The sequence below is a fragment of the Cynocephalus volans genome, chromosome 8, assembly GCF_027409185.1.
Source record: "Cynocephalus volans isolate mCynVol1 chromosome 8, mCynVol1.pri, whole genome shotgun sequence".
Lineage (NCBI taxonomy): Eukaryota > Metazoa > Chordata > Mammalia > Dermoptera > Cynocephalidae > Cynocephalus > Cynocephalus volans.
In genome coordinates this window covers 114,607,671-114,679,759 of record NC_084467.1, presented here as the reverse complement: position 1 = coordinate 114,679,759, position 72,089 = coordinate 114,607,671, and the positions used below count along the sequence as shown (strand labels likewise).

General features: G+C 38.9%; 2 protein-coding genes across 2 annotated transcripts; both read left to right on the top strand.

Moving 5' to 3' along the window:
- Window positions 1-26,053: 26,053 nt before the first annotated feature.
- Window positions 26,054-38,779, top strand: LOC134384289 (Fc receptor-like protein 2). The gene is given in 10 exon segments (XM_063105853.1): window positions 26,054-26,084; window positions 29,135-29,155; window positions 30,447-30,701; window positions 30,952-31,236; window positions 32,134-32,425; window positions 33,039-33,425; window positions 37,864-37,966; window positions 38,210-38,375; window positions 38,541-38,569; window positions 38,705-38,779. Coding segments are annotated over 10 exon segments (1,644 nt in total).
- A 19,874-nt stretch (window positions 38,780-58,653) lies between these two features.
- FCRL4 (Fc receptor like 4) lies at window positions 58,654-71,657 on the top strand. Its single transcript, XM_063105852.1, has 12 exons — window positions 58,654-58,729; window positions 59,009-59,263; window positions 60,831-61,085; window positions 61,378-61,662; window positions 62,957-63,244; window positions 66,785-66,904; window positions 67,565-67,571; window positions 68,269-68,283; window positions 69,340-69,422; window positions 69,593-69,649; window positions 71,417-71,448; window positions 71,541-71,657. The coding sequence occupies exons 1-12, from the start codon at window positions 58,654-58,656 to the stop codon at window positions 71,655-71,657; spliced, it is 1,590 nt and encodes a 529-aa protein (XP_062961922.1).
- The last annotated feature ends 432 nt before the right edge of the window (window positions 71,658-72,089 follow it).

Here is a 72,089-nt window from a genome sequence, read left to right as displayed (position 1 = left end):
ATTTTGTTATTGGAGGCTGGGAAGGGAAGGGGAGAGGGAGGATAGTGAGAAGTTGGTTAATAGACACAAAATTACAGCTAGATAGGAAAAATAAATCCTAGTTGTATATAGTAGTGTTACACATTTATAATTAACAGTAATTTATTGTATGTTCTCAAATGGCTACAAGAGAGAAGCTCAAATGTTCTCATTACAAAGAAATGAAAAATGTATGCAATGATGAATTTGATAATTAACCTGATTTGGTCATTACGCATTGTATACATGTATTAAAATAGAACTTTGTACCCCATAAATATGTACAGTCGATATGTTTCAATTAAAAAAATAAATAAATTTTTAAAAATCTCCTCCTCGAGGAGTGATTGATTTACCCCACAGTCTATTTCTAGTATAGGGTCTTAAAGTCTCTCTCTCTGAGTTACATCTCTTCCTTTTCTTTTTCTTTTTCTGAGTTACATCTCTCTTATTACATACTTGCTGACTCTCACTCATTCAACAAACATTTATTAGGCATCTACTATATGGCAGAGGACTGCTAAGTAATGATGTTAATAACTAACATTATTGAATGTTCACTATTTGCCAGATATTGTGCTAAGTGCTTTACACTCACGATCTCACTTAATACTCACAGCAACCACATAAAGTAGATACCACTATCATCCCATTTTACAGAAAAAGGAATCCTGACAAGGAGAGGCCAAGACCTGGCAGATGATTTCACAACCAGGAGGAAGGGGGAACAGGCAATCTGGCACCACAGCCTACACCACAGCCTAAGTGCTCCACTAACTACTTCATTCACTGCCGTGATTTTCCCTTTCTTGAGCCACCTCCTCAGTTCAGGCTCCAAGATATTCTTGTTCTATAATTCTATCTTTAGTCCTTTTTGTCCTTTTGTATAGCCAAATAGTATTTATAATGAAAAACTATTCAATCAGTAGTAACGACAGTATAGGATAATACATAAGGACAAATTAAGATGTTCATGGCTATACTGTCAAATAATTCTGGACAGGTGAGTTCTGAAACAGTTTCTACAAATTTATCCACCCTCGTAAAAAGAAATAAGAAGAAAATAAATAAATATATAGATGTGGCTGTAAATATAGATTTAGATATTCATCAAACTGTTGACAGTAGTTATTTCTGGTTAGTAATGAGCAGTTTCCTTTTTTTTTGGTTTTGCTTATGTAATTTAAAAATCAGCCTTCTGTTCTTCAAACATTGATTTCTTCTAGTGCTATGTTGACAAAGGTTTGAGGAAACAGACATTTCCTCACTCTGCTCGGCAATCCTAACAACATTTTGAATGTGCATTCCTTTAACTCTGATACTGTACAGGATTGTTGACAATATGAAAAGGTTGGTTCTATGTAAATTACATTATCAGAAGATGGGTTAAATAAATTTTTGTGCATCCATAATGTATAGAGAATTATCAGTGTATAATTATATATCTATAAAGTCCACAAAAGTCAAACAAAAGGTTAAGGTATTGAGAAAGTTGATTAATTAATAAAGATTAATTATATCCCACATGCCAGTTATAAATTAAAAGAAATTTAATTGTTTTTTAAAAGGAGATAATACTTACAACAATAATAAAGAGCATTACATTCTAGAGGTTGACATAACAATACATAATAAAATCCAAATAGAAGAAATAAGGAAAAGCTTGAATTAAGGTAGAAAAATATTCTGGTTCTTGCCTGAGACAATTAAGGATAATAATATTTGTTTAATACAGCTAGAATGTATATTAGAAATAGGAGAAAATTAAGGTTCAGAAGGAAGCAAACATATAATCAGAGCAAGTCTCTGCTATTCAACCTTTCCAAGACTTTCTATTCTTCCCAAGGTTCTTGACTGATAAAAGGGTATCCAGAGTTGCCAACACAATTCTTCTATTCATTAGGGGAAAAAAAAAATGAATATACTTGAAAAAAAAATGTTCTCTTTATAAATTAGTCCATTGTGAACTTTACACAACCTGGTCATTTTTCCACGGATGGATAAAACCAATCTCCAAATCTACAGAAGTTGAGCACATACTACATTTCTGGCACTAAACTGAGTTTTTACATTCATAATTGCAGTAAATACACAAAAAATTCCAAGAGTTAGGTATTATAATACCTGTTAACAGATGAGACTGAAGCTCAGAGAGGTTAAATAGTTTATCCAAGATCACAAGCAAATTAAAGCAGGATCCAAACCCAGATTTGATCAACTCTGAAGTCTGTGCTCTAAACTGCCATAGTACACTGCCTTCTAGTTACAAGGAGGTCACTAGAATTCAGAAGGACCAAGCAATACTATGGAAGATTATATGCAGTTTACTAAATAGCTGGCTTAAGCATGTGTAAATGATATTCAGGATTTTTCTATTATGAGTCTTCAATCCCTATCACAAGCAGTATTTAGCTTCCTTTCTTTCATTGTCTTGGTTTTTCACTGTTTATTGATATTTTGTTTCTTCCTTCAATAATAATTTTGTATGCAATATACACCAAAACGGTTTTTCCCTTCTGTCAGGATTTTAATGTTATTTGCAAAGATTTCTCAGTCACCCTGTTAGAAATTGCTCAAAATAAAGAATCTTTATCAAATCTGTTTCTAAGGAGGTTTGCTTTCTTGTGATGTCAAATGTTATATGCAATAATTTGTATGTATCTATCTACACATACGAGGGGTCTTCAGAAGGTTCATGGAAAGACTTGTATTATCTTTTTTGTTTGTTTTTGGGTTTTTTTGTGTGGGTGGCTGGCCAACACGGGGTTATCTTTTAATTCCATTTTCCCACCAACTTTGTTGTTGTTGTTGTTGTTGTTGTTATTGTAGATATTTCTCTTTTATTTCCTAATAGTTTAGTTGACATGTAATAATTGCACATATTTGTAAGCCTAGGCTTATATGTCAATACATGTATACAAAGTGTCATGTTCAAACCAAAGTAATTATCATTTCCATCACTGCAAAAATGTATCATTTCTTTGTGATGAGAGCATTTGAGCTCCTCCCTTCCAGACATTTAAAAACATACAATAAATATTATTAATTGTAGACACCTAACACTACTGTAGACCACTAGAAATTATTTTTCCTATAGAGTTGTAATTTTATATCTGTTAACCAGCTTCTCCATATTCCACCTCGCCACATCCTTCCCAACCTTTAGTCATGACAATTCACCTCTCTACTTTTATAAACTTCTATTTTTTTACCTCCAATACATGAGTGAGGACATACAATATTAATCTTTCTGTACCTGACTTATTTCACTTAACATAATGTCTTCTAGGTTCTTTCATGTTACAAGTGACAGGATTTTGCTATTTTCTTATGGCTGGGTAGTATTCCATTATGTATGTAAAATACATTTTCTTTATCTATTCATCCGTGGATGGACACCTAGGTTGACTCCATATCTTCACTATTGTGAATTGTGCTGCAATCAACATGGGGTTGCAGATATCTCTTTGGTGCACTAATTGCCTTTCCTTTGAATAAATACCAGTAGTGGGATTGCTGGATATACTAAGAATAGTTTTTTGAGGAACCTCCATACTGTTTTTCACAATGGCTGTACTAATTTACTTTATAATGGAGATTTCAGTAATGTTTTAATTTTTTTCAAAATTTATTTTTTTAATTGATTATACATATTCATGGGGCACAGAGCTGATTGTCAGCCACTGTGCCCAATATGTGGTGGATCAGATCAGTACTATCAGCATACCCACCACCTTAATTGCAATTATTCCCATAGTCCCCTTCCCCACCATTTTCCAATCTCCCTCTCCTTTCCCACCCTCCCACCCCCAGCAACCCTAGGTCTGTTCTCTCCTTCTGCAAGTCCAACACACTACTGTTGTCTTTCCTTCCTTCTTTCTCTCTTAGCTCTCACTTATGACTTAGGACATGTGGTATTTTTCCCTCTGTGCCTGTCTTATTTCACGAAACATGATATTCTCCAAGCTCATCCATGTTGCTGCAAATGGCAGAATTTCATTCTTTTTAATGGCTAAGTAGTATTCCATTGTGTGTATATACCACATTTTCCTTATCCAGTCATACTTTGATGGACATTTAGGTTGGTTGCATATCTTAGCTAGTGTAAATAGAGCTGCAATGAACATGGGCGTGCAGATATCCCTTCAACGTGATGATTTACATTCCATCACGTATATACTCGGTAGTGAAATTCCTGGATCCTATGGTGGTTCTATCTGTAGTTATGTTAGAAACCTCCATACTATTTTCCATAGTGGTTGTACTATTTTACAGTCCCACCAACAGTGTAGAAGGGTTCCCCTAACTCCGCATTCTTGCCAACATTTGTTATTCTCAGTCTTTTTAATAATGGCCAGTCTAACTGGGGTAAAATGATACCTCAATGTGGTTTTGATTTGTATTTCCTTGATGTCTACTTATGTTGAACATTTTTTCATGTACCTGTTGGCCTTTGTATGTCTTCCTTTGAAAAAAATGTCTATTCAGCTCCTTTGTTCATTTTTTCAATTGGATTACTTGTTTTTTTTTTTTACATGAAGTTGTTTGAGTTCCTTATACATACTGGATATTAATCCCTTGCTGGATGTATAGTTTGCAAATATTTTCTCCCATTCTGTAGATTGTCTTTCTGCTCTGTTGATTGTTTCCTTTGCTATGCAGAAGCTTTTCAATTTGATATAATCCCATTTGTTTATCTTTTCTTTTTTTACTTATGCTTTTGGGTCTAATTCATAAAGTCTTTGCCAAGTCCTACTTCCTGAAGTGCTTCTCCTATGTCTTCTTTTAGTAGTTTCATGGTTTGGGGTTTTATATTTAAGTTTTTAATCCATTTTGAGTTAATTTTGGTATACAGTTAGAGGTTTGGGTCTAGCTTCATTCTTCTACATATGGATGTCCAATATTCCCAGGACCATTTATTGAAGAGGTAGTCTTTTCCTCAATGTATGTTCTTGTTGCTTTTGGCAAAAATCATTTGGCTATAATTATGTGGATTGTTTTCTGGGTTCTCTATTCTGTTCCATTGGACCAAGTGTCTGTTTTTATGCCAGTACCATGCTGTTTTGGTTACAGTAGCTTCATAGTATCATTTGAAGTCAGATAGTGTTATGCCTCCAGCTTTATTTATTTATTTATTTACTTTTTGTGCTCAGATTGCTTTGGCTCTTTGGGGTCTTTTGTTGTTCCACATGAACTTTGCAATTGTTTTGTCTATTTCTATGAAGAATGTCATTGGTGTTTTGGTGGGGATTGCATAGAATCTGTAGGTAACTCTGGGTAGTATGGACATTTTCACAATATCAAGTCCTTCAATCCAAGAACATGAAATTATTTCCACCTTTTTATGTCCTTTTTAAATTTTTTTCAATAGTGTTTGTAGCTCTTGTTGTAGAGATCTTTCCCCTACTTGATTAAATTTATTCCTGTGTATTTTATTTCTTTGTCGACTATTGTAAATGTGCTTGCTTTCTTGATTTCTTTTTCTGCTAGTTCATTACTGGAGTATAAAAATGTGACTGATTTGGGGTTGTTGATTTTGCATCCTGCAATTTTACTGAAATTGTTTATTAGCTCTAAGAGTTTTTTGGTAGAGTCTTTAGACTTTTCTATTTACAGGATCATGTCATCTGTAAACAGGAACAGTTTGACTTCATCTTTTCCAATTTGGATGCCCTTTATTTCTTTCTCTTGCCTGATTGCTCTGGCTAGTATTTCCAATACTACATTAAACAAGAGCAGTGAGAGTGGGCATCCTTGTCCTTTTCCTATTCTTAAAGGAAAAGCTTTCAGCTTTTCCCCATTCAAGATGATATTGACAGTGAGTTTGTTGTATATGGCTTTTATTGTGTTGAAATACTTTCCTTCTATACCAAATTTTCTGAGAGTCTTTATCATGGAGGGATGTTGAATTGTGTCAAATGCTTTTTCAGCATCTGTTGAGATAATCATATGAGTTTCATCCTTGCTTTTGTTGATGTGGTGTACCACATTTATTGTGACTTGTGTATGTTGAACCAATCTTGCATCCTTGGGATGAATCCCACTTGATCATGCTGTATAATTTTTTTGATGTGCTGCTGTATTCTATTTGCTTGTATTTTGTCAAGGATTTTTGTGTCTATGTTCATCAAGGATATTGGTCTGTAGTTTTCTTTTGTTGTTGTATCTTAATCTGATTTTTGTATCAAGGTGACGTTGGCCTCATAGAGTGAGTTTGGGAGAGTGGCATCTGTTTCAATTTTTTGGAATAATTTGAAGATAATTGGTATTAATTCCTCTTTAAAAGTTGGGTAGAATTCAGCAGTAAAACCACTGGTCATGGGCTATTTGTTGGGAGACTGCTGATTACTGCTTCAATCTCATTGCTTGTTATCGGTCTGTTCAGTCTTTCTATTTACTCTTGGTTCAGTCCTGGTAGTTTTTGTGTGTCCAAAAGTGTATCCATTTCCTCCAGGTTTTCAAATTTGTTGGTGTATAATTGTTTGTAATAGTCTCTAATTATTCTTTGTATTTCAGTGGTATTATTGGCTATAATGCCTTCTTTTTCAATCTGGGTCTTTTCTCTTCTTCTTCTTCTTCTTCTTTTTTTTTTTTTTTTACCTTAACCTAGCTAATGGTGTCTCTTTTATTTATCTTCTCAAAAAAAAAAAAAAACAACTTTTTGTTTCATTGATCATTTCTATCATTTTTTGGGTCTCTACTTCATTTAGTTCTGCTCTGATCTTAATTATTTCTTTCCATTTGCGATTTTTCTGATTGAATTGTTTGTGTTTTTCTAGTTGTTTGAGGTATAGCATTAGTCGTTTATAGGAAGTCTTTCCACTCTTTTGCAGTAAATGTTTACTGCAATAAACTTCCATCTTAGTACTGCTTTTGCAATATCCCTCAGGTTTTGGTATGATGTGTCTTACTTTTTTTAGTTTCGTGAAATGTTTTGATTTCCTGTTTAATTTCTTTTTGGACCCATAGGTCATTCAGGAGCCTGTTGTTCAATTTCCAAGCATTCATATAGTTTCTAGAGTTTCACTTCTTATTGATTTCCAGTTTTAATGCATTGTTGTCTGAAATGATACTTGAAATGATTTTCATTTTTTTTTAATTTGCTGAGACTTGATTTGTAACCTAACATGTGATATATCCTGGAGAATGTTCCATGTGCTGATGAGAAGAATATATACCCTGTTGTTGTTGGATGAAATGTCCTGTATATTATCTGCCAGGTTCAATTGGTCTAAGGTGTAGCTTAAATCCTGTGCTTCTCTATTGATTTGTTGCCTAGATGATCTGTCCAATGCTGAGAGAGGGCTGTTCAGGTCCCCCACTATCATCATATTGGGATCTGTGTCTTTCTTTAGTTCTAATAGTGTTTGTTTTATATAATTGGATGCTCCAGTGTTGGGTGCATACATATTTATAATTGTTATGTCTTCTTGCTGGATAGATCTCTTTATCATTATACAGTGGTTTTCTTTATCTCTTTTAATGGTTTTTGGTTTAAAGTCAATTTGACAGTGGTTTTCTTTATCTCTTTTTATGGTTTTTGGTTTAAAGTCAATTCGATCCAACATAATAATAGATACTCCTGCTTGTGTTTCATCTCCGTTTGCTTGGTATCTTTTCCATCCTTTCAGTTTTAGTCTGTGTGTCACTGCAGGTGAGGCGAGTCTCTTGAAGACAGCATATAGTTGGGACTAGCTTTTCAATCCAATCCATCAGTCTGTGTCTATTGAGTGGGGAGTTTAATCTATTTATATTTAGGGTTGTTATTGACAAGTATTGTTTTACTCTTGGCCCTTCATTGTTTTTTGTTTAGATGATTTAAATATTTTTTATTCGTTTTTTCCCCTTTTATTATTCATCTTCAATGTTTGTTGGTTTTTTTAAGTGGTAAGATTTAGTTTCTTTCTCTTTTGCATTTGCATTTGTGTTTTACCAGTGGGTTTGTTCTTTCTTGTGTATGCACAGTAGTGATTATCATTTTTCAGATTCTCCTTTGAGAATTTCTTGCAGGGGTGAATGTGTGGTGGTGAACTCCTGTGATTTTTATTTGTCTGGGAAATACACTATTTCTTCCTCATTTCTGAAGGATAGTCTTGCTGGGTATAGTATTCTTGGCTGGAAATTTTTTTTTCTGTTAGTATTTCGAATGTTATCTTGTTTTCCTCTTGCCCGAAGAATTCAGTTCAGAGGCCTACTGTTAGTCTGATGGGAATGCCCTTATAAGTGACTTGATGCTTTTCTCTTGCTGCTTTTAGGATTTTTTTTGTCTTTGAGCTGTGCCAGTTGGACTATAATGTGTCTCAGAGAGGATCTTTTTAGATTGAATCTGTTTGGGGATCTTTGAGCTACCTGGATCTGAAAGTCTGTGCATCTCTCTATAACTGGGAAGTTTTCCATTATCATTTCATTGAATGGGTTTTTAATGCATTTTCCTTTCTCCTCTCCTTCTGGAATACCCATGATTCAGATGTTTGTCAGTTTAAGGCTGTTTGCTAGTTCCTTTAGGCTTTCTTCATTTCTTTAAATACTTTTTTCTTTTTTTCTTTTTTTTTTTTGGCCCACCTTTCTCATTTCATAAAGACTGTATTCGAGATCAGAGATTCTTTCTTCTGCTTGCTGTAATCTACTGCCTAAGCTCTCAGTTGTGTTTTTTATTTCCTTGAATTAATCCTTCAGTTCCAGGAGTTCAGCTACACTCTTTGCTAAGGTATTACTCTCTTTGTAAATTTCTTCTTTCATATCCTGGATATTTTTTCTCCTTTCCTTGGGTTGTCTGAGTCTTCTCTTATCTTATTGAGTTTTCTTAAGATTGTTACTCAGAATTCTTTTTCAGTCATTTAAAGGGTTTCCTGTTCGGTAGGGCCTCATATCTGAGAATGACTATATGCCTTTGGTGGTGTCATATGTTCTTGTTTTTTGATATGTCTAGTATCTCTACATTGATTTCTGGTCATTTTGTACAGCAATTGCTTCTTCTATTACTCCAGAGTGGACTTTGAGGAGAAAGATTTCCTCTTCTTTTTCCAGGCTCCTCTGGTGATTTTCCTTGTGTTGATGCTGTCAAATATGCAGGAGGCCACCTGCACAGTGGTTGTGGCTTCTACTGTGGTGACAAGCCATCCTTGCAGTGGTAGATGCTTTGTAGTGGCTGTGGTGGACATTCTCTGTGGAAGTGGTGCGGGGCCTCCCAGTTGTGAAAGGTGGTATGCACTCCTGCCTTCTGTGCAGGTGGAAGGAGGGCTGCCTGGGGCTTTTCCATGACTGTGCCACTTCCATGAACTTTTTGAAGTATCCTTATACACTATTTCTTCATGAGACACAGATTACTACTAACAGGTTTGTGTATCTGTTTCTATCTATATGAGGATTTAGCTTCCAAATTTTCTCATTAGACAAACACATAAAAATATAGGTGATAGATGAACAATGCTGATAAATAAAGATAGATAACATCCATCACCGCATAAAAGTTGTGATCTTCAAGATGCCTCACTGTCACAGGATCAAATACTCTCCCTACCTGTAGCAGTTCAGTTTTACTTCTTAACTTCAACACCCACTATTTGAAGGCTACTGAAGCATCAGCACCTACCTGGGAAGTGCAGTTGATCCAATTATTCACGTGATTCAGACAGTAAGGCCCAGGTTCACTCAGGAGTCCTTATGACCTAAGCTGGCAGTAGATGTAGAGATGCAAAGCATCAATCAATAGGCTCAAAGGAAAGACATCCCTCCCATTGCTCAAAGTCTCTTTGCCTTAGTTTTCTGTTGCTTGTAACAGTATACCTGAAACTAAATGACTTATAAAGAAAAGATATTTGTTTCTTACCGTTTTGAAGGCTGAAAAGCCCGAGGTCAAGGGAGCACATTTGGTGAGGACTGTCTTCCTGGTGAGAACTCTCTGCAGAGTCCCTGGGCAACACAGGGCATCACATGGTGAGGGGGCTGAGAGTATGTTCATGTGTTCTCCTTATAAAGCCACCAGTGCCATTCTCATAATAACCCATTAATCCATGAATAGATTAATCCATTTGTGAGGATAGAGCCCTCAAAATCCAATGACCTCCCACCTCTCAATATTGCCACATTGGGGATTAGGTTTTAGTATGGATTTGGGGAGGATATTCAAACTATAGCACTCCTCATCTATTGTTCAATTGACTGACAAATGTTGAGTGTCTACCATTGTAGAAAATTAAAATAAAAGCATGCCCTTGTTCTTAAATTTCAGGAAAATGAACAGAATCACTTTTATTTATAATTTCCTCTGAGGTAGAAAATGAGTAACCAAAATTGTTAGCCTCTATCACTTGGCATTACACAGAACTTTTTTTTTAGCTTTGTAAACAATAGACCTTAAAAAAAGAAGCTAGTAAGTTCACTGAGAACTGACATCAACTGATACAATTTATGAACATCATTGATTTGACATTAGCCATTGTTAATCACTTTATGTAAGTAACACAATGATGCTTCTCAAACCTTGAAAATAACTTAAGAATAAAAGTACAAAGTGTATTTCACATTTTATGCTTTTCCTCTTGGGTGTCATAAGTTTAAACAGAATGTACAACATGTATAAAAATGCATCCTAGGGCCGAGCCCGTGGCGCACTTGGTAGAGTGCTGCGCTGGGAGCGTGGCAACGCTCCCGCCGCGGGTTCGGATCCTATATAGGACTGACCAGTGCACTCACTGGCTGAGTGCCGGTCACGAAAAAACGACAAAAAAAAAAAAAAAAAAAAATGCATCCTAACTTGAAGTTTTTAATCTTAAACTAATGAATCTAACTAGCAAGCGAATTCACTGAGGGAAACATTTAGTTCCTTCTTAAAAGTAAATACTTTTCTTTTTATTATGAAAGAGGGACTTAAATGTCTTATTTTCACACTACTAGGTACAGAACCTGGAATTTGGGCCTGCTATTAGAGGGATAAAAGAATTCAGGTGGAGTCTGCGTATATTTAAAATTTGCTCCAAATTCCTTCCTACTGGGGGCTCCAGGAGGGATAAAGCTGCATGTCTACGGGGAGGGGCACATGTCACTAGGGGCCTGCTGTGGGAAACCCATCGAAAGAGTTGTCATATAAGGCAGAAAAGGTTCTCTATTGATGTAAGAGAGAGCAAAGCCCCAGGGGAGAAAGACAGGAATGAGGCAATGTCCATGGGCAGTGACAGTCATCCTGCAGGGGTGTATGCCAGTGGTGCAAGTAGCACCAAGGACAGAAGCCTTTGGGAAGGAGAGAATCAGCAGATGACAGATGGAGTTAGCAAGAGATGGGGACACCAGGCATACCCCATAAGGCACAAAATAGATCTGAGTGTATTGGGAAGTTACCTCCTAGAAGTCCTTATCCATGTTTTCAAACTGAGGGCAAATAGCAGTATCTATAAGATGTCAGAGTTTGAGTAATATTTAAGAGAAGATCCAGGAGAAAATTGTTTCCTGACAGTCAAGAAGGTGACATTAGAGACATCAAGATTTTGGACATTACTATCATTTCTTTTTATGTTCTATTTATTTTATTTGTGTACAAGTGTACTGAGGAAGAATTTATGCACAATAAACTGCACATATTTAAAATGTGCAATTCAATGAGTTTTAACAGATGTATACCTCCATGAAATCACTACCACAAGCAAGATCCCAGACACTTCTATCATCACAAAAGTTTCCTCATCCATTAAGCAATCTTTCTTTCCTTCCACTCATCCCATGCAATCATTGCTATGCTTTCCATTGTTATAATTTATATTTTCTTAAAACTTCTATAAATGAAATCATTCAGTATGTACTCTTTTGTGCCTGGCATCTTTCTCTAAGTGAAAAGATTTCGAGGATCATTCATGTTGTTTCATGTATCCACAGTGTACTTTTTATTGCCAAGTAACATTTTATTGCATGGATATATCACATTTTGATGATATATTCACCTGTTGGATATTTGGATTGTTTTATTTGTCATTATTAAAAATAAAACCTGCTATGTACAAGTCTTTGTGTGGATATGTGTTTCCATTGCTTCTTGGCATATACCTTGGAGTATAATTGTTGGGTCATATAGTAGATTATGTTTAACCTTTTAAGAGGCTGCCATACACTTTTCCAAAATAGCTGCACCATTTTATATTCTTGTAAGTAGTGTATGATAGTTACAGTTGCTCCACATCCTTGTCAACACTTAGCATTTTCAATTTTTAATTTTTAATTTTAGCCATTCTAAGGTGTTTGTAGTGTAGTGCCATGTAGGATAGTGTGGCATTATCTCCTAGTAGTTTTAATTTGCATTTCCCTGATGATCAGTGATGTTGAGCATCTTCTTAAGGTTTATTGGTCTTCCATAGATCTTCTTTTGTAAACTGTCTGTTCAAGTCTTTCACCTCTTCTTTATTGGGTAGTGTGTCTTTTTCTTATTGAGTTGTAAGAATTCTTTACATGTTCTTGTCTGACTTGTGTGTTGCGAATATTTTCTCCCTGTCTGTAACTTGTTTTTCATTTTCTTACTTGCATCTTTGAAGATTAAATGGTTTTAGTTTTGAAGTCCAATTTATCATGGTTTTTTGTTGGTTTTTTCTTTATATGGGTTATGCTTTGTGTTTCCCATAGAAGAAAGTTTTGTTAATACTAAAGTCAAAAGATTCTCTGCTATTTTTTTTTTTCTAGAAGTTTCGTAGTTTTCACTTTTACATTTAGGTCTGTGATCCATTTAAAGTAAATTTTTCTGTTTTGTGTATAGTATGAGAAAAAACATTCTGTTTTTTTCTCATAAATATCCACTTCTTCCAGCACTATTTGCTGAATAAAACTTATTTTGTCTCTTTTTAATTTGAGGTTGTTTGTCTTCTTAATGGTTAATTATGGGAATTCTTTTAGGTAGTATTCAGTCTACCTAAAATAGACACAAGAGAGGAGACACAAGAGAGGATAAAAGAGAAGCACAGGAAAAAATGTTTATTATATTCACAGGTCCTGGAGAGACAGAGTTACATGCAAAGGAATGCCAAGGGAGCAGGCTCAGACAAGCAGGTGTGGAGTAGAAAGAGAAAGCATGAGCCAGTGGGTAAGTGTCTTTATTAGGGTAAGGGTAAAATACATAAGAAAAGTCCCAAGGGGATTTCACTGTGTGTTTAAATTTTACTAGATCATGGTCAGGGGAGGGCAGGAAGGGAAATTTGTGGCCAACATTATCACACTGGTGCACCTGGTTGGTGGGATGGGGTGCTCACAGCCTGTTTGTGGAGATGTTGAGGAAACAGAAAAATTTGAAGCTTTAAAACTTACGATACAATATAACTATCAAATACATGCTTACTGAGTATTTTCTCCCACTATGTGACTTGTCTTTACATTTTCTTAACGGTGCCTTTCAAAGTTTTTAATTTGACAGAATTTATCATTTTTATCTTTTATTTTTTTGTTTTAATTTTTATTTTTTTTTTAATTTTTATTTTGTCGATATACATTGTGGCTGATTATTGCACCCCATCACCAAAATCTCCCTCCCTCCTCCCCCTCCTCTCTCCCCCCCAACAATATCCTTTCTCTTTGCTTGTCGTATCAACTTCAAGTAATTGTGGTTGTTATATCTTCTTCCCCCCCCCCAGTTTGTGTGTGTGTGTGTGTGTGTGTGTGTGTGTGAATTTATATATTAATTTTTAGCTCCCACCAATCAGTGAGAACATGTGGTATTTCTCTTTCTGTGCCTGACTTGTTTCACTTAATATAATTCTCTCTAGGTCCATCCATGTTGTTGCAAATGGCAGTATTTCATTCGTTTTTATAGCTGAGTAGTACTCCATTGTGTAGATGTACCACATTTTCCGTATCCACTCATCTGATGATGGACATTTGGGCTGGTTCCAACTCTTGGCTATTGTAAAGAGTGCTGCGATAAACATTGGGGAACAGGTATACCTTCAACTTGATGATTTCCATTCCTCTGGGTATATTCCCAACAGTGGGATAGCTGGGTCGTATGGTAGATCTATCTGCAATTGTTTGAGGAACCTCCATACCATTTTCCATAGAGGCTGCACCATTTTGCAGTCCCACAAACAATGTATGAGAGTTCCTTTTTCTCCACAATCTCACCAGCATTTATCGTTCAGGGTCTTTTGGATTTTAGCCATCCTAAGTGGGGTTAGATGGTATCTCAATGTGGTTTTGATTTGCATTTCCTGGATGCTGAGTGGTGTTGAGCATTTTTTCATATGTCTGTTGGCCATTTGTATATCTTCCTTAGAGAAATGCCTACTTAGCTCTTTTGCCCATTTTTTAATTGGATTGCTTGTTTTCTTCTTGTAAAGTTGTTTGAGTTCCTTATATATTCTGGATATTAATCCTTTGTCAGATGTATATTTTGCAAATATTTTCTCCCACTCTGTTGGTTGTCTTTTAACTCTGTTAATTGTTTCTTTTGCTGTGCAGAAGCTTTTTAGTTTGATATAATCCCATTTGTTTATTTTTCCTTTGGTTGCCCGTGCTTTTGGGGTCGTATTCATGAAGTCTGTGCCCAGTCCTATTTCCTGAAGTGTTTCTCCTATGTTTTCTTTAAGAAGTTTTATTGTTTCAGGGTGTATATTTAAATCCTTAATCCATTTTGAGTTGATTTTAGTATACGGTGAGAGGTATGGATCTAGTTTCATTCTCCTGCATATTGATATCCAGTTATGCCAGCACCATTTGCTGAAGAGGCAGTCCCTTCCCCAGTGAATAGGCTTGGTGCCTTTGTCAAAGATCAGATGGCAATAAGTGTGTGGGTTGATTTCTGGATTCTCTATTCTATTCCATTGGTCAGTGTGTCTGTTTTTATGCCAGTACCATACTGTTTTGGTTATTATAGCTTTGTAGTATAGCTTAAAGTCAGGTAGTGTTATGCCTCCAGCTTTATTTTTTTTGCTCAGCATTGCTTTGGCTATGCGTGGTCTTTTATTGTTCCATATAAATGACTGGATAGTTTTTTCCATTTCTGAGAAAAATGTCTTTGGAATTTTGATGGGGATTGCATTGAATTTGTATATCACTTTGGGTAGTATGGACATTTTCACTATGTTGATTCTTCCAATCCAAGAGCATGGGATATCTTTCCATCTTCTTGTATCCTCTCTAATTTCTCCCAGCAGTGGTTTGTAGTTCTCATTATAGAGATTTTTCACCTCCTTGGTTAACTCAATTCCTAAGTATTTTATTTTTTGGGTGGCTATTGTAAATGGGCAGGCTTTCTTGATTTCTCCTTCTGCATGTTCACTATTGGAGAAAAGAAATGCTACTGATTTTTGGGTGTTGATTTTGTATCCTGCTACTGTGCTGAAATCATTTATCAATTCCAAGAGTTTTTTTGTAGAGGTTTTAGGCTGTTCGATATATAGGATCATGTCATCTGCAAACAGGGACAGTTTGACTTCATCTTTTCCAATCTGGATGCCCTTTATTTCTTTCTCTTGCCTGATTGCTCTGGCTAGTACTTCCAACACTATGTTGAATAGGAGTGGTGAGAGTGGGCATCCTTGTCTAGTGCCTGTTCTTAAAGGAAAAGCTTTCAGCTTTTCCCCATTCAGGATGATATTGGCAGTGGGTTTGGCATATATGGCTTTAATTATGTTGAGATACTTTCCCTCTATACCTAACTTATAGAAGGTCTTTGTCATGAATGAGTGCTGAACTTTATCAAATGCTTTTTCAGCATCTATAGAGATGATCATATGGTCCTTGTGTTTGAGTTTATTGATATGGTGTATCACATTTATTGATTTGCGTATGTTGAACCAACCTTGCATCCCTGGGATGAATCCCACTTGATCGTGGTGAATAATTTTACGTATGTGTTGCTGTATTCTGTTTGCTAGTATTTTAGTGAGGATTTTTGCATCTATATTCATCAAGGATATCGGCCTGTAGTTTTCTTTTTTGGTTATATCTTTACCTGGTTTTGGTATCAGGATGATTTTTGCTTCATAGAATGAGTTTGGGAGATTTGCATCCGTTTCAATCTTTTGGAATAGTTTATAAAGAATCGGTGTCAATTCCTCTTTGAATGTTTGGTAAAATTCTGCTGTGAATCCATCTGGTCCTGGGCTTTTCTTTGTTGGGAGCCTTCTGATAACAGCTTCAATCTCCTTTATTGTTATTGGTGTGTTCAAATTTTCTACATCTTCATGGTTCAGTTTTGGGAGCTTGTGTGTGTCCAGAAATTTATCCATTTCCTCCAGATTTTCAAATTTGTTGGCGTATAGTTGTTTATAGTAGTCTCGAATGATTCCTTGTATTTCAGATGAATCAGTTGTAATATCACCTTTTTCATTTCTAATTTTTTTTTTTTTTAAAAGATGACCGGTAAGGGGATCTTAACCCTTGACTTGGTGTTGTCAGCACCACGCTCAGCCAGTGAGCTAACCGGCCATCCCTATATGGGATCCGAACCCGGGGCCTTGGTGTTCTCAACACCGCACTCTCCCAAGTGAGCCACGAGCCGGCCCTTCATTTCTAATTTTTGTTATTTGAGTCTTCTCTCTTCTTTTTTTTGTTAGCCATGCTAATGGTTTGTCAATTTTATTTATCTTTTCAAAAAACCAACTTTTTGATACATTGATCTTTTGAATTGTTTTTTGGTTTTCAATTTCATTCAGTTCTGCTCTGATCTTAATGATTTCTTTCCGTCTGCTAACTTTAGGTTTGGATTGTTCTTGTTTTTCTAGTTCTTTAAGGTGAAGTGTTAGGTTGTTCACTTGCCATCTTTCCATTCTTCTGAAGTGAGCGTTTAATGCAATCAATTTCCCCCTCAATACTGCTTTTGCAGTATCCCACAAGTTTTGGTATGATGTATCATTGTTTTCATTAGTTTCAATAAATTTTTTTATTCCCTGCTTGATTTCTTCTTGGACCCATATGTCATTAAGTAGAATGCTGTTTAATTTCCATGTGTTTGTATAGTTTCCAGAGTTTCGTTTGTTATTAATTTCTAGTTTTAATCCATTGTGGTCTAAAAAAATACATGGGATAATTCCAATTCTTTTGAATTTATTGAGACTTGATTTGTGACCTAATATGTGATCTATCCTGGAGAATGATCCATGTGCTGATGAGAAGAATGAATATTCTGAGGTTGTTGGATGGAATGTTCTGTAGATATCTGCCAATTCCAATTGGTCTAGAGTCTTGTTTAGATCTTGTGTTTCTCTACTGAGTCTTTGCCTAGATGATCTGTCTAATATTGACAGTGGGGTGTTCAGGTCCCCTGCTATTATGGTATTAGTGTCTATTTCCTTCTTTAGGTCTAATAGAGTTTGTTTTATAAATCTGGCTGCTCCAACATTGGGTGTGTACATATTTATGATTGTTATGTCTTCTTGATGGATCAGTCCTTTTATCATTAAGTAGTGTCCCTCATTGTCTCTTTTTATGGTTTCTAGTTTAAAGTCTATTTTGTCAGATATAAGAACAGCTACTCCAGCTCGTTTTTCTTTTCCGTTTGCATGGTAAATCTTTTCCCATCCTTTCACTCTTAGTCTATGTGAATCTTTATGGGTGAGGTGGGTCTCTTGTAGGCAGCATATAGTTGGGTCCTCCTTTTTGATCCAGTCAGCCAGTCTGTGTCTTTTGATTGGGGAATTTAAGCCTTTTACATTAAGAGTTGTTATTGAAAGGTGTTGATTTATTCCTAGCATTGTATTGGTTGTTTGGTTGTCTTAGATGTCTTTTGTTCCTTGCTTTCTGATTTACTGTTTGGTTTCTGTGTTTGTTGGTTCCTTAGGTTGTAGATAGCGTTTTTGTTTGCTTGTTTTCTCTTCATGAATGCCATTTTTATTATACTAGTGGGTTTTGATTTTTCTTGGGTTTTTATAGCAGTGGTAGTTATTTTTCAGGAACCAAACCCAGTACTCCCTTGAGGATTTCTTGTAAGGGTGGTCGTGTGATAGTGAACTCCTGCAGTTTTTGTTTGTCTGAGAAATATACTATTTGCCCTTCATTTCGGAAGGATAGCCTTGCAGGGTAGAGTATTCTTGGCTGGCAATCTTTGTCTTTTAGTATTTTGAATATATCATCCCACTCCTTTCTAGCTTTTAGGGTTTGTGATGAAAAGTCTGATGTTAGCCTGATTGGGGCTCCCTTATAGGTGATTTGATGCTTCTCTCTTGCAGCTTTTAAGATTCTCTCTTTGTCTCTGAGTTTTGCCAATTTGACTATGACATGTCTTGGAGAAGGCCTTTTTGTGTTGAATACGTTTGGAGATCGTTGAGCTTCCTGGATCTGAAGATCTGTGATTTTTCCTATACCTGGGAAGTTTTCTGCCTCTATTTTGTTGAATATGTTTTCAATGGAATCTCCATCTTCCTCCCCTTCTGGAATACCCATGATTCGGATATTTGATCGCTTAAGGTTGTCTGATATCTCTCTCATATTTTCTTCAATGTCTTTGATTCTTTTTTCTTTCTTTTTGTCTGCTTGTGTTATTTCAAACAGCCCATCTTCAAGTTCAGAGGTTCTCTCTTCAACTTCGACAAGCCTGCTGGTTAAACTCTCCATTGTGTTTTTTATTTCGCTGAATAACTTCTTCAGTTCAGCAAGTTCTGCTACATTTTTTTTCAGGACATTGATTTCCTTGTACATTTCCTCTTTCAGATCCTGTATACTTTTCCTCATTTCATCATGATGTCTAGCTGAGTTTTCTTGTATCTCATTCAGTTTCCTTAGAATTATCACTCGAAATTCCTTGTCAGTCATTTCAAGGGCTTCTTGTCCTATAGGATCTAGAGTTTGAGATTTATTAACTTTTGGTGGTGTACTTTCTTGATTTTTTGTATTTCTGGTATCTTTTTTTTGATGTTTCTTCATTGTAGCAGGGGGTTTCACAGTCCACTGGTTTGAGACTATTGACTAACTAAGATGTTGCTGTGGTTGCCAATTTGGTATGGCTACCTCCGTGACTGCTCAGTTGGCCTCTAGTGCCTTGTGTGTATGGTTGCCTCGGGTCTTGGGCCTCTCCGGGGAGCCACCTTTCTGGTCAGCTTGGACCCTGCTGGGCTGCTGGATCACGTACCACAGGGTGTGTGATCTCTGTTGAGCTTTCAATTCCCGTGCAGGACTTCTCCCTGTTCTGTATGCTCTGGCCCAGGCTGTTGGATCGTGCAGTGGCGACCCCACCAGGTGTGTGGTTTCTGTCGAGTCTCCACCTCCCTGGCCGCATGTCTCCCCACTCTGTGCGCACTGGGCTGGGCTGGGACGTGTCTTCTGCAACCCTTGTCTATCAGCTGGGCCTTCAAGACCCTGCTCGGCTCCGCCTCGCCCAGGAAGTCTACCAGGTTTCTGGTAGGCACAGACGACTGGTCACTCTGGGTGCCTTTGTAGCACTGTGTGGATCTTTCTCGGGACTTGTTCACCTTTGTATCCCCCCAGTATGGACCGAATCTAGTGCCCGCCTGCAGCCAGCTATCCAGCAGGTTCAAGCAGGCTTGGGAACTCTCCTACCACACTGTTCCCAACCAGAAATTGGTTAGGCGTTTTTCCAAACAGGTGGCCACAGAGATGGTATCTGCCTCCCAGTCATAGGAAGTTTACCGGGGGCCGGAGTCCAGGGTGTGGTGGAGTGACAGTCGGCCCTGCCCGTACTTCCTTGCCCTCCCAACACTGGCCGGGGATGCCCCACGCCACCAGCCCCACCAGAGAACCGCGGAGGGAGTGGGAGGGGAGGCCGGCTCGCAGGCCCCAGGAAGCCCCGCACCGGGCCAAGCAAGTGGGAAGGCTCAGTGATGGCCGAGCCGGGTGGAGCTGCCAGCACCTGGGAAAATGGAGGCAGCTCCGGGGCGGTGAGTGGCCTGGTGATGTAGGCGGGAGCTGGGTGGGCGTAATCCTCCCGAACAGAGCTGGGCCAGGGGTCACTCACAGGGTTGTGCCAGGTCGGGTGCTCACTCTCTGTCTCTGGTTTGTCGCCTTCCCTGTTCTCGGCCACTGCCGCCTCGGGCTGTTCAGTCGCGGCGCCCAATCCATGAACTTTATATAACTTTTTATTTTACTAGGTCTTATTTAATTTCATTTGCATATGTTTTATTAAGCTTATTTTTAATTATGTCATATCGTACTGTATTACAAGTGCAGATTTTACATCATTTTCTAATTGTTTATTACTAGTGTTATTTGGTAATTTTCCTCAATTTTCTGAGTTTGTGAAGGATTAATATTTTTTCTTTAAACATTTGATAGAATACACCAGTGATGCTGTTTGGACCTGAATTTTTCTTTGTGGAAATGTTTTTTGATAAGAAATTTCAGCTCTTCATAGATATAGTATTATTCACTGTGTGTGTGTGTGTGTGTGTGTGTGTGTGTGTGTAAATTTTTGTAAGTTGTATTATTTATGCATTTTGTCCACTCTGTCTAGTTGTCAAACTTGTTAGCATAAAATTTTGCATAATATTTTCTTTTTATCTTTTTAATGTGTGAAGGATCTTTAGTTCTAACTTCTTCATTCCTATTATTGACAATATTGTGTTCTTTTTTTCTTGATCTCTTTGGCTAAAAGTTTTTCAATTTTGTTGATCTTTTCAAAGAACCATTATTTGTCTTTATTAACTGACTCTTTTTCTGTTTTCTGTATTGTTAAGTTCTGCTCTTATCCTTATTATTTCAATCCTTCTACTTATTTTGTGTATAGTAGACAGGATTCTAAGATAGCTCCAAAGATGTTTGACCCCCAATGACCCACATTCTTGTATTATTTCCTCCCCTTGAGTGTGATCAAAATTTGTGAATATTATGGGATATCATTCCCATGATTAGGTTACTAATTCTTTGTTTTCGAGTTCATCAAAAGGGAACTTATTCTAGGCTACCTAATTAGGTAGGCTCTTAAAAATGGGTGAATATCAGAGAGATTTTCCCACTGGCCTCAAAGAAGAAATAAACTGTTGTGAAGTGCCTATAAAGAGGGGCAACTTTTAGGAGCTAAAAGCGATCCCCAGCCAACAGCTCCAAGAAAAACAGGACCTCAATCACACAACTGAAAGGAAATGAAGGAAAGTTAGAAGTGGATCTCTCCCTAGTCAAGCCTCCACATGAGGAAGCAGCCAGCTGACACCTTGATTTCAGTCTGGTGAGACTCTGAGCAAAGGACTCAGTTGAAATGTGCCACACTCCTGACCTATAGAAACTGAGATAATAAATGTATGCTATTTTAAACTGCTAAATTTGTGGTAATTTGTTACACAACTATAGAAAACAAATACAGTTTGTCTTCTCTGCTCCCCTTTTTCTTGCTTCTTAAAGTGGTGCTTTGAGCCATTCATTTTAGACCTTTTCTCTCTTTTAATACAAGCATTAAAAGCCATAAATTTCCCTCATCACACTAGTTTGGCTGCATTTCACAAACATTGTCCTCATTAATATGGTTAGATTTAGACCTTCCATTTCATCATTTGTTTTTGTTTTCCTCTGATTTGTATTTGTCAGTTCACCCTTCCTCCCTTCTTCTAGATTATATTTATATATATTTACTATTTCATTCAGTTCTAAATAGTTTCTAATACTCATTATTTTTTCCTGACTTATTAATTACTTAAAAGTGTGTTGTTAATTTCCAAGTATTTGAGATTTTTCTAAACATCTTATTGTTGTTAATTTATGAGTTTACTTCAAAAAGTTCATGAAAAAATAAAATTAAAAGTAATACAAATATTTCCATAAACTCTTTGAAGACCCCTTATATAATTTAATAACATTGTGGTTGGAAAACATACTATTATTTCAATCCTTTCAGGTTTATTGACACTTGTTTTTGGTGATATACCATGTGCACTTGAAAATAATGCACATTCTACAATTTTGGACTATAGTGTTCTATAAATATGAATTAAGTCAAGAAAGTTAAGAATGTTGTTCAAATTTTCTGTGTCCTTATTAAGTTTCTGTCTAGTCTTCTATCGATGGCTGACAGAAAAATGTAAAATTTCCTACTATGATTGTAAAACTATCTATTTCTCTCTTTTTACCATTAGTTTTGTTTATACATTGTGAGGTTGTAGTAATAGATGCATACACTTTAATAATTATGTCTTCCTGAAATTTTCTCTTTTATTGTTATGAAATACCCTTCTTTATCTCTAATATTCTTTGTTTTGAAGTCTATTTAATCCAATACTAATGTAGCCTCTCTAGCTCTCTTATGCTTACTGTTTAAATAATATATCTTTTTCCATCCATTTACTTTAAATCTACTTGCTTCTTTATTTTTCAAGTCTGTTCCTTATAAGCAAAATATAGTTGGTTCTCACTTTTTTAACTATTTAGATAATCTTTTATTTTAATTAAAAGTGCTTAAACCATTAATATTTAAGGTAATTATGAACATAGTTGGATTTAAAATGTTTTGTTTCCTGTTTGTCCCACCATGTTTTGTTCCTTTGTTCTCCTTTTCCTTCTTTGAATATTTTAGTATTTTATTTTAATATACCATTTTCTTTTCAGCTCTACATCTTTATATTGTTTGTAGAGGTTGACCTAGAAGTTATAATGTACATTATAACCTTTCATGGTCTACTTGAAATTAATATTCTACTTCTCCACAGAAAAGTAGAAATCTTGAAACCGTATAGATATCTTTACATCTCCACCTCTTTAATCACTTATAGGATGGTTGACACAGGCATTACATCTCCGTACATTAAAGAATTACACAAGAAATTGTTATAATTTGTGCTTTAAATAGTTCTGCACATTTTAAATAACGAAAGTGAAAAATGCAATTTTTAATTTTCACCAGATATTTCTTATCTACAGTGTTCTTAACTTTTTTCCAATGATGCACGTTATTTCTGGTTTCATTTCCTTTCAGCTAAAGAACTTCTTGTACAGGTTTTTGTAGTATGTATCTTCTGGCAACGAGTCTCTAAGTTTTCTTTGCCAAAGGTGTTTTCTTTTTCAGTTTTTCTTTTTTGCATTCATTTTTATTTATTTATTTAATGTTTAGATAGAAAATTATTTTCTGAACATACAAACAAAGGAAAACATCACAAATTGAATTTGAAGTCAATTGATAAGGAACAAATTTAACACACAAAGACTGACATCCTTAACGCATCAAGAACTCTTAAAAATGAATTAGAAAATCTTAGCAGAAATTTGGTGAAGGACATGAGCAGAAATGTCACACACTCCAAAGAAACACATGTGGCTCATAAAAACATTCTAAGATGTTCTCCCAGATGGGAGAGGCAGCCCATATCCCCTGCTTCAGGACCCCTTGTATGTTCCCTTGCTTCTGCATTCATTTTCAAAGGATATTTTTGCTGGATACAGAAAATTGCTTTGACAATATTTTTTCCCCAATATTTTGAAGATTTTTTTCCATTGTCTTATTGAGTCCATAGTTTCTAAGAGAAGTCTGTAGTCTTTAACATCATGTTCTATAAATAATGTGGCATTTCTCTCTGTATACTTTCAAGATTTTGAATCTGGTTTTCAGCAGTCTGATCATTATGTTCTTGACATGATTATCTTTGAATTTATTCCGTTTAGGGTTCACTGAACTTCTTATATCTGTAAATATGTGTTTTTCACTAAGGTTAAAAATATTTCAGCTGCAGTTTCTTCAGATGCCATTTTATGTTCAATTGTCTCTATTTCCTGCTGAGATTTCAAATACTGCACATTATAGCATTTGATGTTGTCCCACATGTCTCTAAGTTTCTGTTTATTTTTGCCAAACTTTCTATTTTTCAAATTGAATAATTTTTATTGATATATTTTGTTTTTTAAATTAAATTAAGTTTATATATTTTTGTTGTTGTTTTGTTCTTTTGTATTGGAAAATAATTGGTTATACACATTTGTGGGGTATGGAGTTGAATATCAGTACCTGTGTACAATGTGGGATGATCAAATCAGGATAATGAGCATGTTCATCACTACTAAATGTAATCGTTCCTTGTATTCATTAACCAATTTATCACTAATCCCCTTCCCCTCCCCCCTTTCCACCTCAGGTAACCACAGTTCTGATATCTCTATCTAAAAGTTAAAAACATTATTGTGATTGTTCATTCTTTCTTTTGCTGCCACTTATATGTGAGAACATGCAGTATTTCTCTTTCTGTGCCTGGCTTGTTTCACTTAACATAATTTTCTCCAAGTTCATCCATGTTGTTGCAAATGGCAGACTTTCATTCTTTTTTATGGCAAAGTAGCATTACATTGGGTATATATACCACATTTTCCTTATCTAATCATCTGTTGATGGACATTTAAGTTGATTCCATACCTCAGCTATTGTAAATAGAGCTGTGATAAACATGGGTGTACAGTTATTCCTTTAACATGATGATTTTCATTCCTTTGGGTATATTCCCAGCAGTGGGATTGCTAGATTGTATGGCAGTTCTACCTGTAGTTGTTTGAGGAACCTCCATACCATTCTCTATAATGGCTGCACCAATTTACAGTCCCACCAACAGTGTAGAAGGGTTCTCCTTTCTCTGCTTCCTTGCTAGTATTTGTTATTCTTTGTCTTTTTGATAACAGCCAGTCTAACTGGGGAGAAAAGATATCTCAAAGAGGCTTTGATTTTCATTTCCCTGATGCTTAGTGATGTTGAACATTTTTTCATGTGTCTGTTGGCCATTTGTGCATCTTCCTTTGAGAAATGCCTATTCAGCTTGTTTGCCCATTTTTTAATTGGATCATTTGCCCATACTACCCAAAGCAATCTACAGATTCAATGCAATCTCCATCAAAACACAAATGATATTCTCAACAGAAATAGAGAAAACAATCTTAACATTCATATAAGAACAACAAAAGACCCCAAAAAGCCAAAGCAATCCTGAGCAAAAATAAATAAATAAATCTGGAGGAGTAATGCTATCTGACTTCAAATTATACTCCAAACTTATAGTAACCAAAGCAGCAAGTTACTGGCATAAAAACAGACACACAGACCAGTAGAACAGAACAGAGAACCCAGAAATCAACCCACATACTTACAGCGAACTGATCTTCAACAAAGGCACCAAGAACACACAGTGGAGAAAAGACTGTCTCTTTGATAAATGATGCTGGGAAAACTGGACATCCATATGTAAAAGAATGAAACTAGACCCATATCTCTCATCATATATCAAAGTCAACTCAAAATGGATTAAAAAGTAAATATACATCCTGAAACTGTAAAAACTTTTAAAGGAAAACATTTCAAGAAGTGGGACTTGGCAAAGACTTTGTGAATACAAGCTCAAAAGCACAGGCAACAAAAGAAAAAATAAACAAATGGGATGGTATGAAACTAAAAAGCTTCTGCACAGCAAAAGAAACAACAGAGTGAAAGGACAACTTACAGCATGGGAGAAAATATTTGTGAACTATGCATCCAACAAAGGATTAATATCCAGAATATACAAGGAACTCATAACAACTTAACAGTAAAAAAAAAAAAAAAAAACTAACCCAATTGGTATTAATTCTGTTTTAAAGGTTTGTTAGAATTCAGCAGTGAAGACTTCTGGTCCTGGGATGCTCTTTGTTAGCAGACCACATGGAGTACAGACAAGATATCAAGTAAGTTTGGGGATCATAGCAGGACTATAGAGGGCATGCCATTCTCTAAAAAGTCTTTCTCCCCTCACTAGACTGGAAACTACATAGGCAGGGATCATGTCAGCTTTGTTCAACACTATAAACCAGTGAGATAGAGCTCAGAACATGAGACAGAGTAAATAGTCAATACATAATTGTTGAACGAATGAGTGAATGAAGTCCCCCAAACACAGAAGCTAAGGAGATCTAAACTATTTTAATATGGATAGCAAGTCTTAAAGCCTCCTCTGGTTTAGCCATAATGTCATCCTGTGTGCAGATCTATAAACAAGGGAACAATTTTGTTTCCTTAGGACCTACAGCAGAGGAAACAGCAATTAGCAAACAGCAGTATCTTTGGCTTCCCCTTTTCAAAATCTTCTAGGCAGTGCTCATTGGAGCCACTGTGGACAGCCTCTTTCAGACCTGAGCTGTAAGTCAAGAGGGCCTTCCTCTGAGTCTCCTGGAGCAGGACTCCATGCTGCTGTGGCCTTTGCTGCTGGTTCTAGGTAAGCGGACACCATGGAGCAGGACCTGGAAAGGATGGATCCTCAGCCTTTCCCAGAATGGTAGTCTCAGATGCTCATAAAAGCTTTCTTCAGACTCTACCTTCAGGGAGTCTCTAGGCTTGGAGGGAACTGGGCAAACTTTCCTTGGAATATAGGCCCTTAGCCTCTTAAATAAGAATTTAGCAGCACATCAAAATAAAAATGATAATAGTAGAATTGCTAATATTCATTGAGTACTCACTGGTAATCTACATATGTTAATCATTTTAATCTTTACACTGACTCCTATCGTGCAGGTTTTGTGTCAGAATTGAAGACTGTAAGGAAATTAACTCATTATATTTTAAAAACCCAAACATCAAAATATTGAACAAGAGAAATAATATAAACACAACAGTTACCAAAGGTATTAGAATGAGTATTAAAAATAAGTATCATTTAAATCAGAAGAATACTTCCATAACATGATAAAGAATATGTGTTCTAGATTAAGCCAGTATTATACATAATAGATCAGGTCTAAAATTGCCATTCAAATTGGAGCTAGAACCAAGATGCTTACAATCATCATCATTTGCAATAGTTTAAAATCCTGGCAACACACTAAATTACTAGCAAAATTAAAAGGCATACACATTGGAAGGAAATATTTTAAAAATTATTCTTTACCCTCACCACATTTGATTAGCACTTGCTTGTTTGCTATGGTTGCTATGAGCTAAATGGCCTCTGCTCTTGATCCTGTCATCTATATGCTATAATTATAAATGCATGAATATGAATTAATTAAGGAGATTCAAGACAAATATCCAACATAGCAAAATCCTTGAATATTATCATTTACCAGTTTGAAATTATAATGAAGAAATTCTATCCAAAACTGCAAAGGCAGTGAAAAAATAGGAATAAGAGGGTTTTTTATTCTACTAAAAGAAATATGCAAAACTGTACTAAGAAAACTTCACTGAATGAGGATATATCATTAGTCTGGATAGGAACACTAGAGTAGAAATGTTATATAAATGTCATTTCTTCTCCAGTTGATTTATAGATTCTCTACAATTTCAATCAAACATCTGTGGAATTGTCCTTAGAAGGCAATAACATGTTTAAAAGAGTATCTGGAAAAATGTAGTGGTGAGAATATCAAAGGGTACATTTTTATTTTTTTAAAAAATATATTGGAAATTTAACTCTTATGTTTATTCATATATTTAAAAAATAGATTCCAGAGAAATATAGAAAAGATAGTATTAAAGGTTTAAGATATAAACATAAATCAATGGAAAATAATAGCAGCCTAGGAATATATCTGACTACATATTACTTGATACATGATCAGTAGAAATCATCAAACAATAGATACTTACAGATTACACTATAAATTTAATAATAAATTTCAGATAATTAAGAGATAGGTATATTTTTTAATTCCCAAAAACATGATGGAAAATGAAATTAAGGCTATTTTTTATATAGATTATGTCATGTTGAAAATTGAAATAGTAGAGAATTAGAGATTTTATAATCTAAAAATTAAAAATTTATATATTATAATAATAACACAACTATAATAAAAACCAGTGTTGAATTTGGAAAACATTTGAAGCAAGTAAGGCAAAAAGTTGAGATATGATGTAAAGGATTCATAAAAATTGGCAGGACAAATTTGAAAACATTTATGGCTAAACGGATGCAAATCATGATTATGTAACACACAAACCCTTCCTCTAGCAGCTGCTGACTCTACCACAAGCTTCACAAAAACCATTGTTTATCTGCCAAACCCAGCAGAGTGCCTGGCACATAACTGACAATAAGTCTTTCTTATAGGAATGAGTAAATGCATTCATGAAGTGCAGGTCGAGGTAAAATTTACAGTCATTAAACTTGTAGCACAACAGCCTGAAAGGCTAAATGCTAATTAACCAGTGTGGGGAGATAGGAAGAGACTGGCACAGTCACACATTGCTGCTGGATGTGGAAATGGTAAAGCTCATTTGGAAAGCCAGTTATGAAAAAATGACGTGCATTTGGACTCAGTAATCTGAGTCCAGCAATCTGAAGTAAAGGGGTAAGAGTGGTGAAGATAATACACACAATGACACTCAATGTAGTTATTATAATACTGAGGAAACAAAAGACGACTACTAAACTGTAACATAACACTCGTTAAAACTAGGTTAAGATCATATGCAACAAGAAAAATATCTGGAAGTAAATGAATAGTGAAACCAGATAAGCTACGGAAATGAGAGTATGCATAAACTGTTTTACTTTTTAAAATATAATTAATATTTAAAATATGTGAAAAATGTTAAAGGAAAAACAGTCTCAAACTTCATTAAAAAAGCTCAACATTTTGTCTCTGACTTATTCCTGTTATATCAGAAGCTACATAAATGGTCTTTTCTTATTCAGTAAAAGGGAGAAGTTGAGTGTACTCTTTGATGCTTACTGTCCTCTCTGTTTTTTACTATTATAGGCCTACCACACTGTGTTATAACAGCTTATTTACCTAATATCTCCTCCTTTAGACTGTAAGTTTCCTGAGGATAGGGGCAGTGATTCATTCTTCATGGTAACTACAGTATTTAGGCCCACATCTGTACAGTAAGTACTCACTAAACATTTGCTGAATGAATGAACAAAGGAATGAACAAGGAAGTTGCCTTTACTGAGTGCTCTTGCAAAGAGACTGTCCCCCGAGTAAGATCTTGGTGAGATCAGGTATCTGCTAAACCTATCTTTGGACACTAAAGCCACACCAGAGAGCAACTGGGGAAGATGAGCTGCTGAGAAAGGGAAGGGCTAGACTTCATTCGTCACTGTCCTTCCTGCCTCTATGCTATTCCACATGAGTGGCCGGGACCAAAAAAGAGAACTGCTAGAATCCAACAGGTTCTGATGAACTGGAGAAATGTCCATCAGCTGTTTGTGTTGGGGCAGAGTGACATGGAGAAGGCACAGAAGGAAAGGGAAAGTGTGAGAGTGCAGCTAAGGAAGAGTCTCTGTGCTGTGCTAATTTCTTATGCCTCTCTCTCTTGCAGTTCCTGACAGAGGAGAGTCCAGTAAGTTCCTATCTTTTTTTTTTATGTGGCTTTGGAGTAATGGTGCCCAGCACAGGAGCCTGGGAAGCATGTGGCAGTCCTTGTCCCCAACAGCTACAGGGAATTGTACTCCCTTCCACCAAACCCAGTCACTATAGTCCTGTCTACATCCCTGTGACACCTTCCTCCTCTACCCTGATCAAGACTGCAATTTCTGACCCCTTCTGCAAAGGAAGGAGGACATGCCTGACAAAGGAAAGGCAGGCGCCAAGACAGTCTGTTCACCTGGGCATGGTGCATTAAGGCTCCTGTGGGATCCCCAGCTGGAATCCCATACTAGAAACAGAGAGGTAGCTCTGAAAAAAAAATACTCACAGAAACTAACATCCAAATCTTTGGTCCAGGCTCAGAACAAAATCCTGTCATTAGCTACTTTTTTACCTACAAACTCACATTTGATACTGACTCTGTTTCAACATCTTAACCCCTAGTCTAAACGAGTCAGAAGCTACTTTGGATATGGAAGGAGTAACATTCTGTACCAGATATTTGCTCACTTGTTCTGATCCATTTCAGGCCCTCAAACTCACAAAAAAATCATGTTAAGAAAATCCCATAACTATCTCAGAGTATATGCACTCCCTGGTTTCCTGGCCACCCCCAAGCAAGCGATAAGATTTTTGCTAGACTATTCAAACATAGGGTTGTTTTTTTTTTTCCCTGTCTTGCTCAAGCAAAGAACATAGTTTAATAGAAAGGTATGGTCTTAAAATTCAGATTCAATGAGTTTTATCTTGTTCTAGTTACTTTCTAGCTCTGTGGCCACGGGCAAAATGACCTGAGCCTCAATTGATTATTTAAAGGATTCCCAAGGATTCCCAAGGATTCAATGACCTCATTGAATAAAGAGCTTTGTGTCTGGTGAGATAAGTGGAGGCTTATTTCATGTCAGATTTTTTCCACCAGTGGCCCAACCACAAGCTGTACTGCTCCTCTATCTTCCATGGACCACAAACTTCCAAGGTGAGGTGGTGACAATGATGTGCAAAGGATCCTCCTGTCCCCAAACAGAGAAAGCATGGTGGTTCTATGAGGGAAGTTGGACTAGAAATCTCCATTCAAATGTGATTCATTTGGTCAGTCTTCAGAAATCACCTGCTCCTCAGTGAAGGGTGAACACAGGCAGGAACAGGTATAACTGTCACTGGGGAAGCTATGAGCAGGTGGAGTTTGTGGGCAAAGTGGATGCAAGATATCATTACATGTGGAATAAAAATTAAGGAATGAATTGAGTTTCCTCTGTCTGTTGCAGACTGGCTGATTCTCCAGGCTCCACACTCTATCTTTGAAGGCGATAAAGTAATTCTGAGATGCCGGGGAAGGCAGGAAAAGAAATCAGAAACAATTTACTACAAAGATGAAAGAAAAGTTGGTGTTTTTACAAGAAACTCAACTTTCTCCATACCAAGAGCCATCTCTAGCGACAATGGCTTGTACAAGTGCACTGCTTCTCAGAAAAGTTATGGATGGAAAAAAACTTCAAATCTTGTAAGGATTATAGTTGAAGGTAATGGCTCCACTCCAGGAGTAATAGAGTCAGATGCAAACAAGGCCTGTCAAAGGCTGGGACTACAGAGAGTGTGTTCATCAAAGGCCTGTGGGAAGCCAAGGGTGGAAACTGACAATTCAGTTGTGTCAGGGAGTGGGTGGCAATTCTATGGACTTGGTTCTATAACACCTGTTTGCTGATGCTGAGAAATCTCCCTAGGAGCCCCGAGCCTCAATGCCCTAGGGACTGTGTTTTTTCTTCTTTCTAGAGCTGTTTTTACTTCCTGTACTGTCAGTCAGCACCGCCAGGCCCACGGAGGGGAGCCTCGCGACCCTGACCTGTGAGACCCGGCTCTCTCCACAGAGGTCAGATGTCCAGCTCCAGTTCCGCTTCTTCAGCGATGTCCAGGCACTGGGGTCAGGCTGGAGCAGCTCCTCGGAGCTCCAGATCCCCACCATGTGCAGTGAAGACTCAGGGTCCTACTGGTATGAGGCAGAGTCCATGACTTCTCATGTTCAGAAACAGAGTCAAAGATTCCAGATGTTTGTGCAGAGTGAGTTTTGGTAAAAAAAAAGGAGATTGGGGCCAGGCAGAAGAGGGTAGAGCGGGGGCATTGTTCAGGCCTTAGTTCCTTTTTTCCTATACATAGGTAACAAGGATCTATTCCAGAGAGATTCTGATGCTGTCTTGAGTTCCTCTCCTTTCTGCTACTGCCTTAAGAGGTTATCAAGAGACTCCCCAAATCCCAACCCTTCAAGATGTTTGCCACATCCCTCTAAACTCGACATTTCCTATTGCAAAATAATCACATATTTAGCAGGTGTTCATAGTTATACTACAGAAGCTGTGGAGGACACAATGTCATATGAGGCCTAACTTCTATAGACAGGAAGCTGACAGTTGGCTAGGTAACAGCCTATTAACAAATCTAACACATGAGATTAAGAGAACAAGGAGACCTATATGGATTAGAGGAATCAGAGAAGACAGTGTTGAAGCAGGAGGCCTTGAGCTAGTGCTGAAAAGATGGGGGAGTGGGCAATTTACCATCTTGTGTGATGTCACATCAGAGGATGGCTAATATTTCCCAGTATCCTTCCTAGCCCTCAATGCAAGATTTCTACCCACTGAGTCACCAGACTCATGCCCAAATACCTTTCCCTGGAGTTGCCCACCTGGCCCTGTGGGGGAAATAGATCCCCTAAGCACACAGACGAGATGAAGAAGTTCATGTAACTGAAGGCTGAGAGGTGGAGATCTTGCCTCCTCACTGAACTAAATTCAGAATTGACACCCACCAGCCTCAATTCTTACTCTGCAAAGATCTCTGTGTTTTGGTTTTGCTCTAAACTTTTTCAGCTCCATCTGCTGTCACTTACAGTGACAACAACCACTTCACCCCTAGTGTTCCCCACAGTCAGTCCCCATTTGCTGTCTCCAGTTCATGCAGGGATCCCTGTGTCTAGAGTGCTCATGGAGACCCAGCCCCCAGGGGCCCAGGTGGTTGAAGGGGAGACTCTGGTCCTTGTCTGTTCTGTGGCTGAAGGAACAGGAAACACCACATTCTCCTGGCACAGAGAAAACAAAAAGGAGAGTCTGGGGAGGAAAACTCAGCATTCCCAGAGAGCAGAACCGAAGGTCCCTGTCATTAGGGAGAGCCATGCTGGGGGATACTACTGTACAGCTGACAACAGCCACGACCCCGTGCAGAGTGAGGTGGTGAATATCACTGTGAGAGGTAAGTCCCACCGTCCCACAGCTTAGCCAGAGGTTCTCACACTGGGCTCAGAGATTATTACAGGGTCATGAGGACATTTTAAGGTGATCACAGGGAGGAGAGCTATGAAGAGCTAATTCCTTTCAGGCAAAGGCAAGCTTCCAAAAATAAATAGCTGCTTTAGAAAAACTACAAGTTTGGTTGAGATAGAGAAAATAAAAAATAGTAAGATGGAAAAGACAAAAGAACATGATTGCATTCAGCAGGTCAGAGAAAATTCATCCTCACAGTCCTTCTATAAAAGCTTCTGAAGCTGTACTGTCCAATATAGTAACCTCTAGCCACATGTAGCTATTTAAATTTAAATGAATTAAAATTAAAAATCCACTTCTTCCTTCACACTAGCCACTTTTCAAGGTCACAAGAGCCACAATGACTTGCGGCTACCTCAACAAACAGCACAGATGTAGAACATTTTCACCATCTGAGAAAGTTCTATCGGACGGTACTGATCTAAGTAAGGATTAAATTTGGATGTGGGACAGTGAAATTTGAGAGTGATGGGGGATGTGTTATTATGCTGAGTGGATGCAGGAGGAGGTTGTGAATTGTTAAGCAGAAGAGACCCTTTCTGACAGCCCTTTTGTCTTCCTCGTTCCAGTGTCTCGCCCTTTCCTCACCTTCAGGGCCCCCAGGGCCCAGGCTGTGGTTGGGGGTGTGATGTAGCTTCACTGTGAGTCCCTGAGAGGCTCTCCCTCAATCCTGTACTGGCTTTATCACAAGCCTGTTACCCTGGGGAATAGCTCGGCCCCCTCTGGAGGAGGGGTGTCCTTCAACCTCTCCCTGACCACAGAACATTCTGGAAGCTACTCCTGTGAGGCTGCCAATGGGCTGGGGTCCAAGCGCAGTGAGGTGGAGACACTCAGTGTCACAGGGGCGTTGGCTGAGACTGAGCTATGGGCCACAGAAAGACTTATGTCTCCCTCCAGAGGAAAGACTCCAAGAGTGCCAGTCTATGAAAAGGGGTATTTGCCTATGGATGGTTTAAGATGGAATTTTCTCAGTGACTTATAGTGGAAATGGAGATTGGAGATTGTGAAATAACATTAGTGGTTGGATGCTTTTCTCCTCCTCACATTAGCCTGAAAGGAGTGGACTGCACTCCAGGTCACTGAGCAAATAACTGAACATCCACTTAACCATTTCTAACTTGGTTGAAAGTCACTGGCGCCCCGTCCCCCACCCACCCTTACATGTAACATCCCCTCCCTCTACAGTGTCTGTAAGATTCCAGCCTAAATCCCTTCCCGCTGAGGCTCGTACACAGGCCTCTCTTCCCAGAGCCAACCAAGGGCAAGTGCTTCCTTCCAGCTGTGCTGACAGTGGTGCTGCTCTGTGTCCTGGTGACTACTCCTCTGTTCTTTTACTTAAGGTTCCAGAGGAAGTCAGGTGTGTAACTTCTGCTTTTACTGTCTATTGCTCCATCATTTATCATCACCAAAAGTGCTGCTTCTGTGCAGCAGAGAGCATGCATGTGTTGGGGAAGCTGTTGCCCTGTGGATGGGGCTGTCAGTTAAAGTAAGTCAGTCCTCTAATAAAGCATTCAACATACGTGGGGTCAAGTGAGGCTGAAAGTGTTTAACCTACACTTACATATTTAAACATTTCCTTCAATAGAACTCTTTAACAAAATAGCTATCAATTAGAAATGTAATCCCCATAAAAGATGCATAAGAAAGAGAAATACAACATGGAGCTAAATTTTAAAAAGAAATATTCTGAGGATTCTAAGTATTACATAACATAATACGATGTGTATATTAAGCATAATGTAAGCATATCAAGTATGATATATTATAATATAATGCATAATAATATAATGCATAATAAACATAATATAAAAACAAACATGCATAATTACATGTAATAATATATAATATTAATAGAGCTTTGGACTGGAATTAAGGAGATGAGTTCTAGCTGCAGTTCTGCCACTTGCTGAGAATGTTTTGACAAAAACACTAAGAATTAGAGAACAATGAAGTACAAATAGAGAATCAGGCCAATGAAAAACAAAGTCAGCCACAAGCTTGCTTGCTTCATTTTGTACTCATACAGAGGTCACAGGTTCTCTCTCTGGGTAGAAGAACAGTGCTGGCTGCCCCAAGTCTGCCTCTTCCTTAATGCTTAGGTTAGGATCAGAGGCTACCACAGAAGTCTTGAAGAGGACCTCAGCTGAGCCAGCCTGGGGTAGGAATGGCACATGTCCCATCCTTTGCAGGAATGTGGTTGGAGGAGTCAACTCCACCCAAACCTCATGAATAAGCACAATCATCAGCTAATAGGTGGGGGGTCCTTCCTCAAGGAAAGAACATTTTATTGGGCAAGTAAGGCCAGTTAGTAGATGGGAATAGGCAATCAGATATCACTACTGGAACTCTACGAAGTTCACTCGTCCCCAAATTTATATAGGCTAGGTCCTTTACCCACAATGAAATAATGACTATTCCTCTCCAAATTCAGCCTCCCCCCATCACTTTTTCAGTACTTACATAAAAGAAAAGTTGTTAATCCTAAGAGAGGCTTTTGATGTTTTTCTTTGGGGACTCTGTCTGATTCTTTCACCTTCTTAAAGGCTCTTGTAATATCATGACATACTGTGCTTAGTAGATGAATTAGGGAGCCTCCAACATATTGGTGCCAGTGACAGCACTTACATCTTTTAGGTGCCTTCTGGATATCCAGCAAGCTCACATTGGAACAAGTGCCAAAAATTAGGTTAAATCCTACATAACACATAGGGAAAAGGAAAAAGACCTCAGCCTTTACTAATTTTCCCCCAGTCACAAAGGAGGCTGTTAAAATGTCCCATACCAAAAGAGATTGCACAAGGCCTCCAGAGCCAAGTGTCATCCACCAGATACTAACCACAGGGACAAAAGGGAGCCCCAAGCACACCAAACAAGTGAGACACATTTTAGAGCTCCAGGGCCCTGAAGTAATGAGGGGTTTTAGAGAGCTTTCAAGTGCCCTCACTGGAGGACAAAGGAAGGAAGAATACAGACTCCAGCAGGGTAGCGGGTACTCTCAGCAGGGAGAGTACCTGTCATAGCTCATAACAATTCCATTTAAATACTCACCTTTTAAACCTTCCAGGTGGGACTATACATTACCTGTGCAAAGAAAATCAACGATGATCAAATAATTACAATCCTCAAGAATTCAAAAGTGTTGGTCCCTTAATTTCAAACAGCTAGTATGTTCTGAATTTATATCATAGAATTGAACTGAGTTGTGCCTGTTTGGGATACAGGACAAAGTCTCAGACTCTTAAAACTGGAAGAAACCATAGAAATCATGTCAGGGTCACCACACTATCCAGGGGACACAGTCACATTAGAGTCTATATAGATAGCACCCTACGAAGTTATGCAACACGGCCCAGGATTATGTCACCACTTAATAAATCTGGCAGCACAACAGAACTAGGAAAAAAATACCAAAAAGGCAAAAGAAAATCTCACCCTGGACTTACCGAATCTGAATTTCTGGAAATGAGGCCCAAGAATCTATACTGATTTAAGTTCCCTTGGTAAACCAAATGCACAGCCAGGTTTGGGCTAGTTTGAGCTAATTAGTAAAACTACTATTAATAATAATAATAATAATAATAATAATAATGGTAAAATAATAAAAGGAAATATTGGGTGGTTATCATGTACCAAATACTATTAATATCACTTAACATGCATTAACTAATTTAATTTTTGTTTGAGAGGTATTATTATTACCGTTATCCCTATTTTACAGATATAGAAACAGACACAGGGAGGTTGTTACCTAAAGTTGCCCAGCTACTAGCTGGCCCTGAACTTACACTCTAATGTGTCACTCTGTAGTCATAAAGAATAAACCAGGTTCTAGAGAAGCTAAGTGGCTTGCTTAGGTTATACAGTCAATATCCAGATCACTAAATTTTCCAAGTATAAAGCACTCACCATCTGCCCTTGGGAAGACAGGCATTCCACATTGTAAGCCTCTCAGCAAGGGACAGCACACATCATCCACTGACAGCAGAATGAGTGGACCCCTTTCGTGCCCAATCCAGCCTAAAAAGAGAGCTTCCTCCTTGGCTGACACTAATTCTTCTCTGCTTTGCAGGAGTGGGTGCTGGTACCAACCCTCACAGGTGAGGCATCTGTGGATAGTCTGTATTTATTTGCTGGCTCATTTATTTAACATTTTTTTGCATGTACTATGTGCTAAGAACACTGGGGTTGTCCTTCAGATTTATTTAGCACTTAGAATAGAGAACTTGGGAAATGGCTCAGAAGTAGAAACTTGAATGTGCCATGTTTTATGCCCCTCCCATTTTCTGGAACTGAGCACATGCTACTTTCTCCTGTAAAAAACTCTTCTGTCACTCTATCCTCTATCCTTGTCTAACTCCTACTACTTCATTTCAATTCAAATGTCCTTGTCTCTGAGAAGTCTCCACTGACTGCTCCCCCAAACTCCACTTTCAGAAATATCACAATTCCTAATAATAACAATAGCTAATTCTTAACATAACACCTATGGTATGCCAGGCATTCTTCTAAGTGTTTTACATATGTCAACTGTTCTAAGTGCCTTACGTATGTTATGAAGTATTGTACTGAGGAACTATGCACTGAGAGGTCACACAGCTAGTTAAATGACAAAGCCTAGCTGTAAAGGAAGCAGACTTGTTCCAGAATCTGTACAAAAATGCCATAGATTTAAGAGAATATCTTATGACATATTTTGGAATACAAAAAAGAAAGTACTGCATTAAATGTATACTAAAACCTCACATTGAAGATAATTAATATGTATTTACATAATTACACTCCATTTTCTTCCTGAATATCACACTGAACCTTTGTCCCTAAGACTTTCTCAATCAGAGTTTGAATCTTCTTCTGAACCACTTGTCTAACAGCAGATTGACACCTTTAGATTTGATGATATGTATAAATGTGAGGCATGTCAAAGAGTACAAAGCTTTCTTGTTTGTTTAAAGTCTCAGTTTCATTTTTTTCCTTGAGTAAATCTCATATTACTGAAAGTTAAGCATCTTTTCTGGGACATTGACCCCCAATGTGATAAAAAGATACTTAACACAATCTACACCTTTGAAGAAAATAATGAGTGATGCTAAAATTTCCAACCAGGAGATTCTTTTCCTCTGAACTTGACTCAGACATTCCCAGCATAGATTCCTCTTGGCCTTACCAAGCCGCAGGTATGGCCCCTGATAGGCTTCATCCATGCTGCCAGGCACAGGTGGACCAGGCATCAGGCTACCAACCTTGCAAGATTGTGTCTTCCTAAGTACTGGATTCCCCAAACCCTGTCTACCCCGTAGCTGCCTTGCCAGCCCTTCTCCCCTTCTTTCTGATTCACTGTCCCAGAGACTGACACATATTTTTGTGCTTTCAGGAACCTTTCCAGCCCAGAAGTCCAGGAGAAGATCAACTCCAACTCACCTTCCCTGGTGCAGGGACTGGACCCTGTGTACAGCAATGGTGAGTACGCCTGTCAGGTAAGAGCTCCAGGGGAAGAAAGGTATAGAGTTAGAGTCCAAGAGGTGAAGCTTATAGGGATGTGTTTGACACCCCAGGTACTGCTGAGACTCATTTAGGGGGTGCCAAAGTAGGTGTGGAGCAGGTGGTTGTGAAAAGTGCCTGTGTGAGCTCTTTGCCCACAACCCCTGTTTAAACTTGTCCCCTCTAACCTCAGCCCTCTTTCAGTGAATCCGGTGTGTTTGGATGTGGTTTATTCCCAGGTCTGGATTGTCCATCAGGGACAGGAGGGTGCAGGTGAGCTTTGGGGTAGTGCATCTGACTCTGATGATGTCTTTGCCAGAGCTGGGGGGAGGCCTGCTGCCGGTGTGGCAGAGCCCTCGAGAGTGGTGGCTGCTGCCCCATTGGCACTACACACCAGAAGAGAACGTGGGTCTCTGCTGACAGTTGTCTTTTTCAGAGCCTGATGCAATTGGCACCTGTTTCCTGGTCTCAGAAGAGAGGCTGATGTCCTGTGGGATGAAGTTTAAGGACTGGATTGTATGAAACCCATGCTTTTTCACGGCTCATTATTTTCTGTTTTCTCCCCGGCAGAGCACCCGGGAACACCTCCAGAAGGCAAGGTAGGTCTGAGTTCCCAGTTTTTCTTTCTCTGGGACTCGCTCTCCCTAAACAAAGTTGCTAATTCAGTGCATTGGACAAGTGGGCCCTCAGAGAACATTAGCTTTCTGTCTCCTCTTGAGCTTTTTCCTCCTCAGGATTCCTCCATTTTCTATTCCAAGGTGAAGCAGCAGCAGCTCCCAGGAGCCTCAGCTGAGCAGGCCAAGGCATGAGGGGGCCCCAGTAAGATGTCCTGTGGGCATGTCTTGACCTTGACTCAGATTCTCAGGGCCTGGAAGGGCCAACCAGTGCACCTGGGCTTCTCTCCCAGAAGGCCTCAGCCATCAGTTTCAAGGAAAATGAGAATGATCTGCCAGCGACTCAGCAGGAAAGACCAGTGGCTAAGACAGCGTCCCTGAGGATGCTGCAGAAGGTTGTGAAAACATACAGTTCTCATGACCTGCTCATGACCCAGACTCTGTATTTTCTTCAGAGACCAGAGGTCGCCCCTTGGAGCCATCTTTCCAGTTCTCTTTACCAGTGTGCATCCCTCCCCCTACCCCAATTCCCCTGGACCCCCCCCCATTCCCTTCAGTGGTGAGCCAGGAGAGCAAGGGCCACAGAGTGGACACAAGCGAAGGGGCCCATGTGAGCAGCAGCTACCCAAGCTATGTGGAGCCAGACCAGTGCACACAAGCAAGAATCTTGGGTCAGGCCACAGCAGCACATCTTCAGGGCCCTCGGGGGAAACTCTGCCATGATCCTTGGGTTCAGCTATGACAGAAGGCTCTTAATTTGTTAAGCAATGTGCAGAGATGTAAATCCCGTCACCACACCACAAAATCTGTGTCCCTGTCAGACGTTACGATTCAGCCACCCAGAGAATCTTCCTGCCACAACAAGATTCAGTTCTCCTTAAAAACAGCCCTGAATAATGATCCCGTCACTTGCCTGTCTTGCCCTCTTTGCTTTCATCACAAGAAGACCAAAACCCAAATTTTAAAGCCACTTAACAACTGGGTAGGACTTTCTGGCAAACATGTTATGTTCTAACTCTATTTTGGGGTTTTTTTATTTATTTTATTTTTATTAGTTCACCCTGTTTCCTTCACACTTTACTTCTCCACGTACGTTTAAATCTTGATTATCATATATATTTTTATCATTTTCCTCATGAAGTCAGTGTAAATAAATATATTCAATATGATGTAGTGTAAGGAGCTTCTCATTGAAATAAGAAAACTCGTCATAAGAAACAAACTGCTGAGATCACTCTTTGCATCAGCCATATACTTTTATATCCATCTGCTTATACTACAGTGATAAAGTCATACTATATTATGCTACATTTATGTAGCTTAATTATATGAAAAACTACCTCCAAGCCATTAAGTTCCTAGCTAACAGGTTCCCTCCCTCACTCTACTTCCTATCCTTAAAACAATTAATTCTCAGTACAATTTCTAGATCAATTTTCAACTTGACATCAATTTAAAAGAAAAAAATGACTTTCTTAGGCAATTTGAGCATGAACATTCTTTCTATAATTTTTTTATGTACTATCAGCCTTAATTTCATATCCATTCAATCCTTAGTCCTAGAAATTTCAGAAAATTATGAAATAAAGCTTTCATAACAAGAAATATGAAATAACTGAGGCAAATATGAATCTGCCTTTATAGGAAGTTTAATGCAACTGTCTCTGGAAGCACAGACCTATCTCTCTCCTTTCTTTATGACAAATTTTACAGTTTCTGGTCCCTCAAATACCACAGACTGTCTCTCCTGTCTACTTTGTCCCCCCCACCCCCCACTCCCTACCATATACCATTCATCAGCCTCTTTACTCTTGATTACAGGAAAAATTTAAATTCTTAAATTGCTTCCAAAAACTTGTTTAGGCAAAGTAGACAAGAGCTATGTTTCTGTAAAAAAAAAAAAAAAAAAAAAAAAAGCAATGATGGGTCAAAATAGCCTCTGATTGCTGCTATAAATAATAAAAATGTTGTAGACAAAGGCATGATGGAAAAAAATTAAAGAAAAGAAGCTGACATACGGTGAAATAGAGGCACAAAGGACAAGGTACACAAAAAAGAGGACATATTTGGAATAAGAGCATCTGCCCTCCACCCAGCAGAGTTTGCCTCTGTGCTTTGGGCCTAGCAATCTGACATACACCCAACAGTAAGTTATAAACCAGTAAGATGTAAAAAGAAGATGAGGATCTTAGAATATCCGGTTGGCATAGTGGTTAGGAAAGATTCTGCAGAGACTTAATAACAATGTGAGTACTGTGTGAGGTATATTTAGGGATTGATTCTTTCTGTTTTATGAAGAAAAGAGACACAGCAGGGCAAAAAGAGAATAAAATTTGGACCAATGGGAAATGCTGACTGCAGCTTGCCAGTTGTCCAACCTTTGGATCTTATTATCCTTTCTAAACCTCCGTTATCTTATCTATAAAATGGAAGTAAGTGCTCGTATATCACAGGGTTGTTGAAAGATTGAATGAGAGCTTCTAAGAAATGCCAATTGCAAAAAGGGTGTATAATAAATGGTAACTTTAATATTCAGATCATTGTTGTTATTATGGAAAATATTGTCCCTTATGGACATTCCAAAAGCAGCTTATCAGGAGATCTCTAGTGACTTTTACCGTGTTGCTGCCACCATCTTTTTCTGTACTGGATCTCCAAATACAGGCCCATATGTAGAATCCTTCACACATTTGTACATCCTAAGCATGGAAGTGACTCTGCAGAAAGCACAAGTTTCTTCTTCCAATCTTCAGAGAATATTTTAGTCAGAGTTCTTGGTTCAAGCAACAGAAACCAATTCCAGCTTTCTTTTCAAAAAAAGAGGATACTTTACTGGAAGGATGTCAGGGACTCAGAAAATCGGAGGGCTAAGCTTAGAAAATGAGTGGAAAAAAGAGAGAGCCGGTGGCTCAAGCAGCAGGAACCACTGCAAATGTCATGCTACAGAAATGTTGTGATCCACGTATTGATCCATCCACAGCAGTGTCTTCACACCCTAGTGCCACCAGCTCAAGCTGCAAAGTCCTGGGATAGAAATCTGACTGTCGGGCCTTGGTCTATCTTTGGACAGCATAGGGGAAAGGAATGGAAGAATCTTGTTACTTGAACTTTTACAATGAGAGGCTGCATTATTCTCCACCAATACCATACATCAGGGGAGTTGACCTAAAAGGAAATCAATGAAATGAAAAAAATAAAACAAACAAAAAAAAATTGCAAGGGTATTTTATACCCAAGACATCAAATAAGTAAATTAATAACAAGAATCTTCTAAAGACAGTAACTTGGGCTTCTCAGAATCTGACTAATTAGGCCTATTCTCCTATTTCCCTTCTTAGATTTCAGAGAACATCCTTGGGATATGATTCTTTGAAAGTCGCCTTCCTATAAATTTCAACATACTAGCCTCCTGGGAACGTTAATTACCACAACTCTGACACCAGTTCCGGGTCATCGAGATTTTTCAAGACAGTCTACTATTTATATTGTGATGTCTATCCTAGGGCATCTTTATGAGAGTACTAAACTTTGCCTAGTCTCAGCCCCACAGATAACTAAAATTATTTGTACATGGCCTGCTTCAGCACCCCATATCTTACCTCCTACAACCACACTTCTGTACACTCAGTTTCTTCCCTACCCGGAAAACTCTAGGATATTGAAAGAACCTGAGTCTCAGAAGTCCTAGATTCTGTATGTTACAATCACAGATTTATTTGATTAACCATTTAAAACATTTTCTTTACTCCCTACTTTTTACTCTGAAATAGGAGAATTTTTGATTTGATGTGTTTTGTGATCCTTATTTAAAAACTACACTTGCTGGTGTGACTTACCCCCAATACCTAATCAATTTCTTTTTACTTTCTTAATTTATGCCATTCTTACCTCCTACAAACCAACAATAACTCCAATCCAGCTCTTGTAACCAACAAAACTTGTGCTGAGATAGGAACTCCACCCAACTGCCAAGAACTGGACCAGGAGACAAGCTTAGAAAATCCTCCAAATATCTGAACCTAAGAAATGTCTTCTTGAACTTGAGAGAGAGCACTATATTCAGAAGTAACCACTGGGTGAGGAAGGGAGAAAAGGAAGAGACTTTAGGTCCAGTCTTCCTCTTTCAGGCAGAATTCTTTTCTGGATAGTTGACGGTTCAGTGTTCTTCATCCCTTTGCTACACCCAACTTTTTTTTTCAGCCATAAGTTATTCCATGATGTGGAGACGATGCAAGAGGGGTTACTCCAAAACGGGTTCAAAACTTTAGGGTCCCATACAGAAGAACTTTTCTGTTAAAGAGGAGTGGATCATTCTGCTGAGTTGAGAGAGCTGTGGGAAAGCTTCTTTCTTGAGGCCAAGTCTCTTTGAGAACTCTCTCACTGGCCTCCTGACATTTTTATTACCTCTTTTTTTGTCCCTGACTTACTCTACCAAATCCTGAACCAGAAGCAAAGGCAGGATAGTGAATGGGTTTTGTCCCTCACTATTCTGTGTCCCTATTAAGTATACTATTCATTCAAGCATTAATTCAACTAGACTGCATTTAGGCCACTTGGCTTAATACTATGTATTGACTCTGTGGGAAATATAAAAATCCTAATACACATGTATTTACAAATGAACACATTGTTGATTCATATAATGTTGTTAAATAAGTTAGTTGCAATTAGAAATCAGGAGATTTCACATAAAAATATGTATTTTGGACTTCTCTTAAAAAGTTGGAAAATCGGGTAGTACCAGATCTTTAGACCTGTTGACAATACTCAGAAGTTGAATAGCTGCTGCTACCTTCAAATGGAGTGTGTGTTCTCCAGTTGACTACAGTCTCCAACACTCCCTGTCCTCTTCCTGACACTGAAGCCAAGTGACAGCTACCGTTCAGTCTCTCAAATTTCCAATTGTCTTAACTTACCGTGGATTTAAGAAGAGAGTGACTTTTTACCCCTGTCTCTACTAAAAATGTGAAAAACAAAATAGAGTAAAAGAACTTGTGGTTTTAAGAAAAAAGGAAGAGATGGTTTCTTTGTGAAAGTAAAAAAATGTTTCTAAATATATATGCAAATAAAATGGGTCTTTGTTGATTAAATATAAATAAAGGCATCCTTATAAATAAGTTATAATAAGAATTACAACAGGCTAGAGAAAGACGCATGTTGAAGAACATAATAAACTGAAAAATAAAGAACTGAACTTTAAACTGGGTTTCCTTTTAGCGTTCATAAATTAAAAAGTACCACTTTAAAATGTAGTATGTATTACAAGAAGTTTTCCATGCACAAAAGCTTCCACAGAGGTCAAATCCATAAAAGAATGTCTATTTTTTAAAAAAATTTTAGAGGCAAATAAAAATTGCATTAATTTATGTATACAATATGATGTTTTGATGTATGTATACATTGTGGACTAGTTAAATAAATCAAGCTAGTTAACATATGCATTACCTCATATACTTATCATTTTTTTTGTAATAAGAACACTTAAGAATCTACTCTCTTAGCAATTTTCAAGTATATAATATATTAACTGTAGTCACCATGATCTCTTGGACTTATTCCTCCTAACTGAAACTTTGTATCTTTTGACCAACATCTCCTCAACCCTCTCACCCCACAGCCTCTGGTAATCAGCATTTCAGTCTCTGCTTCTATGAGTTTTTGACTTTTTTAGATTCCTCATATGAGTGAGATCATGCAGTTTTTGTCTTTCTGTGCCTTTCTGTTCACCTAACATAAGGTCCTTCAGATTCAGCCACACTGTCACTAATAACAAGATTTCAGTTTTTTTAAAAGGCTGAATAGTATTCCATTGTGTATTTATACTGCATTTTCTTTATCCATTTATCCACTGACAGACACGTAAGTTTGCTAAATATCTTGGCTGTTGTGAATAATGCTGCAATGAACATGGGAGTGCAGATATCTACTGACTTTATATCCTCTGGATATATACCCAGAAGTGGAATTGCTGGATTATATGGTAGTTCTATTTTTAATTTTTTGAGGAACCTCCATACTTCTTTCCACAATGGCTATACTGAAGAGTGTCTACTGAGGGCAATGAAATTATGTTTCCTTAAGAGAAATTAGCATTGGCTGATGTTCAGGAAGTGAAAATATGGCTTTAGAACTGAAAGGCTCAGTGTGTGAAAAATTTAACTAATGCATGACATTTTTCTACAGCCATTTATAAGAATATAAATATAAACAATGCCATCTGAGTTAACTATATTAATTTCAATATCATTAAGAATTAAGATGGGACTAAAAACTTTGGTCATGGTGACAACAGCATATTAAGATAATTGTGTATAACAAACCATCCCAAAACTTAGTGACTTAAAACAACAGCCTATTTATTTATCTCACGATTCTGAAGCTTGGCAACTTGGTCTGGGTTGCCTCATTTAGATTGGCTGGGATGACCGAGTCCTCTGTTCGTGGTCTTTCATCCTTCAGCAACCTAGTCCAGGTTTGTCCACATGGCAGTTATAATCTTCCAAGCAGCGAAGGCAGTTATGCACAGCGTCTTGAGACCCTCATTCAAAACTTGCATAGCATTGCTTCTGCCACATCTACTGGCCAAAGCAAGATTAAAGAGAAACAGTTCATCAACCCACAACACGTATGACAGCAAATGTGTGGGTTTTCCACAGCAAACAGGTTTCCAGTTCTCTACAGACACCATCTGGGTGTCCCACAATTTAATTCACTTCCGACACTAACTAGTCAGTGAGGGCAGACCCCATGAGTTAAGGGTTCAGTCCCAGAAGACTGCTCTCCACCTCAGATGCCAGTCATAAGTATTGGGTCTCCAGCATACCCACATTTCTGCCCAACGTGGTTACAAACTGGGGGTTCTCACAAGCCCCTCCTCAGGTTTAGTCATTTGTTATAACAGCTCACAAAATAGAGAGAAACATTTTACTTACCTTTACCAGTTTATTATAAAGGAAATGATAAAGGACACAGTTGAACAGCCGAGTGAAACAGTACTTAGGGCAAGGTCGGGAAAGGTCCAGAGCACAAGAGCTTCTGTCCTTATGGAGTTGGAGTCCACTACTCTTCCAGCACATGGATATGTTCAGGAACCTTGAAACTCTCTGTATGAGGGATTTTAATGGAGGTTTCATCACAGAGACATGATTCATTATTGACTTTATCTCCACTCCCTTTCCCCTCCCTAGGGAATGAGGAGTAGAGTTGAAAGTTCCAAGCGCCTACTCATGGCTTAGTCTTTCATGGCTTCTAACCAGCCCCCATCCTGAAGCTATTGAGGAGCCCACCAAGAACCGCATCATTAGAATAAAAGACACTGCTATCACCCAGGAAATTCCAAGCGATTTAGGAGCTCTGTGTCAGGAACTAGGGTCAAAGACCAAATATTAGGGCACAAGATGCCCTTAGCATTCCTATCATTCAGGAAATTACAACAGTTTTAGGAACTCTGTGTCAGAAACCAGGGGCAGACCAAAGATATATTTCTTACCACATCACAAAGACACAAGGTCAAACCATATTCAAAAACTAGAGAAATAAATTCTACCTCTTTATGGGAGGAGCTGCAAAGTCACATTGTAAGAATATGGATGCAGGGAGAAAAAGAATTTGTGGCCATTTTTGCAATCTACCACAAGTCTTGAAAAGTTGAATATGGCCTGGACGAATTAGTAAACAGAATATGGATGTGCCCATACTGTGATCTGTGCTTACACTGAATTTATAACATTTAAATTTAAGATGGCAATGTTTTACAATGACAAGAAACTAGAATCCATCATTACATCATTCATCAGCAATTGCTCTGTGCTAAAAAGTTAGAGATAGAACATATTTCAAACTCAGTAATTAAAACCATGAGCTAGATATGTTCCTGAGGTTAGAAGCACAGAGAGATTAACACTCTCCTTGATGAATGAGATGCCGAGTATGGTGATAAGCTGCACGTGAATTTTAGGTGGCTTACTTGTGGCATGGTAAATTGAAAGAAAGTAACTTGCTCACATCATCTACTGAACAATCTTGGCCTTGGCTCCTCACCAAAGATTGTGTCAAATACTTGGCCTTTTTAGTAGATAATACAACCCATTTAAACACTCCATTTCTCAGATAAGCATTCATGAGTAATTATCCTAAATTATGATCCTATTCACTGAAACCAGTTTCCAGAAATAAAAAGAATGGATTGAACTACATATCCTAAATTGTGAATTTGAAAAGTGAATTAGAAAAATAAAAATCTGAAAATAAACCAGCATAGTTGAATTGGTTTCTTTCAATTAATATCAATAGTGGGGCTGAAGAGTTACAAATAGAAATAATTGAAGAGTAAGGCAAGACAACACTGAAAAACAATGTAAAAACACTGAAAAGCAATGTAGAAGTGCCAGAATTCTACAAATATCTCAGAAGTTATCCTGAATATAAAAACTATTGTGCAAAGTTTCTACCCGTGGTCAGAATTGCCTACATTTGCAAATAGCTGTTTACCTTTATAAAACAATACTACTAAATATTGCAGCCATTTAAAGAATGCAAATTTGAATCCTATGTTGCACATACAATGTAAATGTAAATTCTGACCCTGATTTCTTTATGCAGAAGAAATGCCAAGTTTCTAGTTCCCAATTAAGAAATAATGAACAATGAAGAAAAATTATTATTTCTGCATTTGTTTATGTTTTTCAAATTTGTATTTAAAATACAATCTCCAATAAGTGCTTGTGTTACGTTACACACATATCTAATAGTTCAGTGAAAATAACTAAATTTTATTGCATTCTGGTAGTTCATTTTTCTTACACCTCACTTTCTTCACTCTACATTGCCTGTCTGACTTCCATAGGCTTTGAATCTGTACCCCTTGAAAAAGGCTGAGTCAGATTTAAGCAGCTGCCTGGGGCACCAATGTATAAAAAGCAATTAAACCAGAGTAAATCAGTAAAACGTAAACTTGCTTCACTCTCATAAAGAAAAGAGCACCCTTCAGTGTAATTTTTTAAAAATATGCCCCTCTAAAGCACCCTTCTCTGTTAAATGTTCCAGATAAAAATGAGTAGTCACAAATGGAATTTGAAAGCCATATAATGCATAGTTTAGTGTTGTTTACCAATGGATGGGTGATTTTACTTTAGTATCTAAATTTTAAATGATTTAATATATAGCCTACCAATAAATTGCCTTGTTTAGGTGTTGGGAAAATAGAATAGTTTGATCAAGCCCCCTCACCTCAGGGCTGGTTAGGGGTGGTTCAGCACATTCTTTGTAAACAAATTGTGTGGGGGGGTGGAGTTAGTGCACATGCATGCCAATGTATCTTTTTAGTTTTGTTGCTAGTGTGCATTAGAGAGTGTGAGTAGCAGTGGCCCTGAACTGCTGGTCTGCAGAGAGCTCAAGTCTTAAAAGAGAGCATGTTTACTTTGCTGGCAGCCGCTCAGTTTTTCTTTGGACTTTGTTGAGTTTCTGAGTTTCTTTTTGGACTGCCTAGCTCTGAGACGTGTATGTGCTGAATAAAGACTACTCTTTCTTCAACCAAGTCTCCAAGGACCTTTTTTTCAGTTACCTAGCTCATAGACCTGCATGTGAAGGGTTTGTGACCCAGTCTGGACAATGGGCTTGAGGGGTCTGTGAGCTCCAGACCCAGCCCTAGCTTTACATTAGGAAATCACAAAATATAATTAAAAGTTACAGTTTTAAATTTTTTATTTCGGTGATTCTTTTTCAAAATATTAGCTGGGTTTGGGCCAATAGAAGTGAAGTAGTAAGAAAATCAGTTTCTAAATAAAATAAAATTAATGGAACACAGTATCTTTCTTCCCCTTCCTGATAAATGTTAGGTGCCTTCCTAACTTTTTCAGGGGCAGGGCAGCAGCACAAATGGAAGACTTCATAGTATACATCTGGAAATTTAAAAGTTATAAATCAATTGAATAAACTAATAAAATGTGTTTTGTCCTCCTACCTTGACAAATATACCTTCATAATTACCTGGAAGTCGTGGTTCAAATATAAAAGTTTTGGATCCTTGGAATTTCATACTGGAACATGGCAAGGTAAGGAAAATAAGCTTCTGGTCTCTGGCCCAAAGCCTGCAGCTTCCTCTTTCTTTTCCCATCCCCAGTTTCATCCCACAGCACAATACATGTGGACAAGCCAGCCTGCACATCCGAGCTGCTTACACATCCTACCAACAGCAGTACCTTGGCCATCTCTTAAAAAAAGATAATCAAATGCAGCAAAATGTTAATGATTAAGGAATCTTGGTGAAGAGAATACAGGTGGTTCATTATATTATTCTTGGCATTTTTCTAAAAGTTTAAAATTTTTCAAAATAAAAATGTAAGGAAAATAAAAATTTTGGTATTAAAAAAAAGTCTCCAAGGAGCAAAGCATATTTGGCTTGACTACACAGCTTGTAAGTGATAAAGCAAAACTATAGCCGGGCCTTAGACTTCAAATCTAGTGTCTATTCCACACCCTCTGCCACATCAATGTGGGCACTAAGGATCTATGATTATGTTCTCATTTTGTCCCAGTTTTTGAACAGAAAGATCTGTATGTTCATGAAGATGGAGGGATCTCAACTTAGAATAAGAAATCATCTTGTAAAAGTCTCTAAAACCAAAAAAGATTGTCCTTTACTATTGGAGGTTGGAAATAACCCTATCTGCAGAAAAGAAACATAAAATAAGGCTTCCAGATAGAACTAACCTATAAAGGAATCTAACTGAGCTTACTCAATGCCTTTTCTTTGAAATTCAGAGTTGACTATTACAAAGGATTATTCTTCCATCACTAATAAATGGCTATGGAAACCATTATATATAGCCACTGGTTTTGGAGTAGAGGTTATGAATCACAAGAACGACAAATGTATTTTCCCACTCATAAAGCACTACCAAGACCAGAGACTCCCTATCACTTACTTTAAAATGTATACTCTTCCCTCAGTGATAAATAACATACTCAGCACCCAGATCTTGGTTTCTACATACCATTCTCCACTAAAAGGAACTGGGATTCCTTAGAGACATAGCTGATTCAAGACCTGGGGCAGAAAAATGCAAGATGAGCTGGGAGCATCTTGTGTGTCAGAAAGTAAGGAAGTGCTCCAAAAGGCAAGAGGGTGGGGCATGTCAGAGGGACACAGGATCGAACCTGAAAGAGCTCTCAATGATCAAAGTTGGCACAATTTGAGCAACCAAATAAATAAAGTAGCATTGTATTATTACCCAAAGCATAAAATAAATATATGAGTCCATAGTGACATAAATAAATGATTGATTGAATAACTGCATGAATAAATAGATAAATAAATAGGGGAGAAGAGACGAATCTTTTGCAACCCACCCCCTCACCCCCTGAGTGTAGGCTGGACTTAGTGACTTGATTCCAAACAAAAGAGTACGAAAAGGAACAAATAGTAACTTTACATTGAAGAAACGTAGCAAACCCTTCCTTAACCCCACCAGTGACAAGTCATTGTGATACCATACACCGCCTAATAGGATGTGATGAGAAGGACACTGTCTTTGCAGTACTCTTTCTGAAAACCCATAATCGTAGTCTAATCATGAGTAAAAACATCAGACAAACCCAGATTGGAAGATATTACAAAACACGTAACCAGTATTCCTCAAAGCTGTCAAGGTCGTGAGAAACAAGGAAAGACTAAGAAACTGTCACAGACCGGAGGAGACTAAGGAGAGAGAACTAAATGTGATGAGGTATCTTGCTTGGATGGGATACTGGGAGAGAAAAAGGACATTAATGAAAAAATTGATGACAGCTGAATAAAGCCTGAAATTAAGTTAATAGTAATGTACCAATGGCGGTTTGTTAGTTTTGACAAATGTACCACCATGGGGTGAGATGAAAAGTAGGCAGAGCTGAAACTGGGTGAGATATATGAGAACTCTCTGTACTATCTTTACAATTTCCTATAAATCTAGAATTATTCCAAAACTCAATTAATTTTTAAAATGTAGAGTTTTAAATGCTGCATATTTATATGTATATTTAATATATATGAAAAGTTCACAATTTTCAGTTTCTTACATTGTCACTAAAAACAAGTATTTCTGTCCTTCATTAACATAAAATCTAAAAGTTGTCCCTGATTAGTCAAGCAACTGCTTAATAAATTATGGCATATGCAATCCATGGCTGATGTTTCAAAGTGAAATCACACTTTTAGCACCAATAACTGAGGCATTTGTCAGTGACCTAAACACACTAACAAAAATAGTACTTGACTTAAACTATTTAAACTTTTACACGGTAGCTGTAAACAAATATGATTTTTGTGTTTGGACATCTTGTATAATGTCATAAATGTACAATTGTATTTTACTAATTGAAATTTCATTCACTCATTCAACAAAATTGATTCTGGAAACAAGAAAACAATGTAATTTCAACTCTTCCTTAACTCTTGTCAATCAATAAATACTGGAGTTCTAAATTTGTATAAAATACTCTTTTCCAGTGTCATAAGGCATACAAGAACGTTGGTTAAGTATTCTATCAATTAGTAGTGTTCTCTAGTTTTTTATAGCTATTATTTCTAGTATTATAGAATAACTAGTGCATCATAGTGATCACTTGTTGAGTGTTTCCATTGTTCCAGCACTGTGCCAAGAGTTCTGCATCACCGCCTTTACACATACATCAATAGCAACATCCCCTTGAAGTGGATATTATCCTTATCTCCTTTTTACCACTGTGAAACTGAGGCCTAAAGATGCTAAGTACTTGGCCAAAGTCACACAATGAGTAAGAAGTGGAGTCAAGATCTGAATCCAAATTAGTGGGATTCTACAGCTGGGGTCTTTACTGCCATTTTATATTCTCACCCCTCATGGACAAATGAAGGCAGCTGCTGAAAGATGACAGCACACAGGGCTAGGAGACAAAGGACCTGAGTGCCTCCTTGACACTCTTTTTGTCCCTTTAGAGCCTTGTGCCTATATCTACTGTGGCCTTTACAACATTGGTTTTTGTTTGTTTGTTTGTTTTAAGTCTTTAAAGGAGACTCATTTTATTCATCTTTTCATACTTCTAAGGTCATGGACATTGCCTGGCATGTAGTTAATGTTCAATACAAACCCTAGTTAGGCAAAGAAACTATTACAGATATATATATAGATATATATCTATATATAGATTGCAGATATATATATATATATATAAATGTTGTTATATTAGAAAAATACATGTACAGACTTCTTATAATTCATCTTATGTCTGTTATCCTCCCCTCGTAGGTCAAGGATTGTTCACAGATACCATGAGGGGGATGATGATGCTGATGGTAACTGCTGAAGGAATCCAAGGAAGTTCACCCCAAAATATGGCACCCTGATATGCTGATTATTTTCAATTAAAAGCCCTTAGAGATCAGCGGATGCTGGATGAGGCTATTATCTGAAGTTCCCTTATCTACCTAGACATTGTAGGGTCCAAAGAGGAGCACAATTGCCTTCAATCCCCTCCCTCATATTTCATTAACCAGAGAAGATTAAAACTCATATCACAGAGGAAGAGACTGAAAATTAAAACACCACACCTAAAGCCCAGACAAACTTTGCTCTAAACTATTGTATGTTCACTGGTCCCAGTCAATTTCCAAAGAGAATCATTTATTAACCATTGTCTGAGCATTGGGCCCATTCATTTCCCCTAAAAATCATTTGCCACCGTTCAAAATTGCCACATTTTTCCCATCTCCTCTTTCTCTATAGGAAGGATATATAAACTTCTGGGCCTCACTGGGTTTCTGAGTAGTCACTGTCCTGTGATTTTTTTCACATGTACGTTAATAAATTTGTATACCTTTTTATCCCATTAATTTGCCTCAGTTCATTTTCAGCAACACTTCAGAGGAAGGAGGGGAAGCTTTTCCTCTCTGCCCCTACACTGCCTTCTACCTTAGTCCATGCTAATCTCTTAGTCTTGAAACTACATCTTTTCAATTTGGATGTTAGTTCCATTGGGAATCCTCTCCTGATTCCACAGAACTGGGTCAGATTTTCCTCCTATTGGACTATCAGAGCACTTTTCACTCTGTACATAATTCCCTGTTGACTTTCTGTCTCCCTGACTAGAATGAAAGCTTGTTGAGTCTTAATTACCATGATACTCCCAGAACCCTGCACCACACCTAAAATACAGTTATATAATCAATATATTTACCAACATATTCCTGTAGTAAAATTTTAGATTCTAGGACCTTAAGGGCAAATGTTATGGTCTACTACCTAGGAAGAGCATGATGGATGGGCCACAAGCCACTTCTCAGTTTATCTCCTACTCAGATCAGAAGTTGTGGCTTCCCCCAAGACAGATGAGTCAGGATATTTTCATAAATGTCAGACAAGGTGTGAGTGTCTTGTGATTGAGAGGTTTCATCAGGTACATGGATGGCTAACTGGAGGTGGTCCAGCAGAGGTATCAGGGGTTGTTTCTGCATTGAATGAGAAGTTTTCCATCCCTGGGGTGATTCAGGGACATCCTTGGGTAATATGAATCTCAACGGGACTGTAGTCTTGCCTGGTATCCAGTAGCAGAGAGAAAAAGTTATGATTTTCTTGAATGACAGAGGCTATAGAATTATAAAAATATGACAGTTAAAGTCTTGAGAAGCTATACATATCCAAGATGGCAGAGCAGTACTTAAATAATTCTACTAAATATTGATTTTCATTCTCTGGATTTCTTCATACTGGGTAACATGCTGTTTGTGTTTTAAGAAAGATCCGTCTACTTCCTTCCCCCTTTCACTTCATTAATGTGACCAGCTATTCTCAGAGAAGCACATTACTGCACTTACTTCGGCCTGGTGTGGCCACACACTGCTTTGGCGAACTGGGTTGAACTGGCCTGTCTCCGAGGAACTCCTCGTCCTTCGGCTCCTGGAGCAGGCTTCCATGCTGCTGTGGGTGTCCTTGCTGGTCCTCGGTAAGTGGTGGAGAAGGTGCCTCTGCTCGCTGCAGAGCTTGAGCCTGACCATGAGCAAAAGGCCTCTCCTCTGAGATGCTGAAATCATGGATTTTTACTTCCATTTTAGAACACCAGAAAATGAATAAAGGGGGGATATACTGATTTAGTGGTATGAGGAAAAAAATAATAGTTAATTTCCAAAGGTGTGTTCCTCATCTACTTTTGCTTTTAATTGCCTATGGAAAATTCCTCCAACACCAAAATGAGCTTACTTTTCATATTAAAAACAACAAAACAAAATAAAATGAATACTCTGGCTTGATTCAGTTATCTCCTTACATCACAGATCATGAGGACCCAGAATAAAAGATGAACTGAGTCCCTCATAAAGGACCATATTCTAATCATCAACTGAGGTAGAAATGAACTTCTGCTAAGAAAAGTTATTTCCCTCTCTGTAGTCTAAGATCAAACCTGCTCTGATCTTTGCTAAGTGCATGTGAAAAGAACAAATGAGATGGTTTCCCTTTTATCTGCCAGCACCCCCCAACCCCCGCCACTGCTTTTGTACTACTTGTCAATATTTGTCAAAACGAGGCACTGATTTCTTAGTAGCTCAAGACAGGGAATTAAAGAACAGTCAATCTTTTGTACCTTAATATTTATTAAGCATGTTTGTCTTGTTCCCACCTGTATCCCAAAACCCCAACTGGGGAAAGAGTTATGAGTGATTGGCACATCTTAGGAACTCAGTCAATAGTGGTTGGGTGAATACACTCAGCACAGCACAGTGCTGGGCACCACAGAGGATGCAGACCTGAAGGACTCAGCCTCTGCCCTCAAGAGCTGCCACTCTGAGTAGGATATCAAAGTACAAAGGCAAGAACATTTGACTTGGTAGTATAAGAAAAATAATGCACAATAGGTCATAGGATAATGTGTGATGCTAACAAGTAATTCTTGCTCAGCGTTGACTAGTCTCAGACACTCTTCTAAGAATATCCCATGTGTTAATCCATTCAATTCTCTAATAATCTATGAGTTGAAACTCTTATCACTCCCATTTACAAATGAGGAAACTAGGGCACAGAAGCTTCAGTATTGTGCTTAAGATTTATGTATCTAGTACAGTGGCTAATACAGTACAAATCTATAACCTGACTCTAGAAACTATGCTTTTAACCACTACTCCTGTCTATTTATGAGCTCCAAATAAGCTATGATAGTAATGTTCTGAGTCCAGAGGAAAAAAGTTTGCTTCAGCGTAGAGGCATCTGAAAAGGCTTCACGGAGGAGGTGTGATTTCTCCTGGGCCTTAATGCATGAGTGTGACTTGAATTTACTTGGTACTGAAAGAGAAAAAGAATATTCCATGCAAGAAGGAAGTAGATCCAGGTCTCAGTCATAGCTCAATTTTAAAAAAATAATGACCGCAACTATTGATTGAGAAGTTACTGACTTAACTAATTACAATAATGCTATGAGATTGCTTTTAAGGTCCTCAGTTTTCAAATGAGAAAACTGAGACTTGGAAGTTTATGTGGGTTTTCAGAGTCACACTGCTAAAATTCAAACCGGCTGTGTGGGTCCACAGCCACTGTGTTACCCAGCTTCTCGGGGGTGAGTGCAACTGTGTTTCTCTCCTCTCGGTTGGAGGGAGAGTGTGGTGAATAGGCTCTTAGGGTGAAAGGGTTTGGGACTCCATGCTAATGCCTGGTTCTTCACTCTCTTGCAGCTCCAGTCAGTGGACAATTTGGTAAGTCCCCCTTTTCTTTCATGTCTTTAATATCCTTATAACTACCCTCCATCTCAAATACTTGTAAGAAGAGGGCTTGTATATCCCCTTCATCCTTTTCCTGAGGACTGCAGGGACATGAAAACATTGGTTTGTCTGTTGACTCTGACCCTGAGAATAAGCTATTTGGGGTCACTCTGTTGGACCAAACATGCCATTGTGCTGGTTGACACGGAGGAGTCTGAGTTGCATGTCAGAATCCATAGGAGGAGGCAGTGCTGCCCCAGTTGATGCAGCATCAAGCCTGATGGAATGCATAGAATCCTGAGAGGGAAGGGACAGAAATAAGCCATTACTTCAAAGGGGGAGGCTGAGGCTCCAACCACATTGCCCCTAACCACAAGTAACCAACTTATCCCAGACTTCAGCAACTGTGTAGACACTTTTATTCTGTTAGCAGCTCAAGTAGTGATGACTCTGAGCCCCCATCCATCCTACTGGTCAGCAGGAAGTCCAGTGTTCTCCTGGGAGCTGTCTCAGGTGGCAATCCCTGTGAGATTCCTTCAAGTCCAGGAGTGCATCCCAGGAGCTGCTTGCTTAAGCCAGTGGGAGCCACAGCACCCTTGATGCACACTGTCTCCTGTAGTTCCTGAGTCTGTTGTTCTCCCCTTTGGTGCTGTGGACACAGGCACATTTTCCACACATCCCTGCCTGAGACAAGATTGTAACTTGGAAAGACTTTGCTAATGGTTGTAGGATGGGGAAATGAAATACAGAGAATGTCTACGTCAGCTACTAGATGTGGCTAATCTCAGAGGCTATCGACTCAGTCCTAACCACATGAAGGCTCTGAAAAGATGTGTCTCTTCCTGGCCACAGGGCCACCTGCACATAGCAGGGGCAGCTTACTCAGACAAAAAAGGAATCTAGCTGCATACACCAAAGGAAGGAAGTACTCCTTCCCTCCAGTAGAAAACCTACTGCCCAACTCCCCATTTCCCTATACCCAGGTGCTTCCCAAGAACTTAGCTGGTGGGGATTTCAATCACCTCCTAAAGGCCCAAGCTTTCAAATACTATATTCAGATTTCCTACCTTGTTAACACTGTTGCTATGGGGATCAAGCTTTATGAGTTTGGAGAGGACATTCAATCCACAGCACACAGCTTCAGGCATCAAGACTTTGTTCAAGGCAGGAAGTGGTGGGGAGTGGGCAGGTAGAGTAGGGAGCTGGAGCTGTCAAAGAGTTTCCAGCGTGCTCCTCTTTTTACAAATAAAGGAAAAAACTTCCCTCAGAATCCCCAATCCCTAGTCTACCCCTAGCTTTATTTCTTTATGTCTCTACCCAGACCTGAATCACATAGCTGGGGAAGGTAGTACCTCACTTTTTCAAACCTGTTGGTAGGCAACAGTCTAGAGAGAAGGGCATTAGTACTGCTTTACAGGAGCCAAACCAGTGTTTTCTCTATTATTATTTCTCCTTTTTAATTATTAACAGATCTTGCCCTATTACACTCCTCAGTGATTTCATGAGCCGTAGAGCACTGGTTCCACATAACTTTTACCAACTTCATGAATTGCTGCATCTTCAGCAGAATCTGAAATAGCAATCAATTTTCATTCCTGCCCCCCTTGGAAGATTAGCCTACCAAAGCACTGATCGTTGAGCAAGCTAGATAGTAGAATTAGATCAGGAAGGATGTTTTAGTGGATGTTTCTAATAGTGAATAATTTGTGTTGTAATTACTTTTGTTCTTAGCTTTCACAACCTCAAAACTACAAAACTCAGAAAATAAACATTCAGATAAAGAAGAGGCTCAGTAACAGTTTTTTGTTGAGGAAACATAATTAAAACAAAATCTTCCAACCCAGAAATCCTATTCACAAAGGTAGTAGAGAAAGAAAACATTTTTATTATTGAATAAGCATTAAACTGTAATGTGATGCACATCACAGACAATCCACTAAGAGATTGCAAAGACAGAAAGGAATTTCACCCCTTGATACAGTCAAGCAGGAACAACCCATACATACATGTTTTGAAGATAAACAATATCAGTCCCCAAGTTAAGAAGACCTGACAGCACCTTTTGTCACATGTAGTTCATCTTAACTTTATCAGGGTAATTGGGGAGACCACCTGGGTTAGCTGATTAGCTTTTACCTGGAGGAGGAAAAAACTTCTGTCTTTACAACAGCAGCTGGTTTTGCATATTGGAGCAAGGTGAGCCCACCAAAGTTAGGCTCTTACTCTCCCAAAGGAACTGAGGGACAGAGGAGATACCTCCCAAATGTACACATATCAAAAAGAAGGTTCCCAGGACTTTCTTGAGATGTGAAACTGGCAAGAGTTATTTAGTCATTTTAATGATTTGTATACATTTTAGAAGGATAGAGAAAGAAATTCTGAAAGATAGGAGGAAGAGAGAGAAGTTACTTTCCTTATTTCTGACAAGAAGAATTAAGCCCTTATTTTAAATTTGTATTTACCCTACATTCTCCAGCTTCTGTTCATCAATATTTCATAAATCTTAGGACCCAATTTCATGCAAGGTCAATATTTTATTATCAAGAGAGTGTCTTTGAGGTTTGGGGAGCACCCAGCTCCCCGCACTCTTACTCTTTGTAGCTATCTGGATATATTTCTTACTTCAGTTAACACCCTGTCACCCTTCCCATACCTAATTTCTGTCAGTAAAAATACAACTTAGACCCTTTTCCATACCTGCATAATTGATCCACAAATTCCTCTACTCCCTTTATCTACAACCCCCCTCTCACTGTGGCATGCTACATGTAGGGGAGAGAAAAGTAAATTATTTCCTCTACCCGTCTTAGGTTCATTGGCTGAGACCTATGAATCAAACTGATTAAAGCCAGATTAACAAGATTTTTTAAAGAAAACAGTTTTAATTACGTACATATACAGGAGAGGGGGTTACAAAAAAAAAAAGGTTGTGGCTCAAGGAGGCAACCAGATTATTGAGGTTTATATACCATTTTAGGCTAAATAAAGAAAAAGTATTTAGGGCTTCTGGGTGGGGAAGACAAGTGATGGGAAATTGACCAGGAAAAATATGGCAAACAAGGACAGTTTAGTAAGATTTGTTATGCAGATTAGTCAAGGCCAGCTCCATTGAAAAGAGTTGTTAAGAGTCCTCCTCTTCCTGGTATGGGAGAGGGAGATACCTTTACAAATGAAAATATCCTTTATAAATGAAAATTTCCTTTACAAATAGAAAACTTGCACCCTGTTTTTAGAGATTTTTCTGCTTCTGGTTGTTCAAAATGGCCTTTAGCTTAAAATAATCCACATATAAAAGAGGCATATTTGGGGATGGCATATTTTGGTACCCTCCATACTCAAATGCTCATTATGGAGAGGTATCTGTAACATGAGGAGCCCAGGCAGGAGTCTTAGGAAAAAGGCAATTCCCAATTATCTACCTGAGGACCTGGCCCATCAGAAAGGTAAGAGGACTCATAAGCCTCCTATCACGGATCAATGGTGAGTGGCTCCTGCTACAGTTGCCCTTTTAAAGGCCAATTTGCTCCTGTAGACCACTGAGCAGCCACTGCACCAGGGAAGAGTGAGTACAGCTGGAGGACCTGCAACCTGGGGAAACAGCAGCCCTCCCTGGGGCCTCTCAGGGGTTCCAAATGCAGGTCACCCAGTCTATCCCACACTAACCCCTGTGGCTGGGACTGCATGTACCTCCACCTCAGACCCCTTTCTCTTCTCCTCCTCAGCAACTGTACCCAAACCTGTGATTTCCCTCCATCCTCCATGGACCATAGTCTTCCAAGGAGAGAGAGTAAATATGACTTGCGATGGATTTCACTTCTATGCACCAGAGAAAACAAAATGGTACCATCAGTTCCGATGGGTAATAAAAACAAGAGAAACTCCAGGAAATACCCTCGAGGTTCGTGAATCTGGAGAATACAGATGCCAGGCCCAGGGTTCACCTCTAAGTAATTCTGTATACTTGATCTTTTCTTCAGGTGAGAAAGAAAGTGAATTACTTAAAACTTTGGAAATGGCTTTGATTCACCTTAGCTTGCTGGAGACTATAAGAACTGGGGTCCTTCATTTCTCTCTAACTCTTCTTCAGCTACATTCAGTTTCACATTCTCCTTTATTGTCTACAAGTGTTTTAAAAATACTATTGAAACTTGAGTTGAAATGTTTACCATTAATCAACAAACATACTTGCACACTTACATATTCAAGGAAATGAGTTAATTTTAGGGAATACAAAAAGAAAACTGTCTAAGATCCTGCCCTGTAGGACTTTACAGCCTCATAAGGGAAAAATTTCACATACATGAATGTGATGAGCACGAAGCAGAAAGTGAAAAGTGCCATAAAAGGGGTTCACAGGTGGGAAATCTCCAGCCTCAGGACTTTCATTCCTACCTATCCTGGTATTTGTCCCTTCTTTGCTCCTACTTTTATCTTTTAGTGGCACCAAGCTCCCAAAGCTTTTCCTGTCCAGTTTTACCTAGTTTAGAGATAGTGATTTGGATCAACTCCACAAGCATCACTCTACAGGAGTAGGCATTCACCACAGTCATCTAAGAGAGAAAGGGTAGCGCTAACCTCAAATTAGAATCTGAACAGCATGAGCATTTCCATAGAGGACGACATTCACTGTCCCTTTTTTACCTAAAAAGACACTGAGACCAAATACATATAGCAAGGATTTATTGAGCCAATATGATGACTGTAAGTGGGGAGATGCAGAGTCAGATAGCCCTGAGAAATGCATTCAAAAAGGGCCAGCAGAGCTTAGCATTTTGTAATCACAAGAAGGGGAAAGGATCAAAGGAGAGAGAAAAGGACAGTCCCGCCTAATTAATTCATCGGGTTTTCTATTGGTTGTACATGACATATAGATTTGGCGCTGTTACTAAGCTATATCCTGCCTGCAGGTATCTAGGGTAAGGGTTACAAGAAGCATTCCAGGTTATTTTACGGCTGTCTTGTCCCATCCTGTCTCCTTGTAAGTAAAAATGGTGTTATGCTAACATTTTCCAGGACAGATGGATATGACTATTGACTTATCTCAAGACACTATAATTTAGCTAACCTGGTCAGAGCAGATATTTTGGTTATCACCCTTAAACCTAGATTTGTGTCTCTGACATTAATCCTGCTGCACACAGCATACTTAAATGCATTGTAATACTTCCTTGTATATTTCTCCAAACACTGCTTCTTTAATAGCTCCTGCTCTGTGATTTGGTTGGTGCTGATATTTGCCATATTCTACAATGTTGGGGATTTTGATCACACCTCCTCTCAGCACATTTTTTCTCCATGTCAGAGCCATTATACTGGTATTTTGAATCTGACCTTGAATGATTAAATAGATCTGTTTGGGATTTATTTAGGAATTATATCTGAAACATCTCACACTGATTTGGAATGAAATGAGTGCTCTTGGATCAGGAAACCAAATCCTGTGGGAGAAAAAAGAAAACAATAAAGCTTTGTGATTCAAGAGACATAGAGAAAAAAGACAGCAGAAGTGTCCTGAATGATGATATATCTCTGTGTCGTTTCCAGGTGACTTTATCCTGCAGGGCCCATATTCTGTGTTTGAAGGTGATACATTGGTTCTGAGATGCCAGAAAAGGGGGAAAGAGAAGCTGACTTCTGTGAAATACACTTGGAATGGAAAAACTCTTTCTCAGTCTTCTAAAAGTTGGGATCTTCTTATCCCACAAACAAGTTCAAATAACAGTGGCTCTTACCAATGCATTGGATTTGTGGACAAAAAATATATATTTAGATCAAATATCAAAGTTATTACAATTCAAGGTAAACCCTTCATTTTATGTAGATTTGCTTAGTAAAGTCGGAAAACTTGGGCATGTCAGGAGGAAATTCATTGGTTACTATTGAAACTCTGGATAGATGATGAGAGGCATAAGTCCTCTAGGAGGCAGAGAAAGTGGAGTGATTAGACTTGAATAAACTTGGGAAAGAAAAATGTGATAGAAGGCTTGATAAGTTTGTCTTGCAATGGGTCTAGAACTGAGAATCCAAACCTGTCTCTCTCAGAGTGCTAAATACTCACATGCTGAGAATTTGATTTACCTCTTCTCTCTAGAACTATTTCCACATCCAAAGCTGAAGGCCACAGCCTCTCAGCCTACAGAAGGGAATTCAGTAAACCTGAGCTGTGAAACGCAGCTTCCTCTTGAGCGGTCGGACACTCCACTTCACTTTATCTTCTTCAGAGATGACATGGTCATCCTGTCAGACTGGAGCAGGTCCCCAGAGTTCCAGATCCCAACCATCTGGAGAGAAAACTCAGGATCATATTGGTGTGGTGTTGAAACAGTGACCGGCAGCGTCCGCAAGCACAGCCTCCCTCTACAGATCCGCGTGCTCAGTGAGTGTTGGCAAACCAGGCCAGCCCGGCAGGGCTGCAGCACCAGCCTACCTCAGTCTGCTCCTTCTGTCCCTGTGGGCATGGAGGCCATCCAGCAGCGATGCGCTTTGTCATCCTGACAGAGGCACCAGGCTTAGACTGAAGAGTGAGGAACTGTAATAAAAGAAATACAGAATTTAATTTCTGCCTTCGTTTCTCTAAAAACTCAGTCTCCTTTATAAACTCTGCCATCTTGAAATGATAGAACTGATTCATGGAGTTAGGTTTGAGAGGTGGAGAAAACAAAACAAAACAAGAAAACAAGGTGTCCTGCGAGTGAGTTAGATTCTAGAATGTCAAATCTTGCGGCAAACTGCAAAGACACTTCGAAAAGTTCATGGAGAGATTTGTGTTATTTTTTTAATTCTATTTTTTCCAGGAAATTTTCAAGGTACACTTGTATTTAGAAGATAAGCATCCATCTCTTCTTAATCAATAGCAACAAACGATGTGAGTGCCTGTGAAACGTACAGCAGAAGAGAAGTAGATATATACAGATAAAGAGAAATACAATAAATATCAGCTTGTCTTAGGTACCAAAGAAGCACTTTGTGAAACAGGTGTGGTCTGGCCTAGTGCCATGATGGCCACTATTGCTATTAGCTATCCCTCAAAACAATTCAGACCACCAGCTAGGACATCAGACAAAACCCAAACGCGTCTTCAGGGACAGTCAATTTTTCTTTCCTGGGGCCTTGTGTTTCAGGGTAGAAACCTTATCACATTTAGTTATGTTCTAGGCCCCAAATCCACAGTCTATTGGTCACAATGCCAGTAACTGCTGAAGAGTATATCTTTTTTTTAATAATAAAAACAATTTTATATAAAATGGTGAAACATTTTTAAATGTCTTGTAGCTCATATAGAGTTAGCAACATAAATCAAGCTGTCTATCTTTTTCCCCTAGTGTTTCAAACATTCAATGTCAGCAATATTGTCAGCAACCTGTGACTTCAAAGAAAAGTGAGCTTGGGAGCTTGTTGAGTCAGGGGTAAAAGGAAATAATCTGATTAAAGAAGAGCTTGTAGAAAGACTAAATCTTCTAGAAGTAAATTTTGTTAAGTGGATACTACTTAGAAAAACTGTAGAAAATTGGTGCTAATACTAGTTGCCATCTATGGTTCCCAGTCCTTTGTTTTATTCTTCTCACTTTGAGGAGTATGTCTAGAAGTCACATAAAACGTGACCCTGTCCAACACCCCAGCCCTGCCCTCCCCCACACCTGGCCCTCACCTGTCATCTCATTTCTACACAGGCATCCCTGTGTCTGGAGTGCTCATGGAAACCCAGCCCCCAGGAGGCCAGGTGGTTGAAGGGGAGATGCTGGTCCTTGTCTGCTCCGTGACTGAAGGAACAGGGAGCACCACGTTCTCCTGGCACAGAGAGGACACAAAGGAGAGTCTGGGGAGGAAAACTCAGCATTCCCAGAGAGCAGAGCTGGAGATCCCTGTCATCAGGGAGAGCGATGCCGGGGGATACTACTGTACAGCTGACAACAGCCACGGCCCTGTGCAGAGTGAGGTGGTGGGCATCACCGTGCGAGGTGAGGCTTAATCACCATTGACCTTATTTTTCCTCAGTGAACTTATTAAAATTAGGGATGGGCATAGCCAACATTACCTTTGTGATTCTCTATCTTAGTCTGTCTTGTGTTGTTGTAATAGAATAACACAGACTGGGTAATTTATAAAGAAATTTATCTTACAGTTCTGGAGACTGGGAAGTCCAAGGTCAAGGAGCCACATCTTGTCAGGGCCGTCTTGCTGTGTCATGGGGGGAGGTATTACATGGCGAGAAGAGTTAGAGAGGGCAAGTAAAGGCAAGAGCAAGAGCCTACACCCAGAAACCCTTTTTAAAAGGCATTAAACCCACTTAATCACTTCTTAAAGGCCACACCTCTTCATACTGTAACAATGACAATTAAGTTTGAACATGAGTTTTGGAGGGAACAAAGAATCAGACCATAGCACTCTCCTTTTGCTGTTTTCATTCTGTCATCCTCCACTGTGATAGACAGTTTCTTCCATTAGAGTACTAATAACTCAGTCAGGTCAGTGTAAGGTATAACAGTGAGGTAAGGCTGGCCAGGAGCCATTTTGCCTCTTGGAGGCAATTTTGAATGTCTGTGCTCTGATCAATTGTGCATTAATTTCAAAGAGCAGCCTTACCTCGCTAGCAGCATTTTAGGGTGGGGCACAGCTCTGCCACCCTAAATGTCAACTATATTTCTCCTTTCAAAAAATAATCCACACCACATCAGACCACTGTCCTCAAGTCCAACAAAACCAAAGGCATAAGGCTTCCCTTTACTCTGTAACTGTAGGCCCGAGGAATTTTCGGTAACCAAATTATATGCAGGTAAGGAAACTTACTAACACAAAGGGCAGGTGGAGAGCCCAGTTTTGTCCATAGAAGAGATGAGGCTTACCTTGGGATGCCACAATTCTAGCTCATATCCTTCTCTTCCTCTGTCCCCAAGAAGCCACACTGGGCCAAGCCAGGTTCTTACTCAGCAACCTTGGCACTAAGGAAATGGTTTCTACTGGGCTTCAATGCCTCCTCTCATATCTGAGTTTCAATTGCATTTTCAGCTATCCAATAAAGTTAGCTTTTATAGAGAAGCTACTAGAAAGCTAGATTTCTCTGCCTTCCCTTAACAATAGAACTCCTCCCCCTCCTCCTCCCTCCCAAAAACCTCTTACCTAAGTTTTTAAATCAAGCACTCCACAAGAATAGCTAATTACCATCTCAAACTTAACTCATCCAAAACCAAACTCTTGATTTTTGCCCCAAATAGGTTCTTGCTTAAAGCCTCCCCTCAATCATTGTAAAATTTCCTTCAGTTGCTCAGGCCAATAATCTAAGCATCATTCTTGACCTTGTTTAAAAATTTCATCCTTTATATCCAATCCACCTGTAAGTCCTGATGACTCTACCCTCAAAATATAGCTAGAATCTGACTACTCACCACCTCCACTGCCACTCTCAGAATGAGAGCGAACATCCTCTCAATGACTCACCAGGCCCTGCATTATCTGGCCTACCTGTCACTCTGACCTCATCTCCTATCACTCTCTTCACACCTTCTCTACTTAAGCCATATTGGTCTTTTGTCTCTTCCCCAAACTTTCTAGGTATGCTCTCATCTCAGGACCTTTGCACTGCTCTTCCCTGATATCCTCAGCTTACATCCTCACTTTCTCCAGAACTCTGCTCACCTTTTCAGTGAGTCCTTTCCCAACCACCTTTTGTAACATTGCAACCCTTTTTCATCAGCTCTCCCCACCGGGTTCTGCTTGATTCTCCTTCCGCAGCACTTATCACCAACTGCCCTGCCATGTATGCCCTTGCTTGTTTGCTCCCTTTTCCCACTCCTCCCATATTAGCCTCATGATAGTGATTCTTGTTTTGACCACTATTGTATCTGAAGTGCATGGAATAATGCTTTACTCAGGCATTCAGTAAATATTCGTGAAATAAATAAATTCTGCATACATCATCTCTGTTGAGTGTAGCAACAACTCTAGAAGATAAAGAAGATACTATCTTCATTCTAAAGAAAAGGAAACTGAAGCTCAGAGAGGGTTGATAATTTGCATAGGGTCACAGAACTTCCATGGCAGCCCAGATTTGAACCTCGATGCAATCATTTAGTTCAGAGAGACAGAGAGCAAGGTCAAAGTTCTCCAAAGTACCACACAGTCAAGTACCTACCATCATCCATGCTAAATGTACAAGGAGCTGTGCTGTTTTTATGAGTGGTCGGCTCTTACAGAGCCATGAACTTGAACAGTTTAGTTAGAGACTCTGGGAAGTGGTTGCTGCAATAACAGCCCAGCTGCTGCTCAATTTTCCCTTCAATTCCCTTGAGGCATGTCCTGTGAGCAAGGGGGCCCTCCCAGGTCTGGGGACTGAGATGTTTCCCAGAACCAGGCGCCACAGAAGGGTCTGCATTTCAGCCTGGGAATGGCTTGGGGATCAGTGAGTGATGTTGGCTCTTCCCAGCAGAGAAGGGCTGAGACTGAGCCAATGGCATTTCAATGGCATTTCAATCAGCTGGGATAGGGGAAGAAGGAGTTAGCAAAGCTGAAAGCTGCCAAGGGCATCCTCTGAAGACTCCCGAATGCCCTCAAAGTCAGAGTGACACAGAAGATAGGGTGTGATGTTTCTCCAGGAAGCCTCTTGTACTGGAAAGTTTACCTTGAGGAGCCTAGAGGTTTTTATTTCCGAGGAGGGTAAGAGTGAATCTGCTGATAATTCACACAAGTGTAAATTACTCGTCTTCCTTTTGGGAATTAGGTCATTAGAATGGATTAGTTTCCCCTGATCTAGGCAGTGAGCTGGTCATGTCACATGTGTACTTTCATTTTACTCTCACAACAGCCCTGCAAAACAGTACCATCGTCTGTTAGGGAAAGAGATGATCTCAGAGATCAAATAGATGTCAAGAATTCAGTTGATACATGATGAGATGGGGATTTCTTCCTAAACCTTTTTTATTCATGGACTTTATGCAAAATCTCTATGCTTAGAAATGGGAGAATTTATATCAGGAGTGAAACTCTGCAGTAACCTCAAGCACTGGGCTAAGGTGGCTGTCTTGGTCAGCTTGGGTCATAACAAAATATCATAGACTGGGTGGCTCAAACAACAGAAATTTATTTTCTCACCTCACAGTTCTGGAAGCTGGAAGTCCGAGATCAGGGCATGAATATGGTTGGGTTCTGGTGAGGGGTCTCTTTCTGGTTTGCAGAAAGCCCCTTCCTGGTGTCCTGACATGGCAGAAAGAGAGAGCAAGAGCAAGCTTTCTGGTCTCTCTTATTAGAAGGGCACTAGTTTCTGGAATTATTCCTTGAAGACAGAGGGAGCTATTTCCTGTGCCACTCCAGTCCTAGCCCACCCAGAGTAAGCTTTTCTGGCCATAACCTGACCCAAGGCATCCTCATGAGTCCTACTCCTGTCGATTCCTGTCTCTCCCAGGGCTCAGGATCCCAGCCAAGCCAAGGAAAGGTTCCAGGGTTTCATGGCAATCCCAGGTCCCAAACCCTGCTGGGGCTCTCATAGGTACTTTCTTTCCCTTTAGAGGCTCCAGGCAACAGACATGGCCTAATTGCTGTGGTAGCCACCGGGGGGCTGCTCAGTCTTCTTCTCCTGGGTATGGCCCTGCTGTTTTACTGCTGGCGCTGGAGGAAACCAGGTGTGTGTTCTTCTCTTACCTCTGCTGGAGTCCCTGCCCTGTCCCTGCCTCAGACACCTCAGCTTATCACCAGCCTCAGTAGCCACCACACCACCACCCACCACCTCACCATCCCTAACACACACATACACTCACACACATGCACTCTCACGCCTCTTTCTTTTTTTCTTTTTTTGACCTGTAAGGGGATGGCAACCCTCGGCTCAGTGTTGTCCGCACCACACTCAGCCAGTGAGCTCACCGGCCATCCCTATATAGGATCCGAACCCGCGGTCTCGGCACTATCAGCACCGCACTCTCCCGAGTGAGCCACGGGACTGGCCCTCACACCCCTTTCTTAATGGCAATTTCCCTAACAGATGCACCAGGTGACAGCTGCCTGTATCTAGTCTGGTTTATTAAGTCTCAAGTGAAAGGGAGGGAAGTGAAATTTTTACTGTGAAGTTTCATAAACTTTATCTGAACAGTTTACTTGGACAGTTTCCTTGGTTCATACAGACTGGCCAACTAGACAGACACTTCAGTCTATTCACCATTACTGGATATTCAAAGTAAACTGGCAGGCTCTGAAGAAATGACTAGACTGGGAGTTGGCTAATTTCCATTCTTCTGCCTCCTCAGAGACTCCCCTGGGTCAAAGCTTGAACCTGCCACCTTATGCTCCAGCATTCCTGTTCTCCACAGCTCGGCCTCCCTACCTTCGGGAGAGGGTCTCTCACAAACACAGTCTGCCAAGTGCTTCCAAAGGCTTCTTGCCTCAGCCCAGGTCAGGCTAGTTTCAGATGCCAGAAAACCTGGTGTAGAAGATGGGTACAGAAATTTTTTCAGTTCTAGAACAATTATCCATATCCTTCAACTCTGTCTCTTAATTCAATTCATTCAATTCAATTCAATCCAACTCTCCAGATACTTGCCAGCACCCTGTGTGTGTTCTGCATTGGGATGGGTGTGGGGAACTTTGGACCTCCAACTACAAGTCTCCTTAGTATGCTTGAATCGGAGCCCAAGGTTCCTCTGGGCATGGCTACAGGTGTTCCTCGAAGTCCAGCCACAGCTCACTACTCTGCAAGTGGGACAAGTTGGTTATACCGTATTTAATATTTCCTGAGGTATATCAACACAGCCATGAGCCGTAATAAACTTTCAAATAATTGCATATCTAAACCAGGAATGTGTAGCCCTGACCCCAGCAAATTGTATATTTTGTTCAATTCTTTCTATTTTCATGAGAATCCAGAACTGGACTTATGTTTAAATTTACTTTTTTGATGACCTCTCTTAGACAGCTCATGTGTGTAAAGTCTTTGAGAATGAGCTCCCTCTGCTGACACAAATACACTATTGCTTTATTTTGCAGGAGATTGTTTCAGGGCAGAAGAAACCAGGTGAGGAGGCTTCAGCTTCTACAAGTGCTTTTTTTGTTTACCAAGTACACAATATGCAAAACTGTGGGGTTGCAAAATTAGGTCAAGTTATTTCCCTTTGACCCTGTGGTTAGATGCTCCTATTTTCACATTCCTCGAATGAATGTGAAAAATGAAGCTTCCTAGAACTGTTCTTGACAGCTTATAATTAGTATTATAGATTTTGCATGTATTTAGATCATCTTCTTATTTGAAATTAATTTATTCATCTAAATGAATGTTACCAAAGGTTACAGATTTTCTGGGTTTCACAGAATATTTCTGGCACCAATAATCCTATAGTTAGAAAATGTGTTTCCATAACTTTATGTACAATGACCAGATTCTAGATTTTTCACAAATGTTCTAGATTTTCCAGGGAAGTCTAAGTTTCTCATAATCTACTTTTTACCCATGTGTATGTATACTCATAGAGCCATATCTTTAACTTTGGTTTGGAAGATATGGTCTTCTTCTGTCTATGTCAGTGTCCCAGTCTTAGGTTATAGCCAGGGATTGGAGTGTGGATTATATAAGTCTAATTCCTTCTTGAATGGTCCAGAGATTACAATATGAAAATCTTTAGTCACTACTTCCTGAGTAGGAAGGTGATGATGAGGTCTTTCTTTTTAAACCAACCGAGAGTTACAATTCTATCTATGAGATGATTGTTACTATGATGTCAGAGACTCTCTGGCCTTGTTCCCAGTCTGCCCAAACCACAGTCCCAGGATTTCTTTCAAAAGAATAATCTGGGCTGGCTGATTGGCTCAGTTGGTTAGAGCACAGCCTTATAACACCAAGGTCAAGGGTTTGGATCCCTGTACCGGCCAGCCACAAAATGATAATAATAATCTAATTCTATATATACCTAAGAAAGCTCCAGTTAAAACATTTAGGGTTCCCAGTTCCCTATTGACTGTTGATTTCCCCCCACCCCCTTCAGTCCACTTTCTCCTCCACCTCTCTCCCTTGCCGTCTCACTCTCATGCATGTTACAATGTTCCAGGGATTATCATGTGTTTCTATGTCTTACAGGTGCCCTCTTAGCCCGGGCCCAGGAGAGTCCTGCCATCCTATCTGCCCTGTCCAGGGGGAGGTGCAGCTCTTGTATGGCACTGGTGAGAATTGCTGCTGGCCTCAGCCAGAGAAAGATAATATGCTTTGACCCTTGGTCTTCCTAAAGTGTCCCAAACCCAAGAAGAGTGGAAGGGATGCTTGGGAAGATACATCTGCAGCACATAACACTAACAGGGACAGCTTGGAACATGTAGTTTTTTTTTTTTTCCAGTGCATCCCAAAGAGAAAGACTTGGTATATTCTGAGATCCAGACTATTCAAGGGGAAGGTACGTCTCTGGAAAGAAATTCTGGCTATAAACTATATTTATTCATTCAATAAATATTTATTGAGCTCCTCTGATGTGCTAGGTACTATTGTAAATGTGGAGAGTCAATGAACAAGGCAGACAAAAATCTCTACAGTGTGGAGCTTAGATTCTAAAGAGGGAAGATAGACACTGAAAAATACATACTACATCTTTGCTGATGGTCAGAAGAAATATTAAGCATCCTTCTGATAGATATTGTGATCATGACATTGTACGTGCTAAGGTTGCCCTTAGGTCTGAATAAACGAATATTTGTAAAGTACCTACTATGTGGTAGGCATTATGCTGAGAACATTTATATGTAAATAAATTATATATAAATGTTCATATATAAATATATAAACAAATTATATATATGTGTGTGTTTATATATAAACAAATTATATATAAATGTTCTCAGCATAATGAGATGTATATCACAGTTCTCCATTTCTTTTATAAATCTGTATATGGCATCTCACTTGAAACCTAAAATCTCCAGTGTCTTTGTGCCTAGTAAGAATTTCAGCTGTAACCTAATGCTAAACCTGTTTTACAAATGAAGTACATAAGACTCAGAGAGGTCAAGAACTTTCCCAATTTCACAAAGCTAGTAAAAAACAAAGCTAAGACCAAGTCTTCTCTCTTGCTATAATATTTGCTGTCCATATGGCCTATTATATATTTGAACAACATATATCACCTGATCACTTGCTTTCTCTGTCACTTTTCTCCCTCAGCCACCCTCATAATCAGGACCCTGTGAATGGTAGAATTATAAAGGCCACCAACTTGCTTGGGTTGTTTGAGTGCATCTAATCTTATAGAGCTAACTTGATCGTTTTGCCATTCTTTGCACTCTGTTCTTGACCTGTTTGTCAAAACACCATTTAAGCCAAGCACTCTGTTGATGGACTAGTTATATTTCAGGCACTTGATGTATTAATGATCTTCAGAAAGGTTTCTTTGCCTGTTCTTCAAGGTTCGCATGAAGCCCCTGAAATCATATGCAAAGTTCTGTGCGTATGACCATTTTTTTGGGGAAAGACTACACCCCTTTCATCATATCATTAAAAATATCTGTAACCCTTTAAAGCTCTATCATCAGAATATGGTGAAACAGAGAGAAACCTTGAGTGCCCCAGGGTGTATCTTCTTTTCAGGCTCTATCATCCATAAATGTGCTATGTTGCTCTGATAAGTCTACATTTTTCTTTGAGACCCTTTATTTCTAATATGCATGGTCTGACTAACCGTATTTGCTAAACTTTCCTCTCACTGTGGCTTCATCTCTAAGAATCCATGGCAATAAAATCAAGTACTAGAACATGCTAATGTAAGACAGAGTTTTTCTCACGGGGCACACATATGGAGAGCTCTCATGGGAACTTGCCAAATAATCTGGGGTGGGAAGATGGACGTACTGTATGTTCAAGAAGTAAGAATTGAAAGTAAGAGAACAATAATCTCTCAACATCTGGGAGAGGAAGGTGAGGTTTCTTAGTGTGGTATTCAGGGAGGACTTTACTAATCAATGAAACTTGAGAAGAACTTGCGGAAGGCTGGGTTAAGAAGTGGTAAAACAGGAAATCAAATGTATTGTAGGACGTGTTGGGAGTGGGGGTGGGGGAAACACAATTGATGGAAAGGGCCCAGTGCCTCCCAGACTCTGAAGAATAAGCCAGCAGACTAGGTTCTAAGTGTATCCTAATGCCCATGGTTCAGTGGTTCCCTTTCTCTCCACAGCCAATACCACCAGGAAACCTCTAGAAGACAAGGTAAGTTTCATTTCCCCACTGTTTCCTCCCACTACTGTCTATATCCTCATACTCTCTCTCTCCAGTCTTCTTCTATCTTCTTTTCAACGCAGGATACCTCAATTGTCTACAGTGAGGTAAAGACACAGCTCTCGGACACCTCAGCTGGAAAGGTCAGCTCTAAGGATGAAGACACCGTGGAAATTTATGAAAATGTTCTACTCATATGACTTGTTCCTTATCTATAGCCTCAAGCCTGGTGTAGTCCTCAAGGTTCTTGGGGTGACCAAATAGTTCCAGCTTTCCAATTCTTCTCACCTATGTACATTTACTTCCAGGACTCCTAATTTATCCACTCTGAAGTGTTGATGGGATGGCCTCTGAAAGACTTAGCTAAAATGATGGGGATCCACAGTAGACCTGTATACCTGCTCTGGGCCTGACCTAATGTGTCACCTAGGGTCTAATTTAGGGAAGAGAATAAGAAGAGAGAAGGATTTCTTTTGAAAAATTAGAAGCACAAATTTTGATGAATTGGGATTTGCACAATCATAGAAAGGATTGAGTGACCCATATCTCTGTTCAATACATTTACAATTCTCTGCCTGGAGAATCATCTGCATCTGTTTGTTTAACTGTGAGCGTCTGCTAAGGTACTGCAC

Excerpts from the sequence above, each read along its gene's own strand:
- FCRL4 (XM_063105852.1), top strand. The coding sequence starts at position 58,654 with ATGAGGAGCCCAGGCAGGAGTCTTAGGAAAAAGGCAATTCCCAATTAT. Across the intron at positions 59,264-60,830 it reads ATACTTGATCTTTTCTTCAG|GTGACTTTATCCTGCAGGGC; the intron begins GTGAGAAAGAAA and ends TGTCGTTTCCAG. Across the intron at positions 61,663-62,956 it reads TCTACAGATCCGCGTGCTCA|GCATCCCTGTGTCTGGAGTG; the intron begins GTGAGTGTTGGC and ends ATTTCTACACAG.